This window comes from Lissotriton helveticus, chromosome 7 (assembly GCF_964261635.1).
Source record: "Lissotriton helveticus chromosome 7, aLisHel1.1, whole genome shotgun sequence".
NCBI classification, from domain to species: Eukaryota; Metazoa; Chordata; class Amphibia; order Caudata; family Salamandridae; genus Lissotriton; species Lissotriton helveticus.
Window position 1 is genome coordinate 711499858 of NC_136068.1, and position 72089 is coordinate 711571946.

Consider the following 72089-nt stretch of genomic DNA (forward strand, 5'->3'; position numbering starts at 1 on the left):
TACCCAACCAAGGGTTTCCCAGCGCTAATGACCTGTAATCAGGGGATAGCTCTCTCCTTGACTCTCCATGATCTGTAATCAGGGGATACCTCTCTCCCTGACCTGTAATCAGGGTACACCTCTCTCCATGACCTGTAATCAGGGTACACCTCTCTCCATGACCTGTAATCAGGGGATACCTCTCTCCATGACCTGTCACCAGACCCTTAGGTATTTGTTGCACAATCACAAATGCCTCGGATTCTAGATGCAGAGATTCTATATACGGAATTACCGATTCTGGCTGGTATCTCTTCATCTAAACGTCTAAAGAATGAGCTTTTGTCCCCAGAGCACCCAATTACTGGTCCGAGAGAGTCGTATGCCCTTGTCATTCAACTCAATCACAAGAGTCCTGTGTGCTCCTGCGCCTGGGATTACCAGCTGTAGGGACATCAGGCACCATTTCACTTGGCAGAAACGCCAGCAGGTAAATCAAGTGTGCGTCAGGCAGAGGCAGCAGGTATTAACACAGGCCAGCCTCATCTCGACCCCTTCTAGCCCATGGAGGCACCTGCAACAATCACATCATCTAGTCAAAAGCCACCCCTGCCCTCTGACACCCTTCCACCCTGCCCCACAACCACCATAACCCCCCCCCACCCCGCTCTCATTTAACACCTGCTCAGAACAGATGGTAAATTGGAATGGAATTGTCCCCAAAATCATGGATAGCCACACAGACATGAAATCACTGGGGTTAAGACTGCATGGTTAGCAGGCCCGGTTCTAGAGGGTGGGCTAAGCCCACCCAAGGAATACTCTGGCCCACCCTAGGCCATTCTGAACCGAAAAAACTAGCGTTTTTTCATCCTAACGTTTTATAGTGGTGTGAAGCCCCATTGGGCTCTGCCTCATTGTTTATTTCATTAATAACACCATTGACATGCGCTTGTTTCAGGCCTGGGGATAGGTGTGAAATCAGCGGGGATAGTAGCTGCTATGATGTGCAATAAAAGCACCAATACATTATATTGATATGTATGTAAAACAGAGTTATTATTCTGGGCTTATTGTATTGTATTTTTAGACTTCAATGCTTTTCAACATAAAAAGCTGCCAAAGTTTTTTAAAAACATAAAAAGCTGTAAAGCATTCCTTCATAGCAGCAGAAAGGTTTCTGTTGCTTCACATGATAAGGAGCATGCTTCAGCCTGAACTTTCTAAACGTTTAAAGTTCTGTCTCGCTCCTTTCCCAAAGTCAGAAGGCCATCAGAGAAAGCAAAGTCTGTAGCTCTTTGGTTGGTGGTTACTGTCTTCAAAATGTCAGAAGAGGACAGATGCCAATACCTAAAATATCACATTGCTGAAATACTTACTGGAACCAATTCACCTTAATGGATCACTCATGCTTCTTTATGGCCGACTCAGAGGAAAAAATCCTAGAGCGGGGCCTAATGGTTAGCCCCAGGTTTTCAGTGGAACAGATCCCCTCTGTCTCAGACCGGAGAGTAATCACAAACAGAGATTTAAACAGGTCCCTATCATGCCCTATCTTCATGTTCTTAACTTTGGTGGCAGAAATATTGATCAATTCCTGATCAATTAATGTGAAACACGTCAAGGTAATAAATCCATGTCAGTGATTTCATTCCTGTTTACATTTCACGTTTTGCCTAACCTTGCATTCTCTAAGAGTTTTAGCTATTTCCAGGTTGTTATGTTTCTGTATTTGTTTTTCCTGTAGCATACTACTCATGTATAGTGCATACTCTGAACAGAGACACCTCCAGGTGGTAACCAATTGAGAGCTGCCAGGAGCTGAGGCTGAAAACAGTGGGAGTTTCTTATAGTTCCTGTCAGTGTGTCAGAAAAGGTGTTCAGAATGCATGGTCACCCATTCCCCGGCCTCTCTATTGAGCACCCAGTGTTCATGTATTGCAGTTGCAATTGTGATTCTCTGCAAATGTGTGTGAAGGAGGTACATAGTTGTCAAAATATCAACAAATTGAAAGTGAAAGAATATGCAGCGCTGGAAAGTATAGGGGAATCGCAGAAATGTATTTTACATGTTTTAGCCAAGCCATGCATTACATAGGCCACATCCCTTTTAGAGACTCCCTCATTTTTCATCCCACTTAAAGCCCTGGTTAGCCATGGTTGGGGGATAATTATTCCCTCACTTAACCTCTGTTATGAACAGGTGGTAGTGAGAGTGAGGAAGGACTATGCATGTGGGTGTCTGGGATGAGGAGGTGTACAGGCACAAGGTACGGGGATGCTGTGGGCCAGCTGTGGGAGTATTAAGTGTCCCCTTCACTAGTGGCTCCTCCGCTAAGGCGGAGGAGCGTCGCCCCACTGATTAAATTGCAGGCTGAATACAAAAAATAATGTTCATTATTATCATTTTGTTTTCTGTATTCAACATACAGCTGAAGTCAGGGGGCGGAGGTAGGCTCCCCGCATCACAGGGGGAGGAGTGGTGGCAGCACCTAAAGTGTGCATGATGATTTGGCCGGCCATCCTGGGCCAGCCAAAGCATCATGCACACTCTACATGTTCTCCACGCAGGCTGTGTTACCTGGTCTCCTAGTCCTGTAATGGAATGGCAGGTAGCAGCAACAGCAGCTGTTTCCAACTTGTAAAACAGAATCAGTGTTTCTGCACCCAGTAATCCCAGATGCAGGTTCACCAGGACACCTATCAGCAGGTAGAACAGGATCCCACTCAGGGACAGCTCCCTGACTTACCTGAATTTAGGTTCTTGGTTTATTAGTGCCCCAGATTTTACATGTAGAGAGATCGTGGGCAGAATTACAAATTCTGGCCAATATATCCACATCTAATCCTCCCTTTTACAAGTTTTTGACCACAGAGGGCCAGTTACAGGTCAAGCAGGGTGGTATACCCTGGTGGGCTATGGCTCCGCCAAAACACAAGGGCCCTGTGTACACACACCAGGGATCACTCTCTATAGGTAGGTTGGGCACAATTTTAGATGTCGAGATAGCACTTAAAATCAGCAATTCCATCCACCGTATCTCACTAGCTAAATCCGAGGCAAGCAGACCCGAAAAGAGGAATAACCATGACAAGCCAGAATTCTGATTGGACAATTCCTCTCCCATTTACCACGTGTTCTGAGCAGGTTATTAGAAATAGAAGCAGGAGACAATGCAGGTAGTGGGCAGAAGTAAGGGGTGGGGAGAATATCAGAGGCAAGTGAAGCTTGGATTGGTTATGGGAGAGCATTGTATGTTGCTATCTCATAGGATGGGTTCAGGCGCGGGGGTAGGGTTGGGTGAAGTTAGCATACTTCTAATTTATCCATAATGCCCGCCCATTGCCCAACCTGCACTCAATTTTTCCCGCCGGCGTTTCTGTCTGGTTAAAATTGTGTCTGTCTTCCATCAAGCAGCAATCATGAGTGCAGAAACATCGGGGCACTTGTGATCAGTTGAAGTGGTGTCCCACTTGGGATACCCCAATCATTTGACCTTTCATCAGGCCTTTAATTTCCGTGACATTTTCTGAAACATAATTTCGTGGGTTTCTCTCCTCTCTTGCCTCTGTTGTGGAATGATTTGCCAGAGGCTCAATTTTGTGGGTCTGATTTCCAGTTGAGTTGTGTCTGCCGGGACTGGTTGTGAGCATAAATTTGTCTGCTTCACCGCATCTCCACTATAAACCAAGCTGGATGAACGCATGGGAGCTTGCTCCTGGCCTACTTTGGACGCCACTGGTGGGTTTCAATGTTTGTAGTGTGTATTTTTCTCTTTTTACGCTAGATACTGAAGCTCGCTGCCTGGACCTGAACCTGTTAAGAGCCGTTTGGAAAGCCATTGTGGATTATGTCATAGGAATCAACGCTTCCCATCCCCACAACTCGCCCTAGGTTAACTTAGTGAATGGTTTCGAGGAGCTGTAAAATCTTTTCGAGAAAAGAGACTCATAAGTTAGTGTATTTAGTATTTCCTTTATTATCAGCACAATACTTATGTTTGGGTCTAAAGATATGTCTATTTTATTCACTTTTAGTGAAGTCAGTGGTGCTGGTTTGAGTGTTGATGGTTGACTCATCTGGCTCAATTCTAGTATGCTACTGTCATGAAAGATAACATAATCCAGTATAGAGAAGAGGTGCTAAACCACTGCTCCATCCTTTTAATTAGACTATTGTGGGTGACAATGTCAAACACTGTTGAGAGGTCAAGAAGTATAGTTGCGACATAGTGTTCATCAACTGCAATGAAGAGGAGTTCCTCCCCAATGCTGCCCAGGACAGGTTTAGTGCTACTTCTAGTAAAAGAATGTGAATATAACTGGGGTTTATTCAATAAAAGAAGAATCTCATAATCTTCGAATGGTATCAATGATTAACTTATGTAATCATTAGATTTAGCATTGATTGTATTTATCTCTGCTTCTCAGTCCTATTTTTGTATTAGTTGATTAGCTCTTGAGAAGTGGGGGTATTAGGTCGTCCCTGGTTTTCTTTTGTGAGGACAAGTTTAGGACATTAAAGGAATTTTGATTCTGTTGTCACATGGGGGTATCCTTCTCTGTATATTTCACTACTAACCTGCTGTTTCACTGGGGTTGATTAGTGCCATTCTTTTCCATTGCCATTTGTTTTCTCTTCAAGCCATGTTGCACAGCAGCCCACGCTAATGTGCAATTGGTGTAAAGACAGCGCGGAGGCACAAACAACGGGCAACGGGAGGGTGATAAATTAAAGAATGGACAGCTGGAGAAAGGTGGGAACAACAAAAACACACAGTGGGAGGAGAAGGGAAAGAAATAACAGCGGGAGGATGTCGGGGGAAGCAACACGATGGAGGGAGTAGTAACAGCAGGAGGAGGGTTGGGGGGAGAGAGAGACAGACTGCAGTGACATGCAAACCATCTAAATGCATAATAAAGAGTACCTGCAAGAGCCTGTGGCCATTGGTTGGACACTAACCACAGGCGAGAAGCTGTACTTGTTAAATGTTTTTCGGAAGAGACATACACAAAGCTGCAGGAGGAAGCCGGTGGTGAGGAGGAGTCGCTGAGCAATAAAAAGCAATGAAACAAGAGTGACAGGGAAGGTAAGCAATGGTAAATAATGGGTGGGCTCTGAGCCCGCTTTAAGCTTTTTTTCGTACACGAGATATAGCAAACACAACGCAGGCACTGTGCAGGCGATACCTAAAACGTAGTAACCAGAGAAAGCAGAATCGGTAATAGTGAAATAAATGGGAATTGAGTGTTTGGTGGGGGATTAAACAGGCATGTGGGGGAATCAAGACATTGTATCCCGGGTATTTGGCACACCGAAGTGCAAACAAAACTTTGGGCACTTAGGGCCAGATGTAGGTAGCCAAATACCGGTCGGTAACGGCCGAAATTACTGAGATGTAGGAGCCAAAAAAAGACCGATTCGGTAAATACGATTCGGTAATTTACCGAATCGGAATTTACCGAATCGGAAATTACCGAATCAGAATTTACCAAATCGGTAAATAAGAAATGGTAAAAAATGAGTTTTGAGATGTAGGAAACTTAAAAAATACCGAATTTGATTAAATTTGGTATTTAAGAGTCGGTAATTACTATGGAGTGAAAGCAGGTGGTAAGCAGGTGCAGGCTATTAAAAAAAGCCCCAAAATACAACAGTGTGACCAGAATGGCGGCATTCTACGTGATTGCGAGGCGGCTATGGCTACAGGCAGCAGGAGAGAGGGTCTGGAGAAGGGAGGAGCAAGTCTGAAGACAGAGGATAACGCTCTTCCAACTCACTGAGGCAGAGATATTGCAAAGGTACAGGCTAAACCCCCAAACCATCCTGGACTTGATCAGGGACCTACACCCACTCCTGGAGCACCCAACTCCAAGGGCGCACGTCATCCCACCCCATCTACAGGTGCTCTGTAGCCTACACCTGCTTGCATCTGGGAGTTACCAGGGGGTGATTGCTGCGGTAGGTGAGGTGTCCCAGAGCTGCCTCTCCCGTTTCTTCCACAAGTTCCTGGAGGCCATGATGCAGAGAATGCATGATTACATCAGCTTCCCTGACACACATGCAGAACTGCTCAAAACCAAGACTGACTTCTATCAACTGGCACAGTTCCCTCACATCATAGGCTGTATTGATGGCACCCACATCCCAACCTGCCCTCCTGCAGCCACAAAATACATCTACAGGAACCGAAAGTCAACCCACTCAATCAATGTGCAGGTGATATGCAACAATGGCAACATAATTACTGACATTGTGGTGAAATTTCCTGGGAGCACCCACGACTCCTACATATTCTAAAACAGTGGGATATACACACGCCTTGCTGCTGGAGAATTTGGGGAAGGATACCTGCTAGGTAAATCACTGTGACACACCCTGATAGATACTGCAGATGAATGTCTTATCAGTATGTAACTAATGGCACTCTCTTCTCCACCTAGGCGATAGCGCTTATGCTGTGCGGTCCTTTGTTCTCACCTCCTACCTGAATCCATCTACCCGGAGTGAGAGACGTGACAATGTGGCACACAGAGCCACACACAACGTTGTGGAGCACACATTTGGACTCTTAAAAAGCAGGTTCCGCTGCCTCCACAAAAGCAGGGGTGCACGGCAGTACTCACCCATTATCTGCTGTAAATAATTGCAACCTGTGCCATGCTGCACAACCTTGCCACCAAGAACGGCACAGAAGTAGATATGACTTATCATGAGGACATTGATGATGGAACTGAACAGCCAGAGCCCTATGCAGCAGGAGTAGCGCCAGCAACAGATGGGAGACTGAGACGGGCAGAGATCACACGCAGCTACTTTTAAGTAAGTAAGGAGACACAGCCAGGGATTGCATGTGAATGACGTAGTTTAATGGGTACTACAGCAAATGTCAAATGACACATCATTGTAGTCCAATTTGTGACAACCTAAGTAGGCGGTCATGGGTTACCTCACCCTAACATGTTCTCTTTAGTGTGGGCAGAATTACTGTCTGCACCCACGCACAACAGTGCGGGATGCCCGAGGCTGGGTTTCAATAGTGGCTGTTGAGCCAGGGCCTGCACATTGGCGCCTGCTGCTTCTCCGTATGTCCTGTATGGGAGTGCTTCTGCTGCTCCTGCTGGTGGTGTCATCAGTGTCCCCCACACCTACATCATTAGTGTTGGCTGACAGGTTTGTCAGCAGCACTTCCATAGCAGATGTAACCCTCCCCACCCCCCTGGAGAGATCTGTGCAGCAGTTAACCAACCCCTCTTGCATCGCCTCAGAACGGCGACATAGCAGGGAAGTGGCAGTTGCAAGACGGTTCGTGGTCTTTGTGTGATGCTGCATACACTGCCTCTCCCGGCGCCTCTGTGTGCGGTCCTCATCAAGTTTTTCACATAGTGCCATCATGCACTGGGACATGTCCCTCATCCCATCTGCCATGTCCCTCATGCTCTCCGCCATGGAGGTGATGCTCCGGTTCATATTGTCCATGTTGCTGTTTAGGTGGCACATTTGTCTCTGTACTGATGAAATTGCTTTCGCCTGCAGCCGCTGGACTTTTACCATTGTGGCCTCTAGCCCACAGAAGACCCTGTCACCATGGCCACTTGTGCTTCTCTCCCGGACCCTACGGCGTCTTGCACCTCTGTGCACACCTTCAGGAGTGGACAGCAGCCCAGCAATGTTAGCCTCCAGTGGCCCAGTTTGGGTGTCACCCTCCCTTTCCTCATCAGAGGACGGCGCAAAGATTTGTAGAGGGGGAAAATCATGCCTCCTGGGCCGTAAGACTTCTGATAACTCTGAAGCTGGCGACGGAGACTGGTATGGTGGTTCCTGCTGTGGAGAGTCATACAGCAGAGGCGATTATGGATGTGCTTGTGCTGTTATGCCTGCCTCTGGTGTGGCAGCTGCCTGTGCTCTGGGTGCAAGTGGTGTTTCTGTGCTTGGCCCTCCACTCTTGCTTGCATCCTCACTCCTCTACCTTTGGGGCGCCCTTTTTTCCCTCTCCTGTGCAGTCCTGCACGATGACTCTCCTGTGGACAGATATGGACATTGGCTTAGTGGTGCTGCAACCCAGTATTTCAATATTAAATTACTATCCAGTCACACAATTTCAAGGTCCTCAACTGCCTCTGAATGTAGTGTGTGGCATGCCTTGCCTTTTTACATGATGACTGTACTGATGTATGCTGCAATACCTACCTCTCCCATGATGCATTGCGGGTGTATTCCAAACCCTGTACTGGAGTATGTAACACACAGCCACATTGGGGAAGGGGGACAGGGTAGGGGGGAGGATTGCTAGACTAGTTCCTTACCTTGTTTTGTTGCAGCTTGGGCTGAGCTGTCAGCATCGCTAACACCAAAGACACTTTCTGGCTCCAGGGTGGACTCCACCACTGCTCCAGGTCAGTTAGAGCAGGTGCCCTGCTCCTTCCTCTCCCTGTAACACTGGCCTCTTTTCTTTGTGCTGACAGCTTCTTCTTTGTTATGATCCTGAGATCATACCAGCGTTTTTTAAGGTCATCAACTTCTCTGGTGGTCACCCCTTTTGCGTTCACCATGGCCTGGATTCCCGCCAGGTGTTCCTTTTCACATCCTCTGCTACCTGCAGAGACTGTTTGCCAAAAAGCTGGGTGTCGTGTTTCACCACCTCCTCCACTTTATTTTCCTTTTGCGGTCTGTTAGTTCCCTCTGTGAGTCCTGGGATTCCATCCTGCACTTCTGCTCAGCTCAGAACAGCCAGTCAGTGTCTCACAGCTCTCCAGGATTTTCAGTTAGTCTGCACCTGCATGGGTGTGGCCACTTCCTGGTTGTGGGGTGGAGTTGATGCACATGATTGGTTGGTTCCTCTGTTGCTTGGTTGTGGGGTGGGGTCGATGCACCTGATTGGTTGGATCTTCAATTGCTTGTATTTTGTATCTCCGATTCAAACAAAAAATCAAAAAAATTTGCAGAATCGGTAAAAATCGGAATCTCCGATTCGGTATTTACCGATCCGGTATTTACAGAATTCGGTACATTTTCCCGATTTTTTACTTACATCCCATTTACCGATTCTAGAATTGGTAAAATAGGATTACCTACATCTGGCCCCTAATCTTCTAAAAATTAAGCACTGACTGACACCAGATGATGCAGGGCAGGCCAACATTACTACACACTCTAAGAGGAAGAGACATATTTCCTTACAGCTAATGGTATGGGAACATTCAGAAGTAAAGTACTACTATGAAGTTGCAAGCTAAACATAAATTGTGTTAAAGTTTTCCTCAAACTATATTTTCATAAACTGTAAATCTATTGTCATTATCTGCAAGCATAGTGTTATAAATCAACAAATGCATACCCATAAACTTCAAATATGTGCCTCACATCTCAGAAACATAATACCCAAACATGTGACTCATTCTTAGAAACAATGAAATCAGTTCCCCACAAGCTGCAAAAATATTGTAATGCATTTCTAAAGGTATATATCCTAACTGCAAAACCAAACCTTTATAGTTGCACAGGTACTGGCCACTCCCTGAGATGCTGACTTTGCAAAAGACAAGAACAAAGGCTATTCTACTGCAATGCCAAGTGTTGATTTTAGTGACGGTAACAATATCGACACAGAATATCAGCCACCAGTATATCATCATGGTAAGTATATATGGGTAAGTGTAAGATTTATACTTGACTTCACATCTTCTTACTTTGTGAACATAGAATGAAAGAGAGCCTATTCCGAGGGAAGACTTCTGGTGGTTGGTCAGTTCAGGTTCGCAAGGAATGGACTGGGACAGTAGCATGCATGGCATAGTGAAGAACAGTTCTGCGGTAACCATAGTGAGAAGAAAATCGGAACACTGCAGCAAAACAAAGTCAGGGCAAAGTGTGTTGTTCTCTGTTCTGTAGTGGAATCTGGAACCCACTGCGTGTGGTCAGATTCCACAGAAGATCGGTTGGCTCAGGCTTGTATGGACGTTATCTGCTTGGTTCCTGAATAATAATAAAGTAAGAGAACCTACCTTATTGCCCTGAATTTTTCCGAAGGGGATTACTACACTGGCGACGATGGAAATGTAACCCTGATGCTACAAGCCTGAAGCCCTGCATCGCCTGCAGATCGAGAAACCGTTGGCCTTATTGTATAGTTTTATTCACTGATATTGCTGCCGAGGATTTGCTTCATCTTCCATTTTATGAGCTTGAAAATCCAAGTTTTCCGATGCAAAGTGGTGAGACTTTGTTAATTGTATACTGTTTTACTAATTATAGCGTGTTGAGACCGCGCTTTGGAATCTTCATTGTCTCCCACCAGCGTCTTCTACATGTATCCGTGAATGCGCAGAGTCATCCTGACGACGACGTGTCTCCTCGATTCACGCATGCGCCTGAATAACTAGTGAAGCGAAGTGAGGGAAGCAAGTGTTGCCAGGCAACAGAACGCTTGTGACGGAACAGCGCGGAAGGCAATTCATTTACATGTTGCCTAGCGCTGACGTAATAATGAGTGTTGCCCAGCACTGAAATGGTACAAAAGCGAAAATAATGATTATTGCTACCACTTATATTGTACAGTAGCGATTTAACTCGTATTTAACTCCAAATAACATAATTTTTGTTGAGGATTGCAAGAAAAACTCTACATTGTTACAATAGAATTCTGGATTGTGTGAATGAGCCTCAAATGAGATAATTCAAATGTCCACAAGGTGGCAATATTTTCACAAGTTTGCCCAGTTACTGTGGAATAACACATTGTGAGAAAGGTGAAACACTGATCCGATCTGATGTAAATTGAATATTCCTCGGAGAGCATTGAACAGGTGGAAAGTTCACAGGTCATCTTTATTTTATATACACGTATTTGTGGTTTATTCAATTGTGTGTTAAACATATACAACACTGACACACACAGCTCATTTGATTTATTTTTCATTCTCTGGCACCAATGGAAAGTTTCAGTGCTCCTCCTCCATTTTTTATCTTCCCCAGGAGAACCTCCATTAGAATAGAAACAACGGAAGGAAGGTTTTGAAGCATATATGGAAGCAATTGATGGTGATGATTACACCGATAAACGTAAACTTGCCATTTTGAAGCATTCTCTAGGGGCTGAAGGCAGACAACTTTTAAGTCATTTACCTCCTATAACAACGGATAATTCCAGTGATGATGATGTGGATGTCTATGAAACAGCAATTAAACAACTTGACAAACAATATATAAAAAAATGAATGAAGTGGTTGCTAGACACAAATTTTTAAGTAGACAGCAATTATCCAATCCACCCATTGATACGTTTGTCAAAGACTTAAGCATTTTGGCTGCTAAGTGTAGTTATCAAAATTTCCATGATCAAATGGTAAGAGACCAAATGGTACATAATGTTGCAGATACCAAATTACAAGAAAAATTACTATCTGCACAGGATTTAACACTGTCAAAAGCTCTTGATATTGCTCATCGGTTTGAAAGACATGAAGTTAGGTATGAAGGAGTTAGCCGAAAAAAAACCTCCCACGTCTGAAGTTCATTCTGTCAAGAAAAAATCTATTGAAAATTACAGCAGCAAACCTGTTTCTGCAACTAATAACGAAAGAAGTGAATATGTTTGTTTTAAGTGTGGATTTCCAGGTCATGTAGCTACTGATAAGCGATGTCCGGCTATTAGCCAAGTATGTAGGTATTGTAAGTCCAAATGCTATTTTGCCAGAATGTGCAGAAATAGAAACAGAGTTAAATACAAAAATGTTGAAGTTAGAAATTCAAAGTCAGAAAATGTTAACAAAATTAATAGTGACACTGATGATTCAGAATATTTATTGACTGTTTATGAAATTGATGAGAACAAAAAAGATGCACCATTTTGTATGCTACAAATAGGCGACAAAGATGTAAATGTTAGGGCGGATTCTGATGCAAGACACACTTTAATTGGTGATGAATGGTTAAAAGAATTTCCTGACATATCTCTGCTCCCACCTGATATCAAATTAGTGGGGTATGGCAAAAAACCTATAGATGTTTTGGGTTATTTCACTTCTGATTTTTCCTTTCAAGGTAAAACCATATCGGCTAAAGTGTATGTGGCCAAAGATGGCTCTTGTCTTTTGGGTTGGCCACAACAACAGGACTTGATGATTGTTCTAGATCCCAATCACCCCAAGCAAGTTTTGGGTTACTCTGATTTAATCAATCAAGTTACTAGCTGTACCACAACAGATTCGGAAAAAATATTTCCCAAATTATTTTCGCCTCAATTAGGTTTACTTAAAAAATTTGTACACAAAATTATTTTAAAGCACAATGCCATTCCTAAGGTTCACAAGGTTAGAAACCTTCCTTTGTTGTTAAGAGATTCAGTAAAAAAGGAATTGGAAAGACTTTGTGAATTAGATGTTATAGAGGAAATTGAATCTTCTGAGTGGCTTTCACCAGTGGTCGTAGCTCAGAAACCCAATGGCAAAGTTAGACTATGTGTTGATATGAGAGATCTGAATTCCAATGTTTGGGTCGACAGACATCCACTACCGAATATTGGAGAAATGTTTTCTAAACTTAAAAATGCTGCCATATTTACTACGTTAGACTTATCGAATGCATGCCATCAAATTGCGTTACATGAGGATAGTAAACATCTTACATCTTTTATCACTACTGAGGGTGCATTTAGATATAAAAGAATGCCTTTTGGGCTGGTTTCAGCTTCCTCAGTATTTCAAAGGGTAATGCATAAATTGTTTAAAGACTTAAATAATGTGTTGTATTTTCAAGCTGACATTTTAGTCTTTGGTAAGGATGTGGAAGAACACACGGAAATTCTATACACAGTTTTGTCTATTTTACAAGACAATGGTTTAACCTTAACCAAAGAGAAATGTAAATTTGGCATGGATTCTGTGGACTACTTAGGCCATTCCATTAGTAAGAAGGGCATTGCTCTTAAACAAAGTTTAGTGAAAGCAATTGAAGAGGCTCCGGAACCCCAGAACAAAGACCTGCTTAGGTCTTTCTTAGGCTTAGCAGAATATTATGCTAAATTTATTCCATCGTTTGCTGACAAAACTAAACATTTAAGAAATTTAATGAAAAATCATCAAATGTTTGTTTGGGATCCAAATTGCAAAGAGGAATTAGTTTTTCTAAAAATGTGCATAGCTTCAGCACCTGCTTTGTCCCCATTTGACACAACTTGTGAATCAATTATCATTTCTGATGCAAGCAATGTTGGAATTGGTGCAGTGCTTCTGCAAAATCAAAAAGGTCATCTTGTCACTATAGCATTTGCATCTAAACCTTTAAGAGGTGCTGAGGATAAGTGCTCCACTCTAGAGAAAGAAACACTTGCTTGTTGGTAAGGCTTTGAGTATTTCCGCAAATATGTATACGGTACAATGTTTAGAGTCAGGACAGATCATCGTCCTTTGGTACACCTATTTACGACTAAAGGTTGTGGCAAGGCAACAGCTAGAATAGCTAGATGGCAATATAAGTTACAAGATTTTCATTTTAAAGTGGAATACATTCCAGGTATAAAAAATGTCCTAGCTGACTGTTTATCTAGGCTGCCAATTAAGGATGATAATGTTGTTGTTGATGATAATGATCGTGATAAAGTTGTATCCATTTGTGAAGTCTCTAATGGGTGTATAAAGGAAGATCAATGGAGAGCTGCATGTGAAAATGATGATGACTACAAGAGAGTTATATCTTTTGTCAAAGGTGTTTGGCCCAAGAAAACTGATATATCTCAGGAATTGTTACCTTTACTTCAGATTGTACAAGAATTATCTATTCAGGATAATATTTTGATGAGAGGGTTACAAATGGTTGTACCTCGAGATTTTAGAGAAATAATCTTAGATATGGCTCACGAGGGACATCCAGGTATGTCTAGTATGAAGAGAAGAATCAGGTGTGAATTCTGGTGGCTCGCTAATGATAGATGTATCGAAAGGAAAGTCAGATCTTGTGTTGAATGCAGCGTAAGTGACAAATCGCAAAAAACATTAGTTTATCATCACGATCCTGTCTCGAGACCCAAAAAAGTGTGGGAATGTGTGTCATTGGATATTGCTGGCCCAATGAGTTTCGGTCATATTCCTGTTTATGCTATTGTTTTAATTGATCAATTATCTCAATGGCCTGAAGTTAAATTTGTGTACCAGGTGACTTCAAAAGTGGTTATTCAATTTTTAAACAATATTTTTGAGAAGGAAGGTTTTCCTGTGTCAATATTAACTGACAATGGTGTGCAATTAACTTCTGTGGAAATTAAGTCATTTCTCGAAAACCATGGGATTATTCATAAGCGTTCCTCTGTTTATTATCCTCAAAGCAATGGGATTGCGGAACGATGGATAAGGGTGTTGAAAGAAGGATTACAACTTGCCTTAAGCAATGGAAAGAATTGTTATGATGCTGTGAATAAATTACTTTGGAATTACAGAAATACTCTTAGAAGTGAGGGTGATTTATCACCTTTTGAAAAAATGAGAGGTAGGAAGAGTTTGTGCAATATGAGTCAACAATGGATGAGAGGTGTGGTGGACATAGAGTGCGGTTTTACCAAAACTCCTGAGAAACAATCACATGTTACTGACCGTGTCCCAAGTGCTCCAGTTATCGCAGGTGATTGGGTACGTGTGAAAAAGGGGAGATTTGTCAGGGCAGGTGGGTCACGTTTTTCTGATCCCATGAAGGTAATCAGGGTTGGTAGACAAGTTGTGGAGTTAACTGATGGAAATGTTTGGAGTTTTTCAAAAGTTGTGAAGGTCTCTAATAGAGATAAGTCTTGTACACCTTCCGTACAAAACAAAATAATTTTGCATAAAGATTTTAATTGGAGAAAAGGTTGCCAGAATTCTTCAAACGTTGATAGAAGCCAGGTGAATGTGAGACAGAGACATCCACCTTCATGGAGTAGAGATTATGTTATGTATAGATAACTTCTCGTGTCAGCATTGTCAATCTTATGTACTTCTATATCTTTTTTTTGTTCATCATCTAAAAATGTTATGAAAACTTTACTATTGCAAAAGATAATATTAACAGTTTATCTTTGTATTTTATACATTTTGTTGTACTGTTTTTCTTTATTAAGGAGGGATGTGTGGTGTTCTCTGTTCTGTAGTGGAATCTGGAACACACTGCGTGTGGTCAGATTCCACAGAAGATCGGTTGGCTCAGGCTTGTATGGACGTTATCTGCTTGGTTCCTGAATAATAATAAATTAAGAGAACCTACCTTGTTGTCCGGAATTCTTCCGAGGGGATTACTACACAAAGATAATAGTTCAAGGAGAAGTCAAGGTGGTTTACCCAGCCAAGAGGATCATTTGTTATTGGAACCAAAAGCAGAGTCGAAACCCAATAAAAGAAGATTTGGTCAGAAGATGGCTGCTCCTAGAAAGTTCGTAGATTTTTACTATGACATGTAAATCTTGTTTAAAATCATAGCTAATTAGATACTGTCAATTGTTTCACATCTTGATAAAAACATATGGTTGGATGTACATTCTTATCGCCTTGCTTATGTGTATTGCATATAGTTATATTTTGTGTGTAGCATATGTGTGTTCTGCATATTTATAATTTTTTCAAACAAGGAGGTGTCTTTAAGATGCAAGGGGGTGTCTTTATGATGCATATTCTTTTTTTGTGTTCAAAATAGTTTATTAAATTTTCATAATAAATCAACAATAATGAGATAATACAAAAAATAGTACCGAAACAATACCCAATAACAATAGCGAAATCATGAGAACATCAATTAAGTTGCAATAGGTATAACAGTAAATATAATATTTATATAAAAGAAATAGAAGGGGAGGGAAAGGGAGCAACTATAAATGTATTATAATAGTGACGAAAAAGAGCTACTGAAACTTGAAAACTGGATTATTATAATAACAATACGTATCTTGAAATACATACATATTTAAGAAGATAAATAGATATCAACAGGTTTCCAAAAAGAATTATATGAGTTAGAATTATGATTATTACCATTTAAAGATAACTGAGCTCCTCTTCTAGTAAAAATAACCCCAAACCACCAAACGTGAATAGATAATAATGAAACATCTTTCCAACATGTTGTAATGGATGTTAAAGCTGCTGACAATAAAACATTTAAAAGTTTACCTTCTAATTCTTTTACTTTTTGGGAAAGAACAACAGATTTGCAGATTATGAATTTGAATGAAACATCTTCATGAATATTAAATGTCTTTTTTATAATAACCCAAACTTCAATCCAAAATGTAAACACAAGAGGACAATCATAAAGCATATACTGTAATGAACCAGCATGCAAATTACAATGCCAACAAATAGAATACGGAAGAAGTTTAGCTTGAAAGAATCGTAATGGAGTCCATAAACAGTTATATAAAATATATGAGTTAGTTTGATAGAGCGAAACAGGTAACCAACCAGAAATACTGTTAAGCCAAATATTTTTCCGTGTATCAATAGAGAAAGAGATTGAAAGTTCGTTATTCCAAAATGTTCAGATCACATTAATGTTGGTTCCTTGAGAGATAGACATGTTTTTATATAGTAGAGAGACACCATGAGGTAAAGTTGAAACAGTTTGAATATAAATTGATAAGTCTGATTTAACATTAGAAGGAATATTATGAGGAAATGAATCTAAAATAGAGTTACATAATGAATCATATTTGATAAAATCAGAGGAAGGTAAAAGAAATTTTGTTTGCAAAACTTCAAATGATAAAAAAGCATTATTAAAATAAACATCCTTAAGGTAGAAAATACCAGCTTTAATCCATGAAGACCAAAATCTAAAATTTCTATTGAGTTTATGACTGGGTTATACCATAGTGACATATCTTCAGTAGAAGATGTAGGTGATTGAAAAATGAAATCCAAATCATTAAAAATTAGTTTGGTGGATTTTAAAATAACAGATCTATGAAAAAATTTAGATTTATAAGACATAGTTAACAAAGTGGGTAATGGAAAAGGTTCTATTAAAGTTTTTTTGCAATTAAAAGCCAAGTAAGGGGATCATTTAAAAAATAATCTTTAATCCAAATAGAACTTTGCTTTGAAATAAAAGCTTTGTGATAATAAAAAAATCTGGTAATCCAAAGACTCCATTACACTTGGGTATTTTTAATTTTTTATAACTGATACAAGATGATTTATTATTCCAAAGAAATTTGGAAATTAGATTATCTGCTGTTTTATAAAACTTTAAAGGAAATTGAGTGGGAATCATGGCAAGAGGGCAAACATTTTGTGGGTGCGATAGTCCTTTTTTAGCTAATCCAATCTACCCCTCCATGAAAGATGAAGTGCAGAACATCTGGTTGTTTTATTTTAATAGAATTTATGAGTTCAGCGACATTGTTGATCTCATAGATGAAGAGAACTCAATTCCAAGATATTTCAATTTATCTTTTCGCCAAATGATATCATTCCTGGAGATAATATCAAGAGTACAATAAATATTTAAAGGAAAGAATTCAGTTTTATTAGTATTTAACTTATATCCAGAAACTGTGGAATAAAGCGAAATAATTTCAAGTAGGGAAGGGAATGAGGTTAAAGGATCACTAATAAATAACAGTACATCATCAGGATATGCTAAAGTTTTAATTAGAACATCCTTGATATTAATTCCTGTAATATTATCACATTTTCTAATAGAAACAAGTAAGGGTTTGATACCGAGAAGAAACAAAAGGGGGAAAGGGGACAACCTTGTCTTGTACCTCTGAAAAGAGAAAATTGATTAGAAATTTGACCGTTAATAAATAAATGAGCAGTAGGAGTAGAGTATAAAGCAGAAATCATATGAATAAACATGTCACCATGATAAAGTTTGAAATAAAAACTGCCAGTGAATTTGACCAAAAGCTTTTTCAGCATCCAATGCAAGGATTCCTGATGGTGGAGATAAAGTGGATCCCTGTTCAATAACGTGCAACAGAATTCTAATGTTATTGGCAGAATATCTATTCATAAAACCAGATTGATCTGGATGAATAGAAGATTCTAACACAGAGGATAATCTAGAAGCAAGTATTTTGGCATACAATTTACAATCTTGGTCTATTAAAGAGATAGGACAATAATTTGATACAAGGGTAGAGTCTTAATTAGGTTTGGGTAGTACAATAATTAAAGCCTCAGTTAAAGAACCGGTAGCAGTTCCCGTAAAACCAAAAAAAGTAAAAAAGTTGAAATAAATAAGTGATAAACTGTAATTGAAATTCTTTATAAAACTCAGCGGGAATACCATCGGGACCAGGGGATTAATTTTTTTAAGAGATTTTTTGGCTAATAAAATTTCATCTTCAGTGATAGGTGAGTCAAGTTCAATTTTATCTGATTGAGAAATCTTGGGTAAACCACAATTTGAACGAATCAATTAAGGAGGCATCATCAAAGTTAGGTTTGTTATATAGAGTAGTATAAAAATCCAAGAATTCATTAACAATATCATTTTGGGATAAAGCAATTTTACCATTAGAGCCATGAATTGAAATTATTTGTGTTTTATCTTTTTTGATGCATATATAATTGGCTAAAAGTCTTCCAGATCTATTAGCATTAAAAGCAAATTTAAGTTTCTGTAATTTGAATCTCTATTGAGGAGCATTAGACGATAAAAAAGTCTCTCATATTTAGCAATTTATTTATCCAAATTTTTACAATTTGCATTAAAAAAGTTTTATTTTCAAGGGCCATAAGAGAAATAGTAGCACCTCTAATATAAGCATTAAAGGCGTCCCATTTATTCAACACAGAAGTAGAGCCTTCAGGGTTAAGAAGAAAGTAATCATGTTTAAGAGTTTAGGTTTATTTTGTTCATTAAGAACAATACTAGTATTCATTCTCCATCTGGATTGTGTTGTAACATTAGAATTCAATTTGGAAATGAAGGCATGATCCAAAATATCAATATTACCAATATTAGGAGTGACCACGGAGTTAATTAATTGTCTGGAAATTAATAGGTAATCAAGCCTAGAATGAGAATTGTGTGGGTTGGAAAACTATTTAAACATTTGTTTTGTGGGAAAATGTAATCACCAAATATCAACTAGCTTTGTAGTTTGAAGAAATGATTTAAAAGCAAAAAAAGTTAGGAGGTCGAAATTTAGTAACAGATAGTCTTTGTAATAAGGGGTCAGATATAACATTAAAATCTCCTCCAACTATGAGAGGAACTTTGAGAAAGACAGAACGGTTTTTAGATGTCAATCTAGCACTGGGCGCACGGCCTGTTATAAAAGCACTAACAAAAAAGTTTCCGTGGTGCAACACACTACACAAGCAGGGATGCAAGAAACCAGCCGATAGGACTATCAGGTTGGTCACAGAGTTTAACTCACTTCACCATACACTGCGCAAGAGTCTGACCAGACACTGGAGCATACTAAGAATGGATAAAACCATTCAAGAATATGTGACCGAGAGACCCCAGATTTGCTTCAGAAAAGGCAACACACTCAGAAATAGACTTAGCCCGATAGTACTACATGGCACGAGCCCCATTGATTGGTTGTCTACACGGAGCAAAGGGTTTTACAAATGTGGTTTCTGTGCGATGTGTAGATGGGCCAAGCATGGCACCAAACAATTCTCTAATCCGAAAGGGGATACATTCACAATTGACACAAACATTAACTGTATGACCAAATACGTGGTATACATCATTGTATGTAACTGTGGCAAACAATATGTCGGCTGCACGATCGTACCCCTTAAGGACAGAATCTCGGAACACATGAGGGCAATACTGAAACATGACCCTAAATACCCCGTGGCACTGCACGTAGCAGGTTGTCAAAAAACAGAAACAGAAATTTTGGCATTGACACAGTTAACATGGGAGTTAGAGGGGGCAACAGAGAACTCAAACTCAGACGTGCTGAAGCTATTATGTGTATAATGAGGATGCACGCGGTGGGACAGGGATTGAACTATGACTCGGAGCTTCAATTCTTTTTGGGAGACTAGCTGTTGTATATCTCTGTCCACAACGCCTAAAAACAGTTACTCATGTTTGTATCATTCTATAAATATACCTTGTTACGCGTTCCATCCCAAGGGGACGCTAACAGAACTCGACCAAGATATATCAGGAAGCCTATTCTAAGGCAATATTTTTTTTTTGTGTCTGACCATGTATGAAAAATAGTGCTAAGAATGCTTCGTGATGGATAGGTCGTAGGTTGCGACTCAACGCACGTGTAAACTGCACATGTAAATGTGCATTTTCAGACTGTTAACTATGGAAGATTATCCATGCAACTATATGAGGATATAATTTTAAGTAATTAATGTTGTCATGTATACTTTTGAATGGGGTGTTTAATGCAAATACACCCACAGGGAATGACAGTACCTCTTCTCGTATTTTGATAACGTTATTACAAGAGTGTAAATATTTCCAAACACATATGTCTCCATTATGATACAATATAAGAGTGGTTGGAGAGACATCTTCATGCACAATTTTAAGATCGACCTGAATGCGTGCATGTCATAATTCACCCACTATCACTTCACGAATAATCATCCTGACTGAGTGTTGGGGACTTTTCAATAACACTACTATATTTCCTTTTACTATAATTTTTTTCTCTCCGTGATTAATAGGCAGAATACCAACACTTTATTCTTGCAAATATATTGAGTTCATCTTTTTTTCAGACATGTCGATTTTCCCCGCACATGGGTCAATTATACGGGCCAGTGGTGTGCGGTTAGGGTGTTCTCTTTTGAATTCGACAATTTTGAGAAATTACATGACCCACAAACGGGGTGTGTTCAAAATGCCCGGTAGAGTGCAGTTATACTCACTTCCTGGTGAGGCGTCCATGAACGTAGATATACGCTCTAGTCCTTTTTTGAGGTCACATGACCAGGAACTGTCGTTTAAGGAGGTGGCTGCTTCCGGGTCACGTGCCCAGTACCAGGAACACGGCGACCCGGGAGTAGCACCTCTGCGAAAACTGACAACGATACAAGTAAGCGTACTTACAGGCGATTGGCAATTACTGTATACCGCGATGTTATTGATACCATTCGGGCCTTATGTGAGCCCTGCTTTCTTTCTTTTGATTTGTCTAGATAACGAATCACGGAGGGGACAGAGCTCCCCTCGACATATTCTATAGCGAGACCACGAATAAAATTGGAGTTATCCGCTCCAAGTGGGACATACTGAAACGCTCCCGGGCGTAAAGCAAAAGCTATCATAGCTTCAAGGTAATTGACTTCGACAGCTGAGCACTTGGCTATTCATGTGGTGGCTTATATAACCCTTATAGCCAGACGTTGTCCAAGATCCAACTCTGGATTGGGCTGCTTAAATACTATCGCACAGCAGGTTTCCCCATCCAATATGTTTACAACTTTTCATAATGTCTCTTAATGCACGGATTGATTGACACCATTGAATAACCCCTATGACTTTCAGTAATAATTACCCACGATATAGCTTATAACATATATATATATATAGAGCTTTTCACCTTTTACTCGGCTTCAAAATTCTAAACCTAGAATAATTAAGATAGGGCCGGTGGACAGATATAATATAGGCTTTTTCGGTGTATAAGTTCTATGTTAATAGACAGACTATACATATTTCACGCTTCTCTGCAGATCTTGATTTCTCTTCCTCCAATTGTGTTTTATTACTTTACACCCTGCTTTAATTTTGCATAGTAAGTTTCTAGTGTTCTGACCAACCACTTGTCTTGTACATTTAACTCACTCTTCAATTTTCTTTTCCCCCTTTTGTTCCCCTCCTTTTTCTTTACTTTTTTTTTCCATGTATAATTTTGGTTCTCTACAGACCTTTGGCTTTTACACAGCTGCCTAGAGGTATGTGTTGATATATGACGTTTTGGAAGATACACACCACTGAAGTGGAAACAGCACTAAGATCACCTGAATGTCTGCCTGGCATTACGCCTGATTGGATAGACACTTTGTTCATATAAGGATTCACTGCTCACCGCGCACGTTAACATTTATCTCGGGTGTTGTCCGTGCATGCTAGATCTTGGTGATCTTTCACAGGGTGCCAATATACACACACGCTGTGATGTGTCAATTCACGTAAAATCTAGAGTCCAGCACAATCACCTTAGTTGGACCACCAAAGTAAGTGCACTTTGCTTAAGATGTCTTTCATTTACCAGCTCAGGATTCACAACCATTGGTCACAATTTCATGCTTGAACTTGTTGTCACTTTTGAACGTGAGCATAAATCAATATGTAAACATCATCTAAGAATGTGTCTAGTCTACAAAAAGCATTATTTTGTTGTTTCCAGCCCTGAAGATTCGCGCAAGCGATGAAACACGTGTCGGCTGGCTGTTGCAAAGCTTTAAGAAATTAAAAAGAACCAAAGGACTATCTCACGTCACCCTCTTTTTTCCTATTGTTTGAATAGTTACTGTTTCTCTGCAAATATTGTTTCGTTGAATTTTTATGTACTACCACCTATGTGTACAGCAATATTTTGTGTATGCATAGGGTACGTCTAGGTTGATTATGAGAGGAACTTTGCCCAATTTGAGAACTTCAGTTGTCAGGACAGACCAAAAGTGAGGATCATCAGCAGTAGGACCATAAACATTTAATAAAAACATAACTGATGCATGAACTTTAATTTAAGCAATAACATAACTTGCATCTGTATCTGAACATTTTCTCAGAATTTGGCAATGTAGTCTTTTTGCAAAAAGGATAGCAATCCCATTTTTTTTTGCCAGAAGAAACAATACTATCAACCCATTTTTTTCATATACTCTAAAATGTTGTCAGCAATATGAGTTTCTTGTATAAAACAAATATCCGCTTTACAAACAGCAAATAATCTAAAAATGTTGTACGTTGAACAGGATTACGTAACCCCTTGACATCTAAAGAAACTATTTTAATATTATGAGCACTAGCCATAGTGAAAAAGAAAGAAAAAAAAAGGTCAAGAAGAGGAGACAAAGGTGTAGATAGAGAGAAGAAAATAATCATAAAAATTGTCAGAAAAATGATGTTCAGGCAGCAGAGTCATGAGTATCCATTGAATGCTGTGAATGCTGATCCAGGAACAATCTTAAATCTGCAGGCTGTTGGAAGGATTTAGAGAAATTGTCTTTCCAAATTCGCATTGTTCATGGATCAAAAAGACCATATTTAAATCAAAAACTTCTGAGCTGAGGATGAAGAGCAGTAAATTCCTTGCGAATAGAAACAGTATCCTTAGCAAAGTCTTGGTGGATAATTTTTTTATTTCCATTGACCACCAAAGAAGGAATTACTCGCACTGCTTTCCTTATCAAAACCAAATGATGGTGGCGAAAAACGTTTAAAAAAATCATTTGTCGAATTTTTGGATGCGAGGATTACGATGTGATGCAATCCTATGCGCCCTATCAATTTCAAATTTTTCTGGAAATTTGATGTTCAGAAGGCAAGGAACCAGATTCTCCAAGTATAATCTGCAATTGGAACCTTCAACATCCTCTGGCAAGTTAAAAATGCGTAAATTATATTGTCTGTTACGATTTTTCATATCCAGGAGAGCTGACATAGGAGAGATTTTCGCCACAAGTGGAGAGAAAGCGTGGATTTTAACTTTATTTTCATCTATTTTAATTGAATTATCAGAAATTTTCATTGACATACTAGCCATGTCTTTGCGCAAATGTTTAATCTCTGTCGCAATTGAGTTTGCGTTGGCACGAAGATCTTGAATCTCAACAAGAATTAGTGACAAAGAGGGTTCACTTGAATCAACCACCTTAGATTTAACAGGAGGAGGAGAAACCTGTTGCTTCCTTTTGTTATAAGGAGTTTGCGCATTTTTATGATCCATGCTTTTGTTTAAAGAAATAAACTTGCAAGGAAATATAAAAATAATAAAAATATTATAATTGCTGTGACAAGCTTGAAAAAATTAATGGTGCAGCAGCTAAAACTGACTGTGGGAGTGGTTAGGCCAAAGCCAGGCCCTCCCCTAAGCACTTACGCTGCCGCCCCCCCTGATAGACAAACCAGGCAGTACCTCAGAGCAAGGCTGGGAGTTGAAGCAGGAAGGAATAAAACACCACTTCCACTGTTGAACAGACCTGGAAAAGCCTCACAGCATCAAGTAAGCACTTTTAGATTACAGCGACGTCATTTTGAAAGCAAGTTTGACAGGAATATTGTAGTTATAGACCCAAAAACAGAGAAAATCGAGCAGAGCTCAGCGGGCAGCGGCCAGCAGCCATCTTGTTTCGCACGTCTATGATGTATATTCAAACCTGACGTAGACTTAAAATATAAAGGACGAGTATTTTGGTCCTCCTTCACATTTAGGGATTCATATCCTGTTTACAAGAATAATTACTAATTACATACTAGGTGTGTTAAGCCTTCCCTGTTGTGAGTACGTATTGCATGCACGTCTGTGAGGAGAAAGCATAGTTGGCCTTTTCAGACTGTAAATAGCTAATGTGGTATGCAGAGATTTTATTTTACAGATGGTCAGCTAAAATTACGTTGGACCCCAAGTAAACTACTTGCCCAGTCCAAAATCCATTCACAGACATGGGATCAGCTCGAAAGAAGTTTCTCGTTTTCAGTGAACTTATGCTTTTTCCTTCACAATGACATCTCCTGTCCATTTCTATTGCTCAAATTTGATGATAGAAGGAATAACTAATATCTATATATCCAATTTACTGCAATCACATTTACATTCCCAAATTATTTATGCTGAAATTCTGATATTTGGACAGGATTTCCGGAAATCTGGTAGCCGATAATACCCATAGTAAAAAGTCAAAACTCACACCATGTCCTCCACCAGAATCCATACAATAGCATTAGCTGAACAGACCACATTTTAAATTAATTGTGATTCCTCGTATAGTCACCTTACTTTCACAAAAAGTTATTATAACTGCTGCTTTTTATTTGAGAGAACATGCTTACTAATCCTCTAAAGAGCAGAGAAAAAACCAGCCTTATTTCCTTCAATTAGATAATTGACACAAATAATAATTTCAACAGTTCCACCAACCTAGATTAATATGAAGTTAAGATTCTGGGTATCCTGCGGCTATTCAGTTTTTATCCTCTTTTTATTAAATATGGTAACATTATTGGAATGATCCAGTTTTGTTATCCTACCTGTGCTCTTAGGTATTCTTTTTCTATTAGTTAGCCAGAGCTTCCCCTACCTTTTAATTACATCTCTAGGTTTCAGCCTGAAAGAAGGATACTATCATCAGCCTGTCTAACAGAAAATCACCACACATCCAAGTAATATGTTATTTGCTGTGACTGTCAGGGCAGTGCAAGAGCCTTGAAAACAGATGTATTTATTTTTCAGAATACTAATAAAAAGCCATATCATTCTCTGCTGAGTTATACTTTCTATACATCATGATGTCTATCACTTACAGATTAATGCAGAACATGAGTGGTCAGATTTACCACCCTAGGTGGCTCCAATGTCTTTCGAACAGATTATCTTAACATTCTCATTAAAATATAAAAGAGTAAAATGTTTGGAAAAAACGTCTCCATATTGTTTTTACTTCATTCTTCATAACCTTGTTCCCATAAAACATCAGCTGATGTTGCATTATATCAATCTCTTAATAAAAAATAATTCTAGATGAACATGAGGGAATAAGAAATTCTAAGCATTCCAAAGCATCGCTTCTCTGAAAGACTGTCTTCTCATCTTATTTAACACATCTCTGACAAGTACCTGTACATACTACTTTGCTAATCACAGAATTTAAGGCTTCTTCATTGTCTATAGAACCTTACCTGAATTTCTCCTTATGTACAATATGTACTGCTCAAGTATTACGTACTAACAATAAAACAATGCATTTTCAAATATCTTGTTAATTTTTTAAGAAAAATATAGTCTAGATTTCATTACCAAGTACTACAGTATATACCAAATTATATTTGTACAACATGCACCATCAGTTGGTATTGTCCGTCATCATTCCTTGTCACCTGCCACTTTCTTTTCCGCCAGAGCTGTACTAGACATTCTTTTCTTTATCAACCAATTGATTGTACCTTGATCACGTATGGGACAACTCTTCCATTCTCATTGACTCCAACAACTAGGCCACCAATGATTTTTAGCAGAACTTGGGTACGTCCATATTGCAAATCAGAGTCAAGTGTTCCATTTATAAACAAACTATTTTGATCATATTTTATGATTTCCAAAACGGTAATTGATATTCCTTCTTTAAACAAGAAATATTGTAATTAAGACTCCTTTAGATTAAGGTATCAAATACATGTATCCAAAAAGTTATTTTTGGAAAAGACTTGATTAATGATTGCACCCCTCTGTGTGGAAATAGAACACGGTCTACAATTAAAAAATGCAATTGCACTGTTGTATATTTATTATTGCCACATGTCTTGACAGTGGTGCTTTTAGGTCATTTGTGTGCACATAGTATTTATTTTCATGCCACTTCATGTTTGTTTTTTTATTGTTTTACCAACATAACAAAGGCTACATTGGCATCAAATCACAGAAAAAAAACTATTTAACTGTCACAATTAAGCAAAACCAAAGGGGATGATGGACGGAGTGTTGAACATTGCAAGCACTCACCCTAAGTCAACTGATCTGGGTTTAATCCCTCATCATTCTAGCTCACTCCGCCACCCCAGTTCAGACATGGCCATATGCAAATCAGTCTGACCCTGTGCCTCACTTGTTTTTTTTGCATTTGTCACCCGGGTGGAACGGGTATGCCCAGATGTGGATCCCATGCTCTTCATGCCACTGGAGTCAAGCAATCCTGGCTGATGAGGGGTGAAACCACGAAACCGGTCCTACGATGCTTGTTTCCAGTCCAGGGAGGACCTGGCTTGGCAGTTCGGGCTGGACTGTTCCCATTGGGCACAGGGTCAAGACTGATTTGCATATGGCTGGGTCCAAACTGGAATGGCATGGTGAGCAAAAAAAACGATGGATTTAGGCACCGATCTCTGTACTAGGGTGAATGTATGACATTGTTCTGCATTCTGTCCATCAATTGTTCTTTTTGCAACTGTCACAATTAAGTCCACCTTTGATCTTTTGTTCTTAATTGCTTAACCCCTTCCATGCTCATTACGAGCTCAGCTCGTCATGAGTCACAGTGGAGCTGTGCTCATGACGAGCTGAGCTCGTCATAACGGCCGTGGCCCGCCCACTCACGGTTAATTCCTCACCTGTGCGGGAGAATTAATCAGTGGGCGGGTCTGTGACGAGCCCAGCTCGTCATGAGTACAGCTCCACTGTGAGTCATGACGAGCTGGGCTTCTCACAAGCACAGCGGTGCCGCGGACCCCGCCATCTCCCCCGCACCGTGGGGGGAATTACCCCCGCAGCGAAGGGGTTATTTAAGATCGATCAAATTTATAAAAGCATGTGTCACTTTTTTCTCCCTATTACTGTTGTTCAACATTATGAATACTTCGTTTTTCTGCATTAAACAATGCTTCTCTCAAATTAAATGTGCTTGGAGCACAAATGGCTATGGTTGCTTTACAATTGCCTTAAGGTTATCATCAACTTTGATACTTTGCCAGTGATTCGTTATAAATTTCTCAAGCCTGTTTGACTGCTTATAGATTTATATATGTTATTCTGTCACTTTGTTCAGTTTTAATGTTTCTTAATAAATCTGATTTTCATAGCATTGGTATTCTATGTTGTGTCATGTACTTGTGCACTGTACCCTCTACAGTCAAATTCTTTTATCACACAAAATATGCATTTCCGAATAGCTCTGCATCAGAAACAACATTTCATTTCTTTGAGCAGATGAAAGCTGTTAGATTTCAAGCAAGTGAACAATCTGTTGGACTTGAATAGATGTTTTTTGTATTAATTCAGATTGTATGTTTTGTAGATCAAAAAGAGTACCTCGGCTGCCCCAACTGTATTGTTTATATGTTACCATCCATCAGTTATTTAATGATGCATGAAATTCCTTGAACTCCTCAGTGTAACCTTTACAAATTCCAACCGCATCATTATTAGGGTTGGTGGAGAAGTGTGGCTCACTGGTGAGATTTTGGATTTTATTAAATCCACACTGTATTTTATGTAATTACATTTTTTCAGAAATGTTATTGATTGGTGTATAAATCTGTGTTTTTATTGTATTCTTTTTTTAAAGAATAAAAAGTCTGTGAACGTTCATTATAGTGTGGAAATCGATCCTGTGTACGTCCCATACCTCTTGGGTGTGTATGAGTGTGAAGATTAAAACCTATGCGACATAACAGAGAGTTTCCAGGGATTTTCCCTTGACTTCCAGTGTCACTGGTTAGAAGCGGCAGACCCTGAAGCAGAGGTCGGCCCGGGACCAGGGTTCAATTCCCGACACGGCAGGGTCTTGGGTCAATGTCCGCGGACTCGATAATTCTCGCTTAGGTGCCTACGCTAACCATGGGTCCCACTCTGCAACTCTGGGCAACAGCTTGCTTAATCTCCACAACGGCCCCAGCAACGCCGGGGATGCCTGGCTTCTCCTTGGTGTGCCCTCTCACAGGGAAAGCCAGGACGGGTTCCCCAGTGGTATACAGCACCAGGACGCCACGTAACGAGGTAACAGTGCGCTTTACAAGTATACATACATTACATTACATTAATATATAATGTGTAATGAAGAATCCCATCGATCCAATATTTATTATTAAGAAAGTGATAATGTTCAAACTTGTACAAAAACATCCTGGCTTAAGATGAGTATCCCACTGAGACCCCTTTGATTGCGAATTACATTCTGTTCAAATGTAAAAAAGTTGACATAAGATTGACAAGACTTATTTTCACTGAAATATCCCATATACATTGAAGTATTCTTTTTGCTGCAACAACAGCCAGTCTGCACTCTACAAATCCTAATGATGGAGGATGAATGTGAAGAGCAATTGAAGATAATTTGTAAAAACAATGTTCTTGTGTTTACATTTGGAAGTCATATAGTTGCCTCTACAAGTGCTGGTGTCAGCGATTCGTGTGACAAATTACGCCACTGATGGCTTAAGAAAATCATCCATATACATAGTGAAGGTCCTTAAATGTGAGTTAACTCCAGATATGATTGGTTTCCATGGATGTTTGACAAGTAATGTGTGTGCCTCAGGGACTAAATATAGAACTTATGTTCAAAGATCAACAGTTTGTGCTCAAGGTCATCCAACCCCTTTTCTCTGCGTCCCAAATTACTCTAATTATAATATCTGAATATTGTAATTTTTTCTCATTATCTGGAATTATGTATCTTTGTTGACCCAATCAACAAAGCCGTTTTTGGCCATGAACCTACATTTTTGTCTTCGAGCAGCTCCGTTTAGGACTGCCTGGTATTCATTAGCAGGAGTAAATTAAGCCTGTGTGAATTTTCAGAAAAGCTACGTGAAATTATATAAAATGCTGATCTGGAATATTGAATTTTTTTTGTGCACAAATGTGTTTTCACATCCATTTTGGATGCAAATGACAAATGTAATGCTAAAAAAAGAAGATGCTAAAAATTGCATGCAACACAAACACTTGTGTTTTCTTCATTCACGTGGTTCAATTGTTTCCATGATAGGATAGAAAACACAATCTCAATTACAAGACGTGGGTAATTTAGTAATACAAGTCATGTTGGTTGACAAGCATAATGTGAAATGCGAGAAAATATGCGACATTAGGCTTGCACAATCGAAATTTGGCATAGGCCTAGTGTAAATGCATTTTCTACTGCATAATTGTACTTCATGACTGCATACAATTAAAAAGTAATAAACCCCGAGCAATGTGTGGTTTACATTGAGAATTTGTAAACATCGAAATACGTCGGAGTTTGTGGACATTTGCAAACTCCACTCTGAACTTTCCCACCCTTGAGTCAGAGATGTGTTACAGCAAAGGGGTCAACCCACTTCCTGAACCGTCTGTAGGGAAAGACCTACTCACTGGGGATATTTCTACCTATGAATGGAAAAAAAAGAAAACATGTTTAATTGCAACATCTCAGTGCCTATAAGTGCCCAATTCAGAGATCACTATTTGAAACATAGAAATGTTTTATGACAGTGGTCATTACAACATAACAAGAGAGTGTGAAAGTAGTGTCTAATTTAACTTTCTCACTTAAGAGCTCAACGCTTCCACATCTCACATTTGCCAACACCTACTCCTCCAGATAGCACTTCTGCACCAATCAGATGCTGGTTAATTTGATTGAGAGGATACTCAGACGAAACCTCACCCTCACCTAAAGATTTGCATATTTCGAATCATTTCACATGCCTTTAAAACCTGACTGTATGACTGTTCACGGTCACTTCATACTCACTTGGAATGATTCATGGACCACCAGAGAGAGATCATCTCCTAGGGCATATCTTTGATATATTCTACATATACGTACCTTGGAAAAAACATATATATATGTGGTTCTATGTAGAACGCCGGCGCTCTTGGTTGTAGCATGGTGCCCTCCTCCAAACGACAGAACCAGTCGTAAAAATGCACGCAGAAACCGGCTGGAAACCGGTAAGGAGGCACTCACTCAGGCAATATTCAGTTTTAGACCAACTGCTTTATTTTCAGCGTACTCGTCTTAACCCAACGCTCACAAAAGGTATACATCTATTTATATATATTTGTCAAGGCACGTATATACATATAAATAGGTCGGTATTCTAGCTACAAGATATTATTGAAGCACAATGTTTAAGACTTGGTATTCTGGTAGTACACTCTTCTTAGCAGAGCTTGTGGTCTTTGCCCTCAGATCTCTGTTCACTCCTGACCCATCGACCTCATGAGTTACACTCAAAACACAAGACCTGAGGTCACGTCCCAACCCCCCCCAATCACTCCATATTGGCCATCACATATAATGCAAATTACCAGGCCTCAGAAAGTAGAACACAATTATTCTGATCCCCTGAAATGCACTCTCAGTATTGGCTGTTAGAGTGGGGCACACCACTCAGATGCTAAATATCCTTTCACTGCCTACGATCATTGATGTACATGCTGCCCACAGACTCATGATTATGCTGCGCTAGACCACATATGGAGGCACTGCCAGGGACCACACATGCATGATCATACTGGGATCAATTATGCCTAATATTTCCTGTGCCACAATGCACGTTACTGCTTTTGGTGATATTGCATGTTCCTGCTTCAGTCTATTGATGAATGTGCTCTCTAAGAACATTGATGTATGCACTCTCCTTGTGAAAAATTATACTGGCTAGAGCCTCTAATTTATGCACTGCTTGAGACCGCTGATAATCATAACCTACGGGGGCTTTTACTGCATGGACAGGCTGAAGTCAGCGGTGCATGCATGGTGTGGAACTAGTGAGGTGCGCACTGTGTTGGACTATTGATGCTTTTTATTTTCTGGTAATATTGATGCATGGACTGGCATGTATCAACAGTGAATTTATTTTACCTGATGCCGGTGTTGCTATAGACCAATTGTTCTCAACTGATACTTTTTAGTGTTAACAGCCATATTATTGGTCAAATTAGGGGTGTGTGAAATTTTCGTTTGCCTAATTACAGAAAATGTTGACAAAATTACATAAAAATGCTTAGTCATTGAAGAAACTCTACAGACCATTTAACGCCCGCCGGTTACGGGCCGATTTCCTGGCTATCATTCCCACCCAAGGTCTTAGAGAAAATCATCAACACATGCCTCACTGAAAATCTCAAAGACCACCAACACCTCAACACCACTCACAGCATGGAAACTTCCATAATCGCTGCCAAAGATGACATCTGCATGACTCTCAACAGAAGAGACATGGTGACCCTCATCTTCCTGGACCTCTTCGCAGCATTTGACAAGGTATCCCATCTTATCCTCATCCAATACCAACACAACATTTGAATCCAAGGACGTAGAGTCTAATGGACCTGCTCCTTCATGACTGGAAGGCCCCATTGAATCAGTGTGGCTACATACACCTAAGATGCTTGCGATCTCATCTGCCAAATTCCGCAAGGATTCTCCCTGTGCACTACCCTCTTCAAGGCATGCATGACAGCATCATCTGCACTCATGATATCAATGTCCTCTTCTAAGCTGATGGCACTCAACTCATTCTCTCCCTCACGAACATGAAACCTAGTAACTGGATCAAGATAAATGCCTTGCTGAATGAAATCGCCCACTGGATGAAGACCAAGGGCCGATTCACAAAGGTAAACTTAGACATTTGGTCTAAAATGAGAACAAACATCTAAGTTTATAACTTAAGAAATTTAGAAAGTGCTTTTACAAGTACTATCTTTATGTTCACACTCGGGCGGAGATGCGGTTTGAGTGCGGACATAAATATACTACTCGTAAATGCCCTTTGTGAATTCCCAAAGTCGTAAGCTTAGACGTTTGGTCTAAGGTTAGACCAAATATCTGTCTATGTTTGCCTTTGTGATTCAGGACTCAAATGTCTAAAGCTGAACAGTGGTAAGGCTGAAATCATGATCTTCAGGAAGAACACTTTACTGCGGCACTCCACCTAGTGGCCAACAGTCGGAAGAACCTCTGGATTGTCAACATCATCAAACTCGGCATGACCGCCCAAGTCAACGCCGCCAATGCCTCATACTTCAATAACTGAAGATGCTAAGGAATATTTTTAAATGGCTCCCATTCAGCACCCGGAAAACTGTCACACATGTCCTGATCACAAGGAAGCTGGACTATGGGAACACCCTCTATGCCGACATCAACAAAATACTCTCCGGAAGAGTACAGACCATTCAGACGTGGCAGTCAGAATCACTTTCAACCTCCCACACCCTCTCACATCACAGCACACCTGAAGTAGCTCCACTGGCTCCCCGCACACCAACAAGCACAATTCAAACTCCTCAGCCACACTTTCAAGGTATTACATAACACTGGCCCAGCATATCTCCAAACAATCTCATCTGCCTTCACAAACCTTCCAGACACCTTCATTCATCCAGACTTGTACTTGCACACATCCCAAGCATACGGAAACGCAGAGCTGGTAGTCGAGCCTTCAGCTACATTGCTCCCAAAGTGTGGAAAGACAAGCCATGACACTCCTCCTCACTTCTTGAATTCCACAAGAAGCTAAAGACCTGACTTTTCCAGACGTCCCACTAGGCCTTAGGTTTGGCCAGCCTCACACCTACTCAATGCCAGGATACCCTCCCTGGTGAGAGTGTGCATAGCTTAAAGTCTTTGAGTCTCATTACTGTCTGCAGCCATATAACAATTATGGCAATGTATTCATATTATTGCCTGTGTCATTAATGTATATTGCTATCAGGCGCACTGAAAATATACTATGGCCTTATATTCCTGTCAGGAGTCATAGATGCAACACTGGTGAACATGACTTTCAGTGCCATTAGTGCATATTACTCTCTAGGACTATGACACTCATTATGAATGGCCTGGTGCTTTGGCCTACATCTATTTGACCTGATAAAATTCAAATCCGCTGGATCGGATGTGGATTTTGGGGCATAAGATACCAAAATATTGTGCCCCAATAATTATCAGGCATTTTCAGTAATACATTTAGCAGGTTTGACCTGTCGAAATTTATCAGAGAAAAACTGCTGGAGTACGATGTTAATCGCCAAAAAGCCTATTTGTAGGCAGCACCAAGAGTTATCACACATACCGCAATTAAGGAAGTCATTTGTAATATGGGCCTTAATGCTTTCTTTGGCATCTATTTCATATATCGACTAGAATCATTTATGCACATTACTACGTGGGCAATTAATTCAGAGACAGGTGCGAGTGGGCCCAAATAGGAGAGATTGTGGCATGATACCCTTGATGATTGTGTGACTACAGGGACATGCCTTTCCCCCACATGAGGTGCTCTGGTAGTGACCCAAAGTGGGAACAAATAAGTTTACCAAACAAGCATGGTCAGGCAATTTTGCACAAACCACGCTTGATATTAAAAAGGTTGCATTCAATTCTCATGTAAAATAGCCTTGTTCAGCAAATAATCTGGGAACCTTAAAATACACAATCCTGATAAAAGCCCAGGACCTTGTGTGGGCCAGTGATGGGGCTGAAACATGTTGCTTGAGGGTCATAGGACCATAATTAACCGAGATATCCCTCCATTTGCACATTTGCAATTTATAATCACACTACGAGGGTCGTTAATAAAGAGACATATTTGACCCTTGATAGGTATTTTATATTTTTAGACTCCCCGGTGGGTTCTTATAAGTGCTCCCTGGAATATGGTTGGGCCCACCTTGGCTTTTAGGGGCTGAGGTGGAGCCGATGATGAGGCATGCCACTAGTAGAGTGGGTGAGGGTCATACATGAAAAAGAAATTATTTTTTCCCATGTGCTAATCAACAGAAAGCCTTTAGAGGCAGAGTTTTTCTATATCTGTAGGCTAAGGATAGTTGTGTTGTGATCAAAATGAATTCATACACCTTCAGGAGCATTTACGCACATTACCTTCTGGGGGCGACTTATTATTATAACTTCCTGGGGCTATTGATGTATATTGCTGCATGTGACAAAAGATTTTCTTTACTGTCAGTATCCACTGATTTATATACCATTTGGGACTATTGATGCTTGTAATGTCAGAGCACATTGCTTTACATGCCCGCTGCTACCATGAGGCACAAATTGGCTAAGGCCACTAATGTAAATATTCTGAGATGATCTATATATATAAAAACAAATGTATGTCTGTCTGTCTGTCTGTCTGTCTGTTTGTCCTTTATGCATTACTACACCATTCATCCGATCGCCATGAAACGTTGGGAAGTTGTTGAGTACACTCCCGCAAAGGTTTCTGGCATAAAATGTTTTTTAATATCGGCCCACCCAGGGCCCTCATAATCTTTCGAATACTGATGTACGCACCGGACGGAAAAACAACAAATCGTGTATCCACAAGCACTCGAATAAATAAATAGAATTAAAACAGCATTCATCCGATCGCCAGGAAACTTTGAGAAGTTGTTGAGTACACTCCCGCGAAGGTTTCTGGCATAAAAACTTTTTAAATATCGGCCCCCTCAGGGCCCTCATAAACTTTTGAATACTGATGTACGCACAAGACGGAAAAACAAAAAAAGGTGTATCCACAAGCACTCGAATAAATAAATAGAATTAAAACAGCATTCATCCGATCGCCAGGAAACTTTGGGAAGTTGTTGAGTACACTCCCGCGAAGGTTTCTGGCATACTTTTTTTAAAAATATCGGCCCCCCCAGGGACCTCATAATCTTTCGAATACTGATGTACGCACCAGACGCAAAAACAAAAAATCGTGTATCCACAAGCACTCGAATAAATAAATAGAATTAAAACGACACTTTAAAATGTTTTCCGTATTAAAATGAATAAGTTTCAATAAAAATGACACAATGCAAATTGAATGTTATCATAACGAGTTTCCTTGAATTTCCTTTCTTCGGAGATCGCAGCAACGCGCGACGGGTAAGCTAGTTTTAAATAAATCGTGCTGCCTGAGGAAAATTTTAGTTGTTTGGTGAGGGTGATATGTTTTGCACATTTAAGTATTTGATTTACTCTCTCTTGATTCCTCTCCTTTCATTCTTCAGGGACCTTCTTCTTCCCTTTGATCCGCCTCATGCTTTCTATTTCCCAGTATAGCCTCCTCTCAGTCTCATGCCCATCTACCTCCATCCTTCTTATAGTAATTATGCAATTGGCTGTTACCTCATTTCATAGATCAACACATCTCCTCTTTAAATCCCTATCCCTGCAACCTAACATTATCTAATCTCCACCAGTCTATCTATATCACCAACAATTTACCTGAAGCCACTTAGCCGCTACTATTGATCACACCTACCTGGTATTAATATATAACAAAGTAACAGTAGTAATTGGATGCAATTTTCTTGACAGCACATTGCTAATCACAATAACCAACAATAACCACTGGACTAACCACTAACATGGGTTCCGGAGTAGCATGCTACTTGCCGTAGGCGTTTTGAGACCTCGTAAGGGATAGTAAGTACTGTATAAATCCAATCACAATTAAAATACAAAATCAAACATTTGAAGTAGCTATGAAGAAACTTGTTTGTCATTCATAACACATGAAACTCATGCTATGTGTCATGGAAGTGCCACCCACATACTAGAATAAATTAAAAATATCCTACATAAGTTGTTAAGCGTGGCAGAATTTCAACTCTTATACTTTTACCATAATTTAACAGAAGCACTGAAAATGGAAGTGACAATGGAATGCACTCTAATCTGCATGAAAAACACCCCATGCTGTTGCTGTCTGTAGTACTGCAGAATGTATAGAAGCTGCAGTCAGTGGAGGATCAACATTTGATGTAAGTGTCAGGGAATCAGGTAATTGCACTGAAGCATACAAGAAACTCTCAGCCACTGGTAATTACCCTGGGCAGCATCCTAGTCCATCAGTATTTTGCACTCCATGCCACCTCAGTTTGAACCCACCTATGTGAAAATAAATCTTGACACTGCTCCAGTGGGAATATTCCAGTGAGGACTGCCAGGTCAGGCTCTCCCGGAATCGGAACACAAGCAGTCCAAGACTTTTTCCCCCAGTTAAAAGGACTCATAAATTGGGTGTACATTGGTTCCAATCACACAATGTACATTACACCCCCACCTCTGGATGTACGCATTCCACCCATTCCAGACAGAAGTACACAAACGTGTGATAGATGGAGTGCTCAAATTAATCTCCGCCACTGGTAATTCCTCAGGGCCAAATTACAGTGTGTCATTATTTTGCACAACATGGCACCTTCGTTTGGACCCAGCCATAGGCACATCCATCTTGACCCTACTCCAATAGGAACACTCTAGCCCGAACAGCCAGAACAGGCACACTCTGAAATGGAACACAGGCAGCCCAATACCAGTTTTGCCATTATTTGGGTTCATCTGTCAGTTATAGCTTCGTTCCAGTGGCACTGTGTACTGTGTGTACAGGACTCCCATCTGGGCATAACGGTCCTATGGTGGGAATGCTTGAATTGATCTCAACCATTAGTAATTACTTGTGCTCTGCCTCTTCAAAAATTCCCATGGTAGGGACCCATGAACTAATCATACTACAGTAATTCTTTACTAGCAGACCTCCAAAATATCTCACTCAGAGAATTCAAACAGTGCAAAATACACTTCAAGTACTGAATCAAAACAATCTCAATATCCAACCATATCATAAACTGCAGTGGCTTCTAGCCATAAATAGTTGCCTGTTTAAGGCCCTATGTCTATGCCACAAGACGTTATATGGCGTGAGACAGGAAAGCTACATGACATCACTTTTCACAGATATACAAACCCAAGAACTCTCAGATCTTTGCTCAAACATATGTTGATCATTCTCAAGTTCAACAAATTCAGAATTGAGAGGCCATATGTAATCAATGCCTGTTCCAAAGGTATGGAAAAACATCCCAGAACAGTTGAGACAGCATACTGATTTTGGGATTTTCAAAAAACATCTCAAAGCTTATCTGTTTAATCATAAATATAGGTGGTCATCAGGCATCATTCACAGGAATTCTTTCCTCAGGTTAGACCTGGCAGATGGATGTGTCACTGACAGCACTAAGACACCTCTTTTTGAAGACTATATTGAACTCTATAAGTTCTATATTGATTGATTCATTCAGTGACACAACTTGGGCAGATGTCAAAGTGTTACTTTGCACATACAGAATGAACTCAAACTCCATATACACACTACATTAATTGTACATCATGAGCCACATGTTTTTATTTACATAAAACTGTGCAGTCAAAGTGTTTTACCCCGGGTCTGCATCCTACTAGGAGCGGCATACATCCTGCCTGCACTAATTTGTGCCTAGGGAGTCTCTGTGGTATGGAATGCGTGAGAACTCCACATGGTAAAGTTTAGAGAAAAAAACAAAATATTGAACTTAAAAATAAATATTACAAATATTTTTATGTTAAGTGCTAATATAAATTCCTTTTATATATTCATTTCAAATGCTACAGTACTAATAACTTAATTTTGAAATAAATCCTCAATTAATGGAAACATATTACATTAAATTATATTTTCTTCTGAAGTTTAAATTAAAAAATAAAACTAATAGATTTAGCATTAATAATTATTAAAAGTGATGTATAAAACTAATTAAAATCAATTTAGTTAGTTTACCTAAAATAACTGTTACACAAAGTTTAAACTAAAAATAGTGTATTGAAATGTTAATATTATATAATAAATATGTACTATTTATCAGCATTGAATTATATTTATGTACGTTTTTAGCAATTTTAAATAATTTAAATTAACATTACTTCCTATGCAAATTTATTTTAATGTCCTTCTTTCATCGTTTTCAATGGAAGGGTGTTGCAGTACCATAATAATAACAATAATAATCTTTATTTGGCAGTAGTCACATCCATAAAAGAAACCACATTTAAAATCAACATCAAATTCATTTGCTAACTGCATATCACCAAAATGTGCCTTAATCGCAAATATCCTTGGATTCATCAGTCACATCTAAAGTTTCTTGGCCTCAGTGCAGCTCTTAAAAAGTTAATAACACTAAAAATCATGCAAACATTAGGCGAGAATTAGAAATGCAATAGAGCTACACTGGCAAGCAGTAGTCAGAACCATAAAGGAAACCACAATTAAAATCGACATCAAATTCATTTGTAACAGCATATCCCAAAGATGTGCAAAATCGCAAATATCCTTGTATTCTTCCATCACATCTAGAGTTTCTTGACTTTAGTGCAGTACCAGTGGTTGGCCATGTTTGGTGCTGGACTTAATACTGTATTTTTTTAAGTGGTAACTTACACTTGCAATTTGTGACAAAGAAAAAAGTTATAAACATATTCAAAAGTGTAAATGACTCAAAAGTGTGATTTACTTTTGAGAATTAGCCCGTGAGTCTGCATTTTGGAATTATATTTGAGGTTCAATTTGAATATAGAGAAGTTTTTTTTGTAATCCATATAAATTGTGCAAACTAGCTTCCATTTTTAAAGCACTAATTCAGAGAAAAACCTTAAGGAGTATAAACTCATATTTTCTGTTGCTAATTTGCGTGAGGAAGGGGAAGGATTCTCATCTGTATACAAGATGTTTGATACTTTTCTCTTGAGCAGAATGGTACTAAGGTGATATGTGATCATCGAAGTGATTATTTAGATTTAATGTAAACTATATAATTCTGATGACTATGCACTATATAGTAGTTTAAGAAAACAACTTTGAATTCATAGATAGCATAGATAAATGTACATATGTATACATACGTAAGATAGTTGCCCTTATTAGGCTTATGACCATGATCACATAGATTTTATTTATGTTTGAGGAATGTATAAGTTCTGCTACAAAACAAATATTCAGAGATGCAGAGGTATTCTGAAGATATATAATGTGTAATAGTAAGTGTTTACAGCAGCTATACGTTGATAAGGTAACAAAAGTATCAACCTTGCCTTTAGATATCTGCAGTGAGCCAGTAGACATCAATACCCAGCAGAGTGATGAGTCAAATTGGTGATATCTAGTGTCTGTGTTTTCAATCCTATCCCACTTCCCTTTCCCCGGGTCTTCTGCTAATCAACGTATTCCCATTGTGTACAGCAGGCTATGTATTCAGAGAAGTTCAGAAAAGTTAGGGCCTGATTATGAGTTTGGCGGTCCATAGCACTGCCAAACTTGCGGTGGAGGTGCAGAGGTAGTCGTGGACCGCCGCACCAGTGGTCCGATCATCGTATTATGAGTACAGCAGTCGGACTGCAATAGGACTGCCGCATCTGCCAGAGTTCGGTGATCCCTGGCGGTGGCGCTGTGGTCTGAGGGTTGCAATATGCTGGCGGTGCCGCTGTGGCACTGCCAAGCATATTATGAGTTTGCTTCCACCCACCCTTTTCATGGCTTTGAGCATTCCATTAGAAAGGCGGCAGTGAGGACACATATGGGGCCCTAAAAGTCCCCCCGTTCTCTCAGGGCCATGTGATGCATGCTGGCGTATTTCCCATGTGGCATGCACCCCCTTTCCTGCATGGCATGGACTTTATAGTTTGGTGCTCCCATTGCAGTGCTTTTTTAATAGACACTGCTGTGGGAATGCCAAAGGACCGCCTACCAAACCATGAGATAACTTGTAATATGGCAGGTGGCCGGTGGGGAGGTTTGGCGGTGTGGGAGTGGGGCGGTGGCATGATAGCCTGCTCCCCCATCTGCCTAATTCTTAATCAGGCCCTTAGTCTTTCTCATTGAGCCTGGAATTCAAGTTAGTGCATTATGACACCAAACCGTTGGCAATACCCATAATAGTGAAATAAATCCTGTTCTCAAAGACGTTTACTTTCACTTGATTAACTTCTTCATGCCATTGCTAATGGAGCTGCTGACCCCTTTCTTAATAACACCTTGCATACCAACAATGTAATAGATTGGTCCACAACATTTGTCTATCCCATGGCTGACAGCTTGTTAGTGAGAGTGACACCATTAAGATGACTAAGTTTTCCAGCTACAGTGTGCCACATATGTTGTTGTTCTCTAAGAGGTGCATTATAGATACTTCTCTGCCAGTGGAGAGTGGTGCTCACTGAGTTCTCACTAGCAGGTCAGTGCTGGAACTGCCACAACTTGATCCTTGCAAATTCTTTCTGCATATTCTATTCATTGACATTCATCATTGACTGGTTTGCTGACGATTACAAACTGCCCCTCGCTCAAGGCACATTTTCATAGTTGATCTCCAAACAGGCACTAACAGGTCCACATTTTGTTTTTACACTTAGCTTTCCAGATGACAATTATTTTTGCTTCTGAGAGTCACAGCAATAGTGTCCTATGGCTGGACTGCAACCTTTGAATTGATACACCTGCCCATATGGATAGAACGTTTTGTGAGGCATTTGGTTATATTTGATTTCTCACATGGCCTTATGTCTGTGTTCAGGACATTCTGTGAATGTTTTTATAATGTCAGTCCTTGTGCACATTTTATTCTGGTACCAGCTTATATTGTTTAGTTTCCAATGTATCCATTGCCAGCTCAAGATTTTGGTTTCATTAATAAACTTCCAAAGTGACTGTTTTCACAATGGCAAAGATTGGCTGGTATCAGAAGTTGGCAATGAAGTGACGTCCTACTTCTGTTGACAAATGCATTGATGGATTCACTTTCTCACAGGGACATAAACTTTATAGGACCGATTAACAAAAAAAGTACTACATTAGTACTACTCACATACTACAAAATGCTTTTCGCAAACCTACAAGCGGCGTCCGCTGCCTCTCCTGCCTTTTCTATGTGGAGCTCTCTGCCAATGTGGCAGAGCAGCTGGCACTCATAAGCCTACAATGTAACTGTAAATGAGAGAGGGAAATGGTTGAGAGGCTGTAAAGCATGGAATACTTACTATAATATGGGTGCGGTTTAGGGAAAATTAGGGGGAGGTTTAATGAGGCACTGGCTGCTACAAACACCCACCCACAAAAGAGTAAGCCCACTGCTAGTTACCTACAACACTTTTAAAGTTACAATTGCCCCAAAGATGACAAAATAGTAATTAATGTATGCCAACCCAGCCTTCGAGAAAGTCAAGCATCACACATGACATTCACAGGTACTGCAACAAACTCCTAGAAAATATTGGAGGCAGGTATTTAAATAATACTTCATATAAAATGTTAAATAAATCCTTTTTTTACTTTAAAGATAATATCTATCTATAATAAATAGATAGATAGATAGATAGAGAGAAAGATAATATTTGACTTATTTTCAATTTTAATAATAAAGTAAATTTACAAATTAAATTAATGTAAACCTTTATTTATAAGTATTGTTAAAATACCTGTAACTTTTATCAAAACGGAGTACATATTTAATACAAATAAAAATCGAAATGTTATCTCAGATGGAAATTGTAGTTAAAATATTTATTTGAGTAACATTTGTTATAATTTAAAGAAGTTTATTTAATGTAATCAGTTATTGAATATACATTTAACTTAATGCCTTAACATATGTAACATTATTTTTTTTAGTTCTAGGTTTATAAATAGAGAATTTAAATAGATTTAGTAATTATATTTCAAATTGTATTTTCTAAATTTTTTTCCCTATCGCTCTCCCACAGGGAGTGCTCTGCCAAGGTGGTTGAAATCTTCACCAACGGTGTGGAAAGTTAAAAGTGGTAACTTTAGATGGGTAGATTCAATCTTAGATGTCTTCACCCACTGAGCTGAGGGGGTGAAAACATGTACGTCCACACTTAGGTGTGAGTCCATACTCAGAAATGGTGAACAGAAAAAACCTAGGTCTAGCAGTAATTATACACATGAAAAAATCTTCATCTGTATCTTTACCTTTGTGAATAGGGCCCATAAAAAAGACAATCTATATTTCTAGTATGGTAACATACTCCCACAAATCGTTTCTGAGTGCCTTGTGAGTTTATATCCTGTTTGACGAAATATTCTGATCCATGACTATCCTGATGATTAGAGTTGACTCTTGGGAGGCAACAGCTTTGTGAGTCCCCCAGCTGTTTCACATTATCCAAGTACTCTAGCCACGTCCTCCACCAGGGAACAAGGTGTGATTACTTTTTAGTAGTAGTGGCAAATGGTGGCATGACAGAGCAGTGTGACTTAAGTCATTCACCCTTCAACATGATGATTCCTAGAAATAGTGGTATCTGATGACAACAGTCTTTCTATTATACAATCAAATGTGGTAACACAATACAACTATATGGATGAGATTCAAGGCACACTCCTTTCAGAGTCATCTGGCAGTAATAATAGCAGTAATTTGAATGGTGTAATAGGATCAATCATGCTTTTCAGATTGTAGTAACTGTAGTACTAAAAGTAAGAGCAGAACCCATGTTGGTAGCAGAAAAGAAGCCATAGTAATTCCTTGGGTTGCAACTGCTCTTCATACTTTTGTAATTATTGTTATACTGGCAGTAGTAGTTCAGAGTACTAATATTAGTTGTGCATACCCCTCCTGTTTAGAACCTCTCCACTATGGGCACTGCTCACTTGACAGGTTACAATGGCTGCTTCATGAACGTTTAACGTTGCCCTAGCGTTCTTCACACTAATAGGATCGTGCATGTGTAATAATGCAGAAATATTGACCACAGTGTTCCACAGTAGTGGTATTAGTATAAGATGAATCAGGAGTCATATTGTGTCACATTAACTCCTTCCATGCTGCCGTCGGCCATTGGCCGACGGCTGCACTACCTCGCTGGTGCTGCCGTCGGCCAATGGCCGGCGTGGCCCCGCCCGTTTTGCGGAAGTGCCGCACTTCCGCAAAACCGGCGGCGCAGCCGAGGGGTTAAGTTAAGGGGCCGATTACGATCTTGTCCGGAAAGTATTCCTACTGAATCAGTCCCGGGATGTTTTCTGGACGACTCGGATCGGGTGAGTCCGCCTGAGTGATTTGGATGTATCTGGATACGATTCGGCTTCCCATTGACTTCAATGGGAGCCTGTGTTCTGAACGAGAACACAGGCTCCCATAGAAGAAAGGGTTGGCTGTGGAAAGCTTTGCACCCTGTGGCAGGCACCTCATAGTGCCTTCCACACTGTGCATGGTTGGGAAGAGGGGATCCATGACTACTCCCACGGGCCTGATTCAGTGGGCCCCGGGTGAAGGAGGACCTGTTACGTGCCCCCAAAGACAGATTCCTGCAGCCAATTTGTTCCAGAGAAACTGATTCAGAACACCTGTCCGAATCGGTTATCGCAATCGGTAGTTGGGAACTGTGTACGATTCAGTCTGCAACAAGGGTCCTGAATCAGCCAAAAAAGCTATTTTGTGCTGGGAAGGTGCTCTCATCGGGGAACATCGTTTACAATGAAACTTTTACCCTGCACTACCATTACAACGCAGGAATTACAACGAAAGTCGTTATAACGACTTTCGCTGGAGGGCGCTGTTGGATAGGAAATAGTTTAATTTTCTATCCAACACCTTCCCTACTATCCACGGGGACTGGAGTTGGAATAGAAAATTAAACTATTCCACTATCCAGCGCCCCCCAACGCAAGTCGTTGTAACGACTTGCGTTGTAATCCCAGCGTTGTAAAGGCATGCGTGGTAAAAGCATGCGTTGAAACGACGTACATCCGCTCTCATCTCAGCGCTAAAGGCATAGCACAAAAAACCTGATTTACTAAGATAACCAGACTAGGCTTTGAGTCATGATGTTACATCTCCTTGAAGCAGGCATTACCAAGGGGAATTTTTTTGTTTTCAATAAAGGCATGTATTGCATGTGTTCTGAAGTGTACAGCACACATCCAATGTAAAGCTTCCTTCTCAGTTTGTCGAGGCACACGAATTGTGTACTGGAAGGGTATGCTTCCAGTAGAAATCCTATTCCAGACACCGTATCGGCATCATTGTGCATGGTTGCAAGTAATCACAGCAGCTAATTAGCACTGTTATGGGTTGCAATTTGACCTATTTCATGACAATTAATGATGTAGGTCGCACATTTCAACCTACTACAATTCATTCCCATCACAGGGATGGTAGCTTTCTTGGATCATTCATTTCTGTAATTGCTTTTAAATAAAGCATTCATTTGTTAAAGCAGGCCATTTTTCATAAAGAAATACAAGATGCAATAAAAAAAAGTTTAAATAACTCTTTATAGGAGTAGGCAGTAGGCAGTCATTCCATGGACCACTGTCTACTCCTAAAAAATGTTTTAGGCGGTAAATTGGTCCCTTACCACTACTTTTAATTAATTAGTAAAATATTAATGTGTTGCGACCGGATTATAATCACTGAACATTAATACATTCCTTTGCAAATCACTTTTTGGACGGGATGCCCCAAACACACCCCTTCCAAATTCAAATTCAAATTCGAAATTCAAACCCATTTTGCTAGTACTGAATCGAAATCTTGGTTTTGTACATACCCAAAAGTTATTTTAAGTTTGTAAAAGCCCCAATTTTACAAACTGAAGCCTTTCTGACTGCAAACTAGCTTAGTACCATCTGGCCCATAGTTACTTCTAAGTTCATTTTAATCAATGGCCAGCTAAAGTCTGCCGCCCATAATTTATAGAACTGATGAAAGAAATATCATCCTACTGGCTGTGGCGTAGCTAGACCTTTTGCTGCCAGTGGCGATTCCTGCATTTGCCTTCCCGCAATGGCTGCAGGTACTCATGCCACCACGGGTGGACCCCCCTTGTTACGCTACTGGGCCTCCCAGAAAAAGCAGAAACCATATTACCCCTAAAGGCTGTGCTCCATTCTACCGGCTATTTAATCGCTGAGAAAAAGCGCTCCAGTTCTGAGCGATTTTCACTGATTACCTTTAGAAACCCAACTAAAGTTCAAGTTTTGCTGTCTCACTCACAAAGCCCTCCACAAGGGAAACCCTGCTAATTTTTTTTAACAGTTCGGATAGATCACGACTTTCCAGAAACTAAACTTTCTTCTTTTAGAATCTTTGTACTTCTCAAGTTCTAGAGTAATCATTTTCTGTTTCTGTGCTCTCCCTTCACATTTAAGATCAGCACTGATCATTATTTCTATGTCAGGACGGAGGCTCTGATTATGCTTCTCAATTTTCTTTACTGAAAATTCTCAGCAGCCAATCAGATAAAGTAAAACAAAAAACACACTACAATACCCATAAACACTAGTGGGTATCACATGAGAGCCATCGAGTAGACCCCTATATAAGGATCATAAGAGAATTCTGCCTCCTCTTTCTTTGCTGCTCCGCAGCCAGTTAAATGCATTACCTTTATTGTCTTCTATATTCCATTTATGTTTTTTTACTGCGTATGCATTGTCGCTTTGTGCGCTTGTATGGCTTTGTTTTACCTGTGTTTTTGTGTCTGGTGATGACTCCTGTGTGCGCTGCTCGCGCTGTGGCTGTATTTGTGTTGTGAGCACTTTCTTGCCGCTTCGGCTCTCTTTCAGGTCGCGCTGTTACCGCGCTCCTTCTGTTGTCAGCTCTGCATTGCGCTTTCCCGCTGCTCTTTCTTATTTCCCGGCCGCTTTTCTCTCGGTGTGCGCCGCTTGGGGAGCACTGATTGCCTCCCAGTACGGGCGTTGTGTGCCCATGTCCTCTTTGTGGAGCGGGAGACAGGGGTGAGGACGCGCCTTCTTTCAACGTGCAGTCCTCTTACTGGCCGGGGTGTATGGTCGTTCAGTGCATGTGCGGCGGCCATTCTGTACCCTGTTTCACATTTCTGTTTACTTTCTGGGTTTAAACGAGCGCGGGAGCAGCGCGAAACAATTGCTCTTTGCCCACCAACCTTTGCCAGTCCCCCCAGCGACGCCCAAGTCTTTCAGTAGGGCTTTGGGCTGTATAATAAAGCATCGGCACTGCCTAAAGTGACATTGCTAGGCGAGCCCTCCCTCAACATTTTATTATTAGTGCACACTTTGGTGTTTTTACATCCCTGTGTTGCTTTGGCTTGCCTGGGGTTTGCCACTCCCCCTTATTATATCACTGTCATTACCTTTAGGATTTTTTCCAATGCTGGCAGTGCTTATTGGCTCCTTTTTTCCTCCTGTGGGCGTATCTGTCACTTATAAGTGCCAACATGTCTGATTACTAGTACGAGGATGCAGAATATTTTGAGGAGGAACCCTCTGGGTCACTGGAGCATGAGCTGGTCGAGGCTCTTCATGTGGGAGTCCAGCACTCGGTTAATAAGGCCATGGTCAGGGCCAATAAACCCTTAAAGCGTCATTTATGTGATTATCCCCTGCAGCAGGGCTGGGTTCCTGGCTCAACGTCCCCTTCTGCCTCTGGTGGAAAAGGTTCTAAAATCCTGCACTCTTAGGACTTTGCTAAATTGGCTAAAGCTCTTTCTTCTGACCATTCTTATGGTTCTGCGACCAAGGATACTTCTTCCAGTTCGCCTCTAAAGGATGATGGTAATACCTCCTCTGATACGGCGTCTGAGCCGGAGTCTTCTCCTCCCTCACCTAAGAAGCAACGCAAGGAGCATTTCGTGGATGCTCCATCCCATCCAAATTTACTTACTTTTGATTCCACTGCAATTGTCCACCCTAACTCCTCCTCATGGCTCCCCTCTACTGAGGTTGCTGAGCAGTCACACCTGCGTCAAGCCTTTGATAAGGATGTCAGAGCGCGTTTGCGCTCGGAAAGCCCAAGACCGGATTTAGCGGACAAGGTGGCAGATACTCCGGAAGTGGATCCCTCCATGCTCACCTATCTAAAGAAGTACACGAAAGATCCTAAGAAAGGAATCGATCGTGCATGGAGATCCTGTCAAGATAAATTGCTTGATTTGACCGGTCCCTTAACCAAAATTTTGGACTTGGGTTTCAAATCAAAAACTTCAGGGCAAATTATAAATCCAGATGATTTGATCGGATGGGCTCAACGAGCCATCTGTCAATTGGGCAATGCCAACTGTGCCATGTCCTGTGAGCGCCATCGCTCTATTCTGTTAAAACTCGACCCTAAGTTGGCCGAGTTATCTTCCTCTGAGTCAGGCCCTTTGGCACAGGGTCTTCTGTTCGGTCAACCTTTCCTGAAAGAGCTCACTAAGTTTGTCGCTACTTTCAGTGGCCTTGACAAGGAGCAGAGTTACTTAAAGCGGGCTTTTCGTCCGGTTTTTGGCCAGGCTGGACGACATCGGGGGCGGTTGTTCGGCCGAGGTTACCAGCAAGGCGCCCAGCGTGGTTATAATTACCCACATGGCAGGTATCAGGACTCCAACTCCTCCGCCTCCTTCTACCCCACACGTGGATCCCGGAATAACAACAAAAAAGGTCGATATGGAGGTAACCAAGGAGGTCAACGTGATGCCGCACCTTCAGGTGAGCCTGATACCCTTTTCAGAAGATCAATTGGGGGGCCGAATCCAGAATTTTCTAGACAATTGGCAAAAGATCTCGCAGGATGCATGGGTCCTGGATTCGGTGCAGGGTTCCAAAATAGAGTTCTACCCCCGCATCCGATACTTTTTTCCCTTCAAGATCAAAGGGTCATTTCCAGCGAGATAGAGTCTCTGCTCCAGAAAGGGGGCAAGATGGCCGCCGAGACGCCGTAAGGGAAGGTCGCACCCTACTCTGCTCCTGATTAATGACAGGTCTATGGAAAACGGAGTGCTCACCTTAATGCCTAAAAATAGATATCCATGTGAGACTCACCTGCTAGCTAAGCCCGGCGTGTATTGAGAAGCGTGGCATTTAGCAATTAAAGGACGCTATTGCAATATATTCTCCACTCTCTACTCCTTGCGAATGTGATGCTTGGAACCTTAACGGACTGGTCTATGCTGGAAAAGGACTTCCCCCAAGCTAAGGATCAAAATAAAGTTCGCAGTAAGGGAAGAACTCTGCAGGAAATCTTCATTTCCTTGATTGCGAGATCTTTTCAGGCGGCACGTATATTTGTCTTAGGGGCAATGACATCTAGACATCATCGCTCGACCAGGCAACGCCATGATCAAATCCCCTCCGAGGAAGAGGATACATCTGTGGATGCCCTAGTGAGTAATGTGAAAAATAAATCAATCAAGTCAAGGACAAAAGCCCAGCTCAGACGTGAGGCGGCGAAAGAAGCAAGAGCACAGAAGATGCGTGAAAAAGATGCGGGTAGAGCGGACGGAAGAAATGAGTTAAAGTCTGCTCCCACTGAAACATCGGGAAAGGAAGCAACTTATCGTCAGACCACTATTGTGGAATCCTTTTTACCTGTGGCGGGGACTGGAGCGAGCATGCAGCTAGAGGGGCGGCGGGCTTTCGAAGTCCCTGCTCTGGCGGCACTCTGTGGTGAGAGGTTGGACGGCGGTCGACTGGGGGGCGCTGGAGCAGCTGCAGCTGCTGAAGCCGTTGCTGAGGTTTCTGATGTAGACGGCGGAGTTTGTGAGGGAACAGTCGACGCTGGATTTGCAGGTACCGCGGTGGAGCCTACGTCTGCACCGAATGACATTACAGACGTTACAGATCCCGCGGGAGATGATGCCTTTTCAGCGGTAGAAGCGGGGGGCGGGGCCTCAGGTTTAAAGGGCCAAGTCCTCCGCGGGGATTTAATTGCTTCAATAGAGGGCGAGAGCAACATGAAAGAGGCATCTATGGTTAGGGGGTGTGACTCTGTCGCTGATGTTGCTGATGGTAAAAACAACGACCCCCCTGGTAATACTGGAAAGATCAATGAGATTACAGTTGGTTATGCAGTACAGGGGATGGAGACGGTGACTGCCTCAGTACAGCAGGCGCAGGGTCAGGAGGTACTGGAGGTAATCAGCTGCATGATGGAAGACATAAGTGTTTCTAATGTAAAAATTATTCAAAGTATACCTGAATCTGCTTTGGTATCACCTGGTGAGGAGATCTTCTTCACAGGGAACGATGAGGCAGACGATGACGAAGAAGATGAGCTTGATGGAAGCGGGTTTAGTAGTTCTGATTCTTTGGATATGGATTCGGAACTGGGCACTTCAGATTCTGTGGGTAGCTCTGGATCTGAAACTAATCTATCTGAAACTGATAATGTTTTAAATACCTCTGACAGCGATACAGAACCAGTTGAGCATGAGACCGCTCAGAAGGTAATAAGAACAAAAGTAAGGAAAACCTTAAAAGAGGTGTTAAAGCCTGCAAAAGACAGTAATCCTATCTATAAGGGTAAGGGAAAGAGTAAGGCTAAAAGTGGAAATGGAAATCTAAGGTACAAGAGTCAATCCAGAGAGCCTCGCAGAAGGCATGCAAAAACAGTTGTAAAAAAGCTAGTATGGGATAATACAGCAGAGAGTGGCGTGACTCAGACTGAGGCACCTGTAGCTGCAGAAATAAGTACCCAGGGAGCCGTGGGGGGTGCTGAAGGAGGTGCCTCAAACTTTGATGTCCTATTCTCAACTCTAAAACAAATCCAAAGCGAGGCTCGTGCAGAGAGCCAGAGAGCAAGCAGGAGGGCCAGACACGCTAACAAAAAAATACAGTCCTCCCTCCATAAGGTGAACAAACTGTATGAGGACATGGTCGGGAGAGTGTCTGAGATAGAGGCCAGAACGGGTAAATTGGAAGATGACTTTATCAAGATGAAAGATGTCTGTGAAGATAAGGATAAGACAACTGCGGACATGCTCTGGAAGTTGGAGGATTTCGAAAATAGACAAAGGCGGAACAATGTCAGACTAATCGGAATTCAAGAGGGAAAAGAGGGGGGGATGTACGAGCTTTTGTTATTGAGCTGTTGAGAGGTGCATTCCCTGAGCTGGCTTCATGGGACTGGGAGCATGAGGTACAAAGAGCGCACCGATTCCCGCTGGCTCGGAAGGGAGTACAGGGCAAGCCCCACGCAATATTGTTGTATGTTGGGAATTTTCTTCTGCGGGAAGAGATAATTAATAAGGCAAAACCGCAGTCTAAACGCTCTTATAAGGAAGTTGAGTTTTTTGCTCGCCCTGATTTTTGCCATGCCACCGTGGAGAGACGGTGGCGGATGAGGCAACTTATCACCCCCTTCCAAAGTTTAGGGTATGAGGCTTTCCTTATGTTTCCTGCGCGCTTAAAAGTTGGGCTAGATGGCAATTACAGAGTTTTTTATTCTGAAATTATGGCGCAGGAATATCTTAGCTCTCTGAGAAAGGATAAAGGCCACCAAAGGACCCAACACAAATCCCTTGAGGTTCAAAATTTACAAACTGGGTCTGGTAGAAGCACACCTCATCAAAAGTAAAAAAAAAGGAAAGAGAGGACAGGGGGGGAATGCTGTGGGAAGGTAGGGTACTGGTAGGGTACTGGTAGGACCTAAACTTCTTTTTTCAGAAAAGCTTAATTGAAGCCTCACTCCATATATGTGCATGTTAATTTTGTTTCTTCATTGTATTCATGTATTTATGTTTAGAATAGGCAGTATTGGAGAATATTATGTTAGATGATAGATGATAGACAGAGGTTCGATTAGCTCCTTTCTCTATGTGGGTGAGCACTCTTGAATGATGTATATAATCAAGGAAGTCAGGGGGGGGGGGTGGGTGAGACATCCCGCTGGCACGCGTCGGTCAGATATAGGTCTTATGGACCTATTTGCCTGTAGGGGGGGAGGGTCTTTGAGGGAGGGGCTTCAGGGGTGGGGGTGGGAGAATACAAGGGCAGGGCACAATGGTATCGATATAATTTGGGACTACGTAGAGCACACTATGAAACAAGTTTATGAACAGCATAGTTGCAAGGAAGGGAGCTTGGTAACTAAATATTACGTTTTATTTGTGGTTGTTGAAATGGAAGAAAAGTTTGTTAAAATAAGAAATACAAGTGAACAGGTAGTTAATCGTCCGGGAAAATTTAGATATGACACTTAGATGTGTAACATGGAATGTGTGCGGCTTAATGATGTCCAAAAGAGGCACAAGATAGGTATGCGATTGCGCCAGATGAATGTAGATTTTATTTTTTTGCAAGAGACACACATTATGAGTACGCAGGAGTATTGCCTCAATCAGCTAGGTTACCATCTTATAGCCAGTTCTAAACAGGGCGCAAAAAATAGAGGGGTCGCTATCCTGTCAAGGAGTAAAAACTTAATAACTGGGAAAAAATTGGAGGATAAATGGGGCAGATGGGCTATGGTGGAGATTGAGATAGAAGGTGTATGGACAACGATGGTGGCGGTTTATGGATCTACGCAGGATGATCCGGAGGTGCTACAGTTTCTAGACTCTGAATTAGCTGTTTGGGCCCCGCAGGTTATTCTGGGTGGAGATTTGAACATTAATGGGGCAGAAAGGCTAGGAACAGGACAAAACAGGTGCTATAAAGGGCGCAAGAAGAGAGTCCATAAGGCTCTTGTGGATCTACTGATTAACAATAATCTGAGGGATGTCTGGGGCACAATCAGGGCAGAACAAAAAGGATATACCTATTTCTCCGCACCGCACCAAGTTTGTGTCAGACTGGATTACTTTATGATTTCTAATAATTTAATGTCAAGGGTTAAGATTGATAGGCTCCCAAGAATCCTCAGTGACCATAACCCATTAATTTTGGTAATGAAACTAGAAGGAGGAACAAGACCTAGTCGGGTATGGACATTTGAAAGAAGGCTCCTCCTAGAGGAAGATTATATATTACATATGTCAAAATGGATCACTGAGTTTTTTGATTATAATAAAGGAAGCACATCGGTAGGAGTCATTTGGGATGCTTTTAAGGCGGGTGTCGGCGGTGAAACATGTAGTTATAGCATTTATAAACGCAAAATGGAAGGGCTCCGGCAAAGAGAGTTAGAGAGGGCTGCTTCGGAGGCAGAAGAACTACTTAATGATTGCATTATTAGAGGGGAACCAGCTGAACAATATATATTAGATCTAATAAAAGCTAAAAGCGAAGCTGAAGATGAACTAGCAAAAAAAGCGGCGGTATACTACACAATCCGAAGGGAGAAGTGCTATGAGTACAATGAAAAAGTTGGGCATGTACTCGCGATGCGCACCAGGCAGATAGCGGCGGCAGGGACTGTAAGGGAAATCAGAGATGGAAATGGTAATTTGCAAACAGATCCTGAAGAGATTAGGGAAGTATTCAGGAAATACTATCAGTCCCTATACGACCATCAATATTCCTGTAGTAATGAAGACATCAGGGAGTATTTGGAGAATATCCCAACGGAGAGGGTTTTGGATGTAGATGCAGATGGATTAGAAAGGGAGCTAGAGGTGGAAGAGATCAAGGAAGCTATGGGTAGACTCCCCTCAGGAATGGCTGCTGGCCCGGACCAGATACCTTTAGAATTCTATAAAACCTTCTGGGGTATGTTGGCTAAAGAGTTAACTAAAGTGTTTCAAGCTGCGCAACTTGGTGAGTCCATCCCAAAGTCGTGGGGGGGTGCAGATATTGTCTTAATTCTAAAAAAAGGTAAGCCACACACGGAGCCGGGGTCATACCGCCCTATCACATTAATGAATTATGACACCAAAATATACTCCAAAGCTCTGGCAATGAGATTCGCCGAGGTGATAAGTGCCCTAGTTAGCTCAATTCAACATGGTTTTATCCCTGGAAGAGGAACAACTCACCACATCAGGAAAGTCATAACATTATTCGATGCTGCCGGGGTCACAGGAGACCCGATGGCATTAATGCTGCTGGATGCTGAAAAAGCGTTTGATCGGGTCTCCTGGGACTATTTGTGGTATTGCTTAGCAAGATCTGGGTTCAGGGGCGGTTTTATAAAAGCTTTGCAAACTTTATATAAAGAACCAGCTGCGGCGTTACGAATCAATGGGGGCGTTACGGGTCAATTTTTTGATCAAAAGAGGTACACGGCAGGGGTGCCCATGTTCCCCCCTACTCTTTGCCATGTATATGGACCCATTGATTTGTAAGCTAGATTTGTCCCCAGAGATAACTCCGTTTCCAACACTTTTGGGACCCTGTAAGATATTGGCGTACGCTGACGACGTGGCGGTGGTCACCTCGAACCCCACGGAGGCAACTGTTTTTATTGAAGAAGAGGCCCGTAGATTTGGACAGATATCGGGGTACGCCCTAAATGCTTCTAAGACCCAGATTATTATAAATTCAGCGACAGTCTGTGACGATAATCGGGTGGTCCAGGCAGGGACCTATCTTGGAATAAATATCTCAGCTGATATAAACAATTTGGTGGGAAATAACATCGCTCCTATTATAAGTAAAACAAAGAGAGATTTGGATCGCTATGAAAATTTACATCTATCATTAGTAGGTCGGGTCAACATAATTAAAATGATGATACTGCCAAAATTTTTGTATATATTTAGGGCGATTCCACTCTTCTTTGATAATAAATGGTTTAAAATATGTGAAGAAATGATCAATCGGTTTATATGGGCTAGAGGAAAGACACGCAGGGCATTGAGATATATGTCTCTACCGCGGGAGCGTGGGGGCTGGTCTCTACCAGATTTAAGAGTGTACTATTGGGCTGCCGCACTGCAAAATATGTTGGGACTGGTTGGGGGGGCTGATGTGGATGGATGGGATAATATCGGTTCACTTGTTATTTATGGTTTGGTTTTGGGTAAAAATGTTGAAAATATTTTTCTGAGATTTACTGAGGAAAGTTACTATAAAAAAACACGGTTTAAGACTATATTGGCTGCTTATTACGTTTGGAAGGGAATATCAAAAAAGATAGGAATTGGGAAATATAATTTCTACACTAGGTTTAAAAATAATCCTTCCCTCCCTAGTATGGTTTTTTCAGGTGCTGTTTTTCAAGATTGGGAGAGACGAGGGATAAGAAAGATCGGAGATATTCAGGGCCCCCAAGGTATATTACAGTTTGTTGAACTGCAGGATAGATACACTTTAGATACAAAACATTTTTTTAAATACCTCCAAATAAGGAGCTGTTTAATAAATCGGAAAGGAGGGCCTTTGGGGTTCGATAGAAATGTATTGCTGGACCTTATAGAAGTAGGCTCCGATTGTACTATAAAGAGATTTTATTCAGAGATGACAACATTAAAAAAAGACGATACGGAGAAATGGATCAATAGGTGGTCTGAAGATTTGGGAATAGCCAATAAGATTTTTTCAGAGTCATTAGAGATGGGAATAAAATTGTTGTGTTCATCATCTTTGCAGGCCCAACATTATAAGATCCTATATCATTTGTATTATACGCCTAGTAAAATTGCTCAATGGGGGGGTCTCTCGGGAACTACTTGTTTCAGGTGTGGTAGTGCAGAGGCGGATTTAATACATATTTTTTCACTCTGCCCACATTTAGACAGTATAAAACAGGACATTGAGAAATTTCTGCAAAACGCACTATCAATCACAATAGAATTGAATCCAGCAGTAATGCTATTAGGAGTTAATCCCGAGGGCCATGTGAACAACGGGAAAAATTTTGTATTCGTTGCAATGGCTATTCTTAGACTGTTAGTGGCTTCGGCATGGTTGGATCCTAATCCTCCCACATATCATCAATGGCTGGGTAAGGTATTATCTATACAAAAGTTAGAATCTGCAGTGTATGCCAGGAGGGGGAAAAAGGGTAAAAAACTTGGTCTGCAAATATGGGAGCCCATCACGCGATGGAAACAAGGTCCCGATCATTAAATTGTGGATTGCCAGGGGGGGGGGAATCTGAGTGTGTATTGTATAGAAACTTTATGTATCTAGTGTATATATGCTTTATCTTTGGACAAACTGGGTATCAATTGGTTTCGCATTGTTTGTGTTGCTATTTCTTTTTTCTTTTGTATATGCCTCTATGAATTTGTGTTGTTTCGTATGGATTCCTACTGTGTCCTGCCCATGATTAAAGGGGGAAAAATGGGGGAAAACTCTTTAATAAAAATATTTAAAAAAAAAAAAAGAAAGGGGCCATAGTGCGGACGTCCCGTCATCCTCAGGGCTTTGTCAGCAACGTCTTCCTGGTTCAGAAGAAGGGGGGTGGATCCAGGCTTGTTAAATCTCAAGGAGTTCATTGGATGGGTAGTATATCATCACTTCAAGATGGAAGGGATCCATCTTCTTTGCGATCTTCTTCAGGAGGGGACTGGATGGTCCACCTCGATCTGAAAGATGCCTATATGTCAGTGTCCATTTACGGACCTCATCTGCGTTTTCTTCCATTCCAATGGCAGGGGATCTGGTACGAGTACAAAGTCCTTCCTTTTGGCCTCTCGTCAGCATCTTGGTGCTTCACGAAACTTCTGAGGCCTGTGGTCGAAATTCTTCGAGCTCGAGGCGTTCGCCTCATCATTTATCTGGACGACATTCTCGGCATGGGTCAGTGTCCTCGCCTAGTGATGCAGCATCTTGCTTGGAACATAGATCTCTTGCAGAATCTGGGGATCTTGGTCAACCCTCAGAAATCAGTGTTGATTCCGTCTCAGTCTATCGAGTTCCTAGGTTTTCTATTCAACTCCCTCACTTGCCAACTCCTCTTGCGCAATCAGAAGATCAGGTCTATCAAGAGAAAGTTGAGGTTGATTTTGCACAAGCGGATTGTGTCCTTGAGGTCTGTAGCCAGGATCGTCGGTTTGTTAGCTTCCTCTATCCAAGCGATCTTCCCGGGTCCCCTTAAGTACTGAGCGCTTCAACGGCTCAAGATTCGCCATCTCCAAAAAGGCCTCAAGTATTCCGATCAGATTCCTATCACAGAGGAGGCGAGGTGGGAGATGTTGTGGTGGCTAGAACTATTGGGCACCTCTCCGGAAGTGGTGATTGAATCCGATGCCAGTCAGTGGCGTTGGGGAGCCCGTTGCGGTCAAGTTTCCACAGGCGGCCGTTGGTCTCCGGAGGAATTGAATCTCCACATCAATTGCCTGGAACTTCTGGCGGGTTCCTTTGCAATTCGCTGCCTCTCGTCCTCTTCTCCGCATGGACAATGTGTCAGTGGTTCGTTATGTGAACAAGTTGGGCGGGACGCAGGCCCGACTTTTAGCGGAGATTGCCAGAGATTTTTGGCACTTTTGCCTTCAGAACAAACTGTTTGTAGTGGCGGAGTACCTTCCAGGGTGCAGCAACCAGGTTGCCGATTGGAATTCCCGAAATCTCCGGGATTTCAGCGATTGGAGGCTTCACCCTCGAGTATTCCGATTTTTGAACATGATGTGGGGCCCTTGTCAGATCGATCTGTTTGCCTCCAGACTCAACAAACAGATTCCATTATTCTTCAGCTGGCGTCCAGATCCAGAGGCTCTTGCCACGGATGCTTTTCCGCAGGTGTGGCCTCCAGCGCTCTGTTATGCATTCCTTCCATTTGTAATGATTCCCAGGGTCCTGGCCCGGACCAAATGTTATCAGTCAGAGTTGATTCTGACCACTCCTCTTTGGAGAGCTTAAGCGTGGTTCCCAGTACTACTGGAAATGTTGTATATGGTTCCGCTCCTTCTTCCCCAGCGGTGGAATGTGGTGTTAGACCCTCTCAAATCTCCGCACCCATTGGTATCATCGGGCCAACTCATGCTGGTCACTTGGCGAATTTTGGGGATCACTGGAAAGTCCCTGGCCTTTCGCGAGACGCTTCCAGATTTATCAACGGGGCTTGGTCGCCCAACACACACAAGCGTTATGCTACAGCCTGGAAATGATGGTGTGATTGGTGCTCTCAACGGGAGGTGGATCCCACTACAGCGGATGTCTCCTTGGTAGTGAACTTTCTTGTGTCCATAGCTGCTTCAGGCCTTGCTTATCGCACTGTCAATAATTTCCAGTCGGCCATCTCGGCAGGTCATGTGGCGATTGATGGCAAACCAATTGGTGAACATCCGTTATTGTGTAAATTACTCAGAGGTATCCGGTTGGTAAAACCACCATGTTCTAAGTATTCGGAGCTTTGGGATGTCTCCATTATCTTACATTTCTTGGAATCCTGGCCTGCAAATCAATGTTTGTCTCGTAAACAACTTTCTACCAAACTCGCTATGCTGCTTTGTCTAGTATCCTGCAAACGTGTTTCCGATGTTCGCACTCTAGATCTAGCGGGTCGCAGGTTCTCTCCAGAGGGTGTTACTTTTTTGGTCACCAGACGCACTAAATGTAACACCACTTCTATCACTTATCCTGCATTTCCGGACCATCCAAAAGTGTGTGTGGTACAATGGATTATGAGGTGAGTACTGCAGGTTTTCGTCAAGATATGGGGGGTCAATTGTTGATTGCTCTACAGAGACTTTTTCGCCCAGTGACCCCAGCTACATTAGCAAGATGGGTGTGTTGGCTCATGGGTGAAGCTGGTACTGATGTTTCCAGATTTGGTGCTCATTCTGCTCGTGGTACTATGGTATCCAAGGCTTTTTCTGTGGGAGTCAGTTTATTGGACATTATGAATGCAGCTGATTGGTCCTCTGACTCTACATTTAAAACTTTTTATTATAAACCTATTGTAAATATTGCATCTGTAGTGGTGGCGCAGCTTCAAACAAGCATAATCTGAGCCTCCGGTCCTGACATAGAATTCAAAATATGCGAACATTCCTGACAAGAATTTTCAATTCCATTAAGGACACGGAGGTGAGGATTATCCCACCCATAATTCAGTATTGTGATGTCTGATTTGAATTTGTTTATATACTGCAATGTATTCCTATGCTGTTTTTTACCCTTCCCTTATGGTATATCTCTTCCTGGGAGTGTGGTATTATGGCTTTGTCTTTCTTTTTCTGGTTCTGATCTCAAGTAAAGTTTGCTGATTTTCACCTTTGAAGGAGGTATTCGAGGTCTCTCCATGAGAATGCTGATCCGTTGAAGCTGACTTCAAGTTTATCGTTTGCTGCCCGTTGGTCTGTGGATTTTCTTCCGAAGATTTGGTTCTTCTTTCCAGTTGTTGCCAGAATCAGACTATGTTTTCCTTTGGACTTAACTGTTTATTTCACACAAAGAAAGAGGATGTAGTATTCTCTTATGATCCTTATATAGGGGTCTACTCTATGGCTGTCATGTGATACCCACTGGTGTTTATGGGTATTGTAGTGTGTTTTTTGTTTTACTTTATCTGATTGGCTGCTGAGAATTTTCAGTAAAGAAAATTGAGAAGCATAATCCTCGCCTCCCTGTCCTTAATAGAATTGAAAATTCTTGTCACGAATGTTCGTAAATTTTGAATTCATTCTAAAAAGGTCAAAAGCCCTCTTTTCAGCAGCTTCCTTGACGTTGTAGGCCCAAAGACAAATCCTTGGCAATAGGTGTGGTTTGTTTCCATGGTTGTCTTACTTATTCATTACTATTTCTCCTTACCTCAAATCGACTGTTAAGAAAATAGGTATATTCTGTTATTTTCATTTATAAGAACTCGCTCTCCTTGCCACCCAATCTCGTCTTACATTGTTGTTACCTCCTGGACGAAGGCCAGTTCTATTCTCACTGTAGAAGTAATGTTTTTGCATTTTGTTGAACTATGTCTCAGTCAGTTTCACATAAAGTGCTCTATTACCGTTTGGTGCAGCTCCGGTGCCCTTGACTTTCGATGTTCACGAATTTCCATTGGACATCTTTTACCATGGAATCTGGCAACACTATTGTGACGGCATCTCATAATTTATAGGGCAGCTTTTTACGGAAGAATGTGTATCCAAATTCATTGAAAGACAGAGCATCAAAAATGTGAAGGCTTAATCCTCTTGTTCCTGTAGTGTTTATGTACAAAAATTAAATGACCTTGCAATAAATACTTATTTCCTTTGTTCGCTATCATCGTCTGACTCATGGCTTTTAATTGGTGTGCGTGTCGTGATTAAATATACAGACAAGAGGCATTACACAACTTCTTAAATACGGCATAAATGATCAAGGCGAGTCTAGAAATTCCACGCAGGCTGATAAAGCACTTAATGTGCAAAAAAATACAATTAGTCAACAAAACATCGAAAGAAATATATAACATTCAATAACCTAAATAAATATGTACTTTCAAACTGAGCATTTATACCTTGCTTTACCCTTCTTTAAATCTACCACATTTACATGTTATATGGTAACCTGGTAGGTCCAGGAAAATGGCTATTCCTTTTTATTTTTAAGGTATAGTTGGTGCTTTAGCACGCCACATGCTCACCTGTATACACAACCACACACAAATGTACCCCCCCAAAGGAAAACATTTACACAAAACTCTTCAACCATCCATAACGCAAAACAACACTTTACAGATCCAAGCCCACACCTATCTAACTCACCCATCCTTTAACTCACTCATTCATCAACCCACCCTTTATTTTTTGCACACTCATTCTCCCTCCACTCATCCCTCCACACACACTCACACTCTCGTTCATCTATTTACCTTTGCACCACATTCCCTTCTATAATTGTCAATAGGGCAATTCACCAATACGTCTTCATCATCCTTACACCTAGTTACTTATTGAATACCAAAATGTCTCATCAATAAATAAATAGTTCCCCACAACAAATGAACTGTTACTCTCAGAAAAAGCCACAATACGTCAGTTAATACCATCAAAACTCGAACGAATATGACTGAAATAGCATCTACAACCAGACACATCACTGCAGATATGGCCCGAGAACTGAGCACAGTATTCTATATCTTACCGCGTACAGTAGTAGTAATGCGCTTGGTGATATTTCAGACTTCACACAGTACTTCAGATCCAGCTCCAGGACCTAGAGACAGTACTCTATGTGACCCTTCCAGCACTAGGTACAGTACAACAGAGCTAGCCTGCTCGATATGTCACACTAGTCCAGATGAAGTCCCCATACCAGATACAATACCAGCGCTAGGCTCCAGACCTGGACACAATGTGCCAGAAATTGCCTAAACAATTAGTAGCAACACTACACATGTTGCATTGAAGAGTAGAAAGAGGGATTTTCAGAGTTTTTCTGTGCCGTGCTCTACTCCACTGCAAAAAACAACCTAATCAAACACTTCAGATCTCCTGGCAAATCAACAGTGACATTTGAATGCCGATCTCTTAGACTGTGGGTGTAAATCCCCCATATTCTGGGTGAAATTAATGACCAAATAACTATGTGCACTCAGCATACTCTTTTTTGCTCTTCGAGTTTCATGAGACGTAATCCTATTACGTTTGCCTTTATGTAGCACTCACATAACATGAGGTAATAATGAATTTTACACTACGCCGGTTTGATCAAGCCTTCCTTTTTATTATGACTCCCTGTGAATCCCATCAGTCCCTTTTATCTGTCTGCAGCATGGCCATTTCATTAACCACTTTTGGGCCTATTTCAAATGGCCAAGGAATAAGGCACAGTAATCCTGTGTTACTGACATCAAGCGGCACACTTGCATCTTTATTGGGCCATGATAAGTGCCCAAATGTGGAACAGACAATAACATGGTGAATTCATGTTAAACTGCACTGATTTAAACCTATTATATACCGTCCTGTTTTTGGGTACATATTTACACCTGTTTATAGCTGAGTTACCAGAACATGTGTCATCCCATTTCACAAGAAAGTAGAAGTTTCCAGCAGAAAAGGAGAATTACAGACTTCTTGTAATCGTGGTCATCCAACATGGGAACTCAAAGATGCTTATTGGAAGCTTGACCAGCAGCGCCCTTTTTAAGGTATGACATTAGCTAGGACCTTTTGGTTGTATTAAAATATGTAAATAATGTGCTTTCTTACATGGGCTTTCAGCAAGCCCTCTGTATCCATTGGTCACTTGTGCCATTGTTCTTCTGACCACTTCAGCATACACCTTGCGACAATGGGTCAGCCCACTTCGGCCATTGGCTCACCTCACTGTGAGTGACCGACATTCAGCGCTCACAACCAGCTCTACATAGAAAGCTTCAACACTACGGATATATGATTTTTTTAAGTCTAAAAAAATTATTTGCATTTTAACCATTTTTATATTGACGACGTCCTGGCAGCTCATACAATATTAAAATATAATAAAACGTTTTGTTGCCATATGAGGAGGAAAAACAAAGGCAGTATCCAGTCTATGATTATGACAAACATTGTACCACCATGCTCTAAATGAGATATTTGTAAAATGTGTCCAATTAACAGTAATTTGTTGGAAGGCAACAGCTATCAGTAAGTCAATGATCTGAGCATTGAATGTAGTATGACCCCAACAGGGAGAAAAAAAATATGAATAAACGAGAAGGGGATTTGAGTGTGAAAGATATCATTAATTTTGAACCAGATTTGTTTCCACAAAGTATGAATGACAGTGCAAGAAAAAAGCATGTGGAATAGGGTTGCATTTGGTGAAGAGCAGGACCAACAGAGATCAGAGACTGAGGAGAACGTTTTACTCCACGTATGTGGTGTAAAAAGAAGTCTGTTATAAATAAAAAAAAGTGTCTGTTAAACGTAGTAATCTGTGGCTTCCTATAACGCGATACCTTGATGTTTGTGCTAAGCGATCATTTCACTTACCTCCCACTCAGTAAGAAGCCTCTAAACCCCCTTGATTGACCTTACCGTTCCTAGGCACTTCATTTTTACCATGTTTGATTATTGTTTATTTTATTATCTTTTTATTGTACAGCCTCATTTGTCTCTTCACAGCCCACTCTACTTAATACTATTGATGCAATGCTTTATTTGACCATTATTACTCCTGTCTTTGTATCACCTTTATATATTGTACTGACACCTTTTCTTGTTTAATAAAATTCTCTTGAACTTAAAAAAATATATAATAAAGCCCACGTAAAAACAAAATACGTACTAACAAAGCTAAAAGACCTATTGGCTTTGCCAATCTTTCTCTGATGTCTGTTTTCTACCTGAGCTTTGTGTTGTTAAAGTTGCACTGCCTCTGCTGCGCTCGAGTTTTGTGTCAGAATCGGAGTAAAAATGTTATTCACACTAAAGGCAAAATGAAGGACTTCGTCAGTACTTTGTGCTTTCAGATTAGAGACTCTGTCATACTCATGCCTCAGTACCTTCTCCGAATGGCTGTTGAAAGCGTGTGTCTGGGATGAAGACATGCTCAGTCTGAGAGTCCGATAAAGCCACAGTATCCACCGGGGCTGCAGAAAAAGAGACCCTTCAAGTCTCAAACATGTAGGATTCCATTCTCCATTGCATGCTGCTGCCGAGACTTGTCGTCCTTGGCTAAATCTGGAATGACTTTGAGACTAGAAAGCTGAAGAGCGTCCTGTCACTGGTGAGTGATGACCTCTGGGTATATTGCACCAGAAGAACTCTGGGCTTAAAAATAATGAAACAACAATAAGAAAACAACCCACAAGCATTGCAAGTGTTATTAAAAATAAAAAAGCAAGAAAGCACTGAACAGGCATTGTTAAATGATTTGCCTGTTGCTGGACAATACAAAACCGTTAAAGGAGAAAACAAAAAAAAATTTGATTTGTGACAGCAAAGTCTACAGGTTTGGACAGAATCTCCATCATACGCCACCCAAAGGGCGGGTTTGTGAAATGGCCACTCTGCAATTTTGTACTGCCTTTCATCATTTCGGCCACCTAGATAGGATTGGCAGACAGATTTTGTTGCTTTGGCTAAAGAGAGCAACTGAGACATTCCATTCACTAAATCCGATTGTGAAGAAAGACAAACACGATATGTTGATTCTGTTCGATCCAAGGAGGGTGCAAAATCACTAGAAAATGTGTCACCCATGCCCATAGTCCTACGTATTTATTCCCACTCATTTGTGTCCACTTGCTCTCTAAAATGTCAGTTCATTACTCATTAAGCTGGTTATTAGCTGTGACCTATTTGAGTGAAGAACACAAAACCACTGGGTCTGGGCTCCCACAGGCATTGCTTGCCACCCTTGGATAAAGAACAAAACAGTTGCAAATGCCACTAATTTTTCAAAATAACATCAGTTAAATAAACATACAATTGAAACAATATGTTTTGAGAGAAATGAATTCCATTTGTTTTAATCTTTATGCATTTTCATTTGAACACTTCTATTTCAAAATAATATTTCAATAAATTGATACAAATGTTAAAAACCTGGAGTGCACAACAATTATCATATACAGTGATAACAAAACTTGTTCAATATTTACAGTGTAGTACAACTTGCTCACCATTCGTTCTTCACTCATACACCACTCAATCCACTACAAACAAGACAAACTCACGACAAAACATGAATGATTCGAAACATTCATGTTTTGTCGTGAGTTTGTCTTGTTTGTAGTGGATTGAGTGGTGTATGAGTGAAGAACGAATGGTGAGCAAGTTGTACTACACTGTAAATATTGAACAAGTTTTGTTATCACTGTATATGATAATTGTTGTGCACTCCAGGTTTTTAACATTTGTATCAATTTATTGAAATATTATTTTGAAATAGAAGTGTTCAAATGAAAATGCATAAAGATTAAAACAAATGGAATTCATTTCTCTCAAAACATATTGTTTCAATTGTATGTTTATTTAACTGATGTTATTTTGAAAAATTAGTGGCATTTGCAACTATTTGAGTGAAAGCACAATGATCTATCAGCCCATGAATTTACTCCATCCAACCTGGAACTTTGCAGAAAAGTTGTCAGTTGATTGGTTTTCGGGAAAGGTACAACTTGTCAACTGCAAATTTCTTTGTAAGATATCTTTAATTAAAGGATCTCTTTCAGTACCTAAGTGGTGGTGATTTCACTGGCAGGTCAAGGGAATTTCCAAAGGCAAATTTATTAAAGAGTTGTCATAGAGGACCAACCAATGTTCCCGGGAAACTTGACTATGTAATAGCAGGAACATCCCAAAACGACCGGCATAAAACTAGGTTTAATCAGGATCCCTGCTGCTGTGCTCGTGCCCACCTTGTTTGGAGTCAAGCTATCCAGGCTGATGAAGGCTGATAGCCAGAAACCGGTCCTTGGATGCTTGATTCCGGTCTGGGAAAGACATGGCTTGGTAGTTCGGACTGGACTGTTCCCATGAGGCACAGGGTCAGAGCTGATTTGCATATAGCCAGTGTCTAACCCAGGGTGGTGTGGAGTGCAAAAAAACGATGGATTTAGGCCCAGATCCTTGTACTGGGGTGAATGTATGACATTGTTCTACATTCTGTCCATCAACTGTGTTTTTTGCAATTTTCACCCCGAGAGGGCTGGGTATGCTCAGACGTGAGTCCCAGGCTCTCCACACCACTGGAGTCAAGCTATCCAGGCTGATGAAGGCTGATAGCCAGAAACCGGTCCTTGGATGCTTGATTCCGGTCTGGGAAAGACATGGCTTGGTAGTTCGGACTGGACTGTTCCCATGAGGCAAAGGGTCAGAGCTGATTTGCATATAGCCAGTGTCTAACCCAGGGTGGTGTGGAGTGCAAAAAAACGATGGATTTAGGCCCAGATCCTTGTACTGGGGTGAATGTATGACATTGTTCTACATTCTGTCCATCAACTGTGTTTTTTGCAATTTTCACCCGAGTGGGCTGGGTATGCTCAGACGTGAGTCCCAGGCTCTCCACACCACTGGAGTCAAGCTATCCAGGCTGATGAAGGCTGATAGCCAGAAACCGGTCCTTGGATGCTTGATTCCGGTCTGGGAAAGACATGGCTTGGTAGTTCGGACTGGACTGTTCCCCTGAGGCACAGGGTCAGAGCTGATTTGCATATAGCCAGTGTCTAACCCAGGGTGGTGTGGAGTGCAAAAAAACGATGGATTTAGGCCCAGATCCTTGTACTGGGGTGAATGTATGACATTGTTCTACATTCTGTCCATCAACTGTGTTTTTTGCAATTTTCACCCCGAGTGGGCTGGGTATGCTCAGACGTGAGTCCCAGGCTCTCCACACCACTGGAGTCAAGCTATCCAGGCTGATGAAGGCTGATAGCCAGAAACCGGTCCTTGGATGCTTGACTCCGGTCTGGGAAAGACATGGCTTGGTAGTTCGGACTGGACTGTTCCCATGAGGCACAGGGTCAGAGCTGATTTGCATATAGCCAGTGTCTAACCCAGGGTGGTGTGGAGTGCAAAAAAACGATGGATTTAGGCCCAGATCCTTGTACTGGGGTGAATGTATGACATTGTTCTACATTCTGTCCATCAACTGTGTTTTTTGCAATTTTCACCCCGAGTGGGCTGGGTATGCTGAGACGTGAGTCCCAGGCTCTCCACACCACTGGAGTCAAGCTATCCAGGCTGATGAAGGCTGATAGCAAGAAACCGGTCCTTGGATGCTTGATTCCGGTCTGGGAAAGACATGGCTTGGTAGTTCGGACTGAACTGTTCCCATGAAGCACAGGGCCAGAGCTGATTTGCATATAGCCAGTGTCAAACCCAGGGTGGTGTGGAGTGCAAAAAAACGATGGATTTAAGCCCAGATCCTTGTACTGGGGTGAATGTATGACATTGTTCTACATTCTGTCCATCAACTGTGTTTTTTGCAATTTTCACCCCGAGTGTGCTGGATATGCTCAGACGTGAGTCCCAGGCTCTCCACACCACTGGAGTCAAGCTATCCAGGCTGATAGCCAGAAACCGGTCCTTGGATGCTTGATTCCGGTCTGGGAAAGACATGGCTTGGTAGTTCGGACTGGACTGTTCCCATGAGGCACAGGGTCAGAGCTGATTTGCATATAGCCAGTGTCTAACCCAGGGTTGTGTGGAGTGCAAAAAAACGATGGATTTAGGCCCAGATCCTTGTACTGGGGTGAATGTATGACATTGTTCTACATTCTGTCCATCAACTGTGTTTTTTGCAATTTTCACCCCGAGTGGGCTGGGTATGCTCAGACGTGAGTCCCAAGCTCTCCACACCACTGGAGTCAAGCTATCCAGGCTGATGAAGGCTGATAGCCAGAAACCGGTCCTTGGATGCTTGATTCCGGTCTGGGAAAGACATGGCTTGGTAGTTCGGACTGGACTGTTCCCATGAGGCACAGGGTCAGAGCTGATTTGCATATAGCCAGTGTCTAACCCAGGGTGGTGTGGGATGCAAAAAAACGATGGATTTAGGCCCAGATCCTTGTACTAGGGTGAATGTATTTAATTGTTCTACATTCTGTCCATCAACTGTGTTTTTTGCAATTTTCACCCCGAGTGGGCTGAGTATGCTCAGACGTGAGTCCCAGGCTCTCCACACCACTGGAGTCAAGCTATCCAGGCTGATGAAGGCTGATAGCCAGAAAACTGTCCTTGGATGCTTGATTCCGGTCTGGGAAAGACATGGCTTGGTAGTTCGGACTGGACTGTTCCCATGAGGCACAGGGTCAGAGCTGATTTGCATATAGCCAGTGTCTAACCCAGGGTGGTGTGGAGTGCAAAAAAAATGATGGATTCAGGCCCAGATCCTTGTACTGGGGTGAATGTATGACATTGTTCTACATTCTGTCCATCAACTGTGTTTTTTGCAATTTTCACCCCGAGTGGGCTGGGTATGCTCAGACGTGAGTCCCAGGCTCTCCACACCACTGGAGTCAAGCTATCCAGGCTGATGAAGGCTGATAGCCAGAAACCGGTCCTTGGATGCTTGATTCCGGTCTGGGAAAGACATGGCTTGGTAGTTCGGACTGGACTGTTCCCATGAGGCACAGGTTCAGAGCTGATTTGCATATAGCCAGTGTCTAACCCAGGGTGGTGTGGAGTGCAAAAAAACGATGGATTTAGGCCCAGATCCTTGTACTGGGGTGAATGTATGACATTGTTCTACATTCTGTCCATCAACTGTGTTTTTTGCAATTTTCACCCCGAGTGGGCTGGGTATGCTCAGACGTGAGTCCCAGGCTCTCCACACCACTGGAGTCAAGCTATCCAGGCTGATGAAGGCTGATAGCCAGAAACCGGTCCTTGGATGCTTGATTCCGGTCTGGGAAAGACATGGCATGGTAGTTCGGACTGGACTGTTCCCATGAGGCACAGGGTCAGAGCTGATTTGCATATAGCCAGTGTCTAACCCAGGGTGGTGTGGAGTGCAAAAAAACGATGGATTTAGGCCCAGATCCTTGTACTGGGGTGAATGTATGACATTGTTCTACATTCTGTCCATCAACTGTGTTTTTTGCAATTTTCACTCCGAGTGGGCTGGGTATGCTCAGACGTGAGTCCCAGGCTCTCCACACCACTGGAGTCAAGCTATCGCTGATGAAGGCTGATAGCCAGAAACCGGTCCTTGGCTGCTTGATTCCGGTCTGGGAAAGACATGGCTTGGTAGTTCGGACTGGACTGTTCCCATGAGGCACAGGGTCAGAGCTGATTTGCATATAGCCAGTGTCTAACCCAGGGTGGTGTGGAGTGCAAAAAAACGATGGATTTAGGCCCAGATCCTTGTACTGGGGTGAATGTATGACATTGTTCTACATTATGTCCATCAACTGTGTTTTTTGCAATTTTCACCCCGAGTGGGCTGGGTATGCTCAGACGTGAGTCCCAGGCTCTCCACACCACTGGAATCAAGCTATCCAGGCTGATGAAGGCTGATAGCCAGAAACCGGTCCTTGGATGCTTGATTCCAGTCTGGGAAAGACATGGCTTGGTAGTTCGGACTGGACTGTTCCCATGATGCACAGGGTCAGAGCTGATTTGCATATAGCCAGTGTCTAACCCAGGGTGGTGTGGAGTGCAAAAAGAACGATGGATTTAGGCCCAGATCCTTGTACTGGGGTGAATGTATGACATTGTTCTACATTCTGTCCATCAACTGTGTTTTTTGCAATTTTCACCTTGTTTGGAAGCAGACATTGAATGTGAGAAGCGGATAGACGTCCACTACAGGAAACCGCAGAAAAACCTTTTTATTGCATATTTGCAGTTTTTGTTGTGTTATTATTGTTTTATGGATTTTATTGCCTTGAGACACATCCACTGGATTATGGGCACTGATAAAAGCCATAGGATCCCTTGTGGGCAGGCCCGGTCTCAACTGGGGAGGAGGGTGAACCCTGGTAACCCGTGCTAGGGCTCCATGGGTAGCCGGGGAGCACGACTCATTGACAAGGGGTTGAGCCCAGCCCTTGTGATAGTTACGCAGTTTTTATCAGGGGTTGTGGTGGCAGTCCTGCAGAGGCCTGGTACTAAGGATTGGTGATGAGTCCATGTTTAGGACAGAAGACGACATCAGAACCAGTAACCAAGCTTTGGTAGCTTGTTTTGGTGGAGGCAGTGGCGGTAGGGGTCTTGCGGGCTACCTGTTTAGGACGTAAGGATTCTGTATTGATCACCTTGGCTGTAGTGTGACGGGGAAAAGCAGGTTTGCAGCGTGATACTGGCCCTAGTGAAGTATTTGTAGGTCCTGTGCATATGATAAGTGAAGACAGAAACTCATGGTTTAACTGATCTCTGAATGAAGAAAGCCGAAAACTGAGACTAACTGAACAGAAATGGAGACAACACCCATCATCTCCTCAACTAAAACAGCTAAGGAAGACCAGAAACACCTACAACAAAAGTATACTGAAATAAAAAAAAGACTTCATTAGAATGGTACTTGACAATGCCAAAACAGACCGAGGGAACCTTTCAAAGGCTAAAACAACAATCTAACAAAATGGCCATATCCTCTCTAATAACATCAAATTCCCAAATAAGCTGTGAGGAATTCTGATCCTTCTTTACATCTAAAACCAACTCCCTAGAAAACAAGCTCAGGACTGCCACTGGTAACCAAGCTGTCCTAAAGAGTACACTAGCGGATTGTTCTGTACAACCTACTCAGTCAATGCCAAAAAATAAAGATAAATGGTCAATCTTCAAACTATATGATCACAGAGATATTGCCAAAACCTTATTAACTATAACATGGAACAATTACTACAATGATTTTCTCCCCTCAAAATGTTTGTCTACAATCAACCCTACTGTCATCTCCATTTGGACTAAGATTATCAATGCATCACTATCTCAAAAATCCATACCAGACTGCCTAAAACGGGCCAAGTCATCCCTATCTTAGAAAAACCTATAGGGAACCCCTCGGACACAAATAACATCCGACCCGTAACCAACATTCCCATGCTAGCCACAGTACTGGAAAAATGTGTTCAACAACAACTGAACAAACACATTACTGAATTCAATCTATTAGATGACTACCAATCGGGTTTCAAACCAGGTCACAGTACAGAAACACCAATTCTGCATATAGTGGATGATGCTCTACTTGCACTAGACCATAATGAAACTTGTCTGCTAGTTCTTCTAGACCTCTGCATTCAACACTGTAAACCATGGCAAACTTCTAGAGCGACTTGAGAATAGGATGGGACTATCTGGAACAGTCCTAGTTTAAATCTTTCTTAGAGAACTGATCACAAAGATTTCTGGTGAATCAAAAACTATCTTTACCATCCCCAAATCTAGTTGTAGTACCACAAGGCTCAACACTATCCCCATCATTATTTAATCTCTATATCGAACCACTAACTGAAATATTACAGCAGGTGAACATCTCCCCCATTTACATGTAAGCGGATGACACAAAGATGTACATTAAGATCACGTCGCTGGAAGAGATCAAGACGATGAACCAGGCATTAAAGAAGACCGTTCAAAGGCTAACAAACAATCACCTTAAGCTAAACTTGCAAAAAACTGAATTTCTTTTGATTCCCCCCCTCGAAAACTCTGTGGTGATAAAGGATTGGACCAAGATGATCACTGCACTAAATTGTACTCTGATCCTAGTGGACTCAACCAAGTCGCTAGGAATTACACTAGATAAGAACCTAAACATGCGAACCCACATGAACATGATGGCAAAACTGTCTGCTTTCACCTGAGCTATCTTAGAAAACTGAAAACATTCATCGAAACAACAGACCTTAAAAAGGCAGTCCAGGCCTTAGTCATCTCAAGAATGGAATACTCAGTAGAACTTCATCAGGATTACCAAAGATCTAAACAGCCCAGCTGAAACCTTGTCTTAACGCATACGCAAGACTCATAATGGGATCTAGAAAATTTGGTCACATCTCTCCACATTTGAAAGCGCTCAATTGGCTGCCATACTAAGCAAGAATACAACTAAAGATGGCATGTATCACAAACAAAGCGATACAATACAAAACACCACTGTACCTAGCCCACAAAATTACGATATTTGGAGGAAGCAGATTCTCTCGGAGCTCTGGAGATCTTTCATTTAAACCCTCATTCTTCCGGAAGAAAAGAACGTATGATAGACCGTTTTCAGGAGCTGCACCAAGAATATGGAATTTGCTTCCCCTGAACATTAGATGAATCCCAACCATTTCAGTATTCAAAAAGGCAGCGAAGACCTTCCTGATGAGCAAATTACTCCCATAACCAACAGCAGACCGAAGACATCACAGCTCTAAATATAGCCTAACAGACAATCTATCAATGTTCTTTTCCCTGCTCTCTCCAGAAAACGTAATAATTACAAGATAATAGACCCACCGATTCATAGAAGTGAAATTGCCTGATCACTCATTTAGTTTGGATGCATGGACTTGCTGTGCACAGTCCACTATTCTAAATACGTATCGAGAAATCCTTTTAGGACAGGTATATCTAAATATGACATATGATAATACTGAGGGAATGTACGATTGTATTGTAAGTTGATGGCTAGTAATTGTTTGTCTGCCTGGTATTATTTAAAGCACAAATGATCCCACTTAAAAGTGAATAGAGATGCTTGGCCATTTTGCTTAAAGAAATCATTCTAAATGTCCGGATTACAATGCCACATAATTGTGAAGCGCTCTGATACCCAATTGGGTCATGTTTGCACTATACAAAACAATGAATACATAAAATAAATAAATACGTGGGTGACTTGCGAAGCTCTGCACAAGGGGACTGAATGAAGCATAGTGTGAAGGAAGATTACTTCAATGTAAAACAAAGTGCTGCAGCAACAAATGATGGATGGAATGCTGAATCAATCAAACATTCACCCCCAGTCAAGAGATGTGGGTTAAATCCGTTATTCTTTTGCTCACTATGCAGCACAGTGAGTGATTGTATGGCTGTGATAGCTGTTGTATGAGTCTGTCAGTGGTCGTATGAGTGGCTGTATGAGTGAGTGGTTGTGTGAGTGACTGTATGGGTGAGTGAGTGGTTCTTTTGGTGTGTGAGTGAGTGCATGGAAGACTGTATGGGCGTGTGAGGGGCTCTGTGGATGATGTCATTAGTGATGGCATTTGTGATGTCATCAGTGATGTCACTGACCATGTCATGAGTGATGTACTATATGAGGTTATAAGCAGTGCAATGTGGGGGCACAAGTTATTGTTAGATCACTTACTATAATAGCTGAATTTCACTTGTTTTGTACAAGTGAAACTTGAGCCTAGCTATAACGTCCCTGTAACAAATATATAACGTTACAACAAATGCAATTACAACACATGCTTTTACAGCGCAGTCTTAACATCGCAACTACCATTACATTGCACATTCCATGCCCTCCACTCGACAGAGTCAGCCCTACTACGCTCCACGGAAACACTATGTAAATGTGCAGACGAAGGTCAAACAGCTGCTTTGATCTGACTCGATCTCAGTGTAGCTCATCACACTCTGCTACAGTGTCTGAAAAGGGGAGGAGTGTTGGGCAATGCATGGAACTGGCTAGAGTCATTTTTAACTGGCCGTAGTTTCCAGGTAGCACAGGGGCCTTTTCGGTCTAAAGAATTGAGTCTCGAACAGGGAGTACCACAGGGTTTCAGCCTCAGCCCCAC